Source organism: Hemiscyllium ocellatum, chromosome 44 (assembly GCF_020745735.1).
Source record: "Hemiscyllium ocellatum isolate sHemOce1 chromosome 44, sHemOce1.pat.X.cur, whole genome shotgun sequence".
NCBI lineage: Eukaryota > Metazoa > Chordata > Chondrichthyes > Orectolobiformes > Hemiscylliidae > Hemiscyllium > Hemiscyllium ocellatum.
Genome location: NC_083444.1, coordinates 25168392 through 25238640, shown reverse-complemented (window position 1 = coordinate 25238640; position 70249 = coordinate 25168392). Strand labels below are relative to the sequence as shown.

The window sequence follows — 70249 nt, the reverse complement described above, 5'->3', positions numbered from 1 at the left end:
GCAAGGGGGGGGAGCTGAGGGCGTGCAGATACTGGACATCAAGGTGGAAGGAGGAGGGTGGTGCTGGAAAAGCACAGCTGGACAGGCAGCACCCGAGAAGCAGGAGAGTTGGCGTTTCGGGCAAGAGCCCTTCATCGTCCCTGACTTGCCCACAACGCCAACTCTCCTGCTCCTCGGGCTCTGCCTGACCACGCTGCACTCCACCAGTGCCACACTCAATGCAGGGCTGAGTAAGATTGGAGTGGGGGTGGGGAGGAGGGGAGTGCCTACTCCCTCAGGGTCCCAGTAGCCTCCCTTGGCCCCTTGTGGGCTCTCTTCCATCCCGGGTCTTTTTTTTTCAAGTGGGGTCCCACCGTTGCTCCTGACCAGGTGGAGAAAGGGGTCAGTGGGAGGAGGGGGGGTGTGTGGGGAGGGAGGTCAGGAGCTTTTCTCCCCACACCTTGGGTGTACCTTCCACTCCCCCCACCCCCGACACCACTTTCCCGTCGTCTCTCGGAGGGTTTGGAGCCCTCCGTCTGCGTTCGTTTCATTGGGAGTCTTCCCCATGGGGCAGTCGGGCCGGGGTGGCGGTGGACGATGTTTGGCCTCTCTACCGAGGCTTTAGGACCTCCTGAAATCTGGGCACCACCCCTCCCCCTCCCCCTCCCCCACACACCCCTCCAGGAATCTCCATCCCAGGGCCTTGTGGCAACTCATACGGACGCTCGTATTCAACACTGGCAATGCCAGCCTCCAAATCACCTGACCGCTGCTTCATCCATGCAGCGTCTCCTCGTGATAACCTCCTGACATTGTCCCAAAAATGGGCACGCAGAGAGGGGGGTGGGGGGGGGGGGTGGGTGAGGGGGTTCTGGACAGAAATCTCAGACTGCAAAGGTTCACCCTTCACGTACAGCCAGCCTTCTTCCTACGTTCATTCATGGATCATCCCAAGTTGTCCACGGAGCCTTGCTTTGATTAGATTAGACTTACAGTGTGGAAACAGGCCCTTCGGCCCAACAAGTCCACACCGACCCGCCGAAGCGAAACCCACCCATACCCCTACATTACCCCTTACCTAACACTACGGGCAATTTAGCATGGCCAATTCACCTGACCCGCACATCTTTGGACTGTGGGAGGAAACCGGAGCACCCGGAGGAAACCCACGCAGACACGGGGAGAACGTGCAAACTCCACACAGTCAGTCGCCTGAGTCGGGAATTGAACCCGGGTCTTCAGGCGCTGTGAGGCAGCAGTGCTAACCACTGTGCCACCGTGCCGTGGTTAAAAAAAAGACATAAAATGGATCAGTGAACCAAATTAGGTTGTTTATCTAACGTCAACAAAAATGGTCGCCAAATTGTATCCCATTCACATTTCAGCCTCCGCCATGACGGATACAAACTCACGCCCACCCAACTTTGTATATTTGTATATTTGGGTGAAAGGTTAGGCCGCTGTAGTCCTCTCACACCATAAGGCTACTCTTTCGTACGAGAGAGAGGTGACTGGTGTTGGTTTAACCTGAGGGTCACTGTGTCTCAGGCGAGGGAGATGCTTTTTTAAGGTGACCTCAGTGTGGGAATTGGAACTCTGCATTGCAAACCAACCAACAAGCCCTACAGTGTCTCCTTTCTCAATCCCGACCAGGGCTGAGCCTTGTTCAAATCCCTCCAATAACCTCGTGTCCCAGCTCCCCCACCCCACTCCCTCTTTCAGCCCCACAAACTCTAACCTCCTTTTGTCCGTTGCCTGGATGTCTAGGCTCCAAGCTCAGGGACTCTACCTCCTCCATCCTCTTCCAAGACTCTCCTGAACAACTGCTTTTCTTCTGGGCGTTTTGAGATGTTTCAGGGTCGATATTGGGAGAGAGAGAGAGAGAGAGAGAGAGAGAGAGAGATCGCGGGCCAGAGCCAGCACTGATCGGAACCTGACCATGAGCTCAGATCTGCCACATGCTGAAAAGCCGATTGCAGAAAGTTCCGGCCTCGTCCCTGGGACTGGGCTCAGGAGCTGGAGGAGGCCATTCAGCCCATCTCGTTTCGACATTTCCCTGAAATCCCAGCTGATCAGCACGTCGACTTCAAACTCCCGCCTGGCATCATGACCCAAAATCTCCCCGACCCAACCAAAGTTAGACTTAGACTTTTCCACGTGAACATTCCCGATCTCGACATGTTACTGTTGGTGGAGGGGAGAGGAAGAGAGTTCCAAATCTCCACTCCCTTCATACAAGGAAGATCCATTCCCCACCCCCCCACCCCCCAAGGCAAAGAGAGCCTGAGTTCAATTTTAATGTTCTTCCCCCTCAGTACAGACTCCACCCCCCCCAATTTCCTCTTTCCCCACAACTCCTACCCCCCACTTATCTAACCTACACTGTCCCATTGTTATCTATATGTATGCCCACTCACCCATTAACATTGGCAAGTCTACTACTGTTGGAGGGAGGCCGTTCCACACTCTTACGACTCTCTGAGTAAAGAAACTACCCCTGATATCTGTCCTAAACCTATCACCCCTCAATTTAAAGCTATGTCCCCTGGGTTATGTTTACAATAGCGATGGGCAGGGATAGGTATATACCACAGGGAAAGAGGTACAACTGGGGGAAAGGCAATTGCGATGCCATTAGGCAAGATTTAGGATGCATCCGATGGGGAAAGACACTGCAGGAGATAGATACACTTGAAATGTGGAGCCTATTCAAGGAACAGCTACTGCTGGTTCTTGATAAGTGTGTGCCTATCAGGCAGGAAGGTAATTGTCAAGAGAGGGAGCCATAGTTCACTACAGAAGTCGAAGCTCTTGTCAATCGGAAGGCGACGGCTTATGTGAGGGTGAGGCATGAAGGCTCAGTTAGAGCACTTGAGAGCTCTAAGTCAGCCAGAAAAGGGCTAAGAGGAGCTAGGAGGGAACATGAGAAGTTGTTGGCAGATAGGATCAAGTAAAACCCTAAGGCCTTCTATAGGTATAAGGGAATAAAGGAATGACTAGAGTAAGATTAAGGCCAAAGATGATAGTTGGAAGTTGTGTGCGGAATCTGAGGACATAGGGGAAGTGCTGAATCGTTAGTAGTCACATTGGAAAAGGGCAATGTTTGTGAGTATACAGAGATACAGGGATTGTAATCCAATATAGATTAGATGGGATTGTGTGAGACAAAGAGGTGGTTTTAGCAATTTTGGAAGATCTGAAAATAAATAAGACCCCCTGGGCTGGATGAGATTTAGATTTTCCAGGAAGCCAGGGAGGAGATTGCAGAGCCTTTGGCTTTGATCTTTATGGAGTCATTGGCGACAGTAGTGTCAGAAGACTGGAGGATAGCAAATGTTGCTCCCCTGTTTAAGAAGGGGAGTCGGGACAACCATGGTAATTACAGGCCAGTGGGCCTTACTTTGGTTGTGGGTAAGGTTTTGGAGAAAGTTATAAGAGATAGGATTTATAATCATCTGGAAAAGAATAATTTGATTAGGGATAGTCAATAAGGTTTTGTGAAGGATAAGTCGTGTCTCACTAACCTTATTGAGTTCTTTGAGAAGGTGACAAAGCAGGTGGATGTAGGTAAAGTGGTTGATGTGTATATGCATATCAGGAAGGCGTCTGGTAAGGTTCCACACAGTAGGCTACTGCACAATATACATAGTTTCGGGATTGAAGGTGATTTAGCGAATTAGATCAGAAATTGGCTAGCTGGAAGAAGACAGAGGGTGGTGGTTGATGGGAAATGTTCATCCTGGAGCTCAGTTACCAGTGGTGTGTCGCAAGGATCTGTTTTGGGGCCACTGCTGTGTGTCATTTTTATAAATGACCTGGACGTGGGTGTAGAAGGATGTGTTAGTACATTTGCGGTCGACACTAAAGTAGGCAGAGTTGTGCATAGTGCCGAAGTGTAGGTTACAGAGGAACATAGGTAAGATGCAGAGTTGGGCTGAGAAGTGGCAAATGGAGTTTAATGCAGAAACGTGAGAGGGAGTTCACTTCAGAAGTAGTAACAGGAATGCAGAGTACTGGGATAATGGTAAAATTCTTGGCAGTGTTGATGAACAGAGAGATCTAGGTAATAATGTGCATGAATTCCTGAAAGTTACCATCCAGGTTGATAGGGTTGTTAAGAAGACATATGATGAGTTGGTTGGGGGATTGAGTTTCGGAGCCATGAGGTCATGCTGCAGCTGTGCAAAACTCTGGTGCGGCTGCACTTGGAGTATTGTGTACAGTTCTGGTCACCACGTTATAGGAAGGATGTGGAAGCTTTGGAAAGGGTTCAGTGGAGATTTACTAGGATGTTGCCTGATATGGAGGGAAGGTCTTACGATGAAAGGTTGAGGGACTTGAGGCTGTTTTCATTGGAAAGAAGAAGGTTAACTTAATCGAGACGTATAAGATAATCAGAGGGTTAGATAAGGGTGGAGAGTGAGAGCCTCGGTTGGTGAAGGCTAACACAAGGGGACATAGATTTAAATTGAGGACCGATATTAGAGGTAGTTTCTTCACTGAGAGCAGAAGGAGTGTGGAACACAGTGCCTGCAACAGTAGTAGACTCACTGATGTTAAGGGCACTTAAATGGGCATTGGGTATACATATGGATAATAATGGAATGGTGTAGGTTAGATGGGCATCAGATTATTTTCACAACATCGAGGGTCAAAGGGCCTGTCCTGCGCTGTAATGTTCTATGCCCATTTCCCCCCATGCCAATCATTCACCAATCACTCACTCACCTCCTCACTAACTCCCTATCCCCAATTCCTTACCACTCCGTCCCACATCTCACCCCCACGCTCCTCAACCCTGTGCTCCCCTTTCAGAAGTAATAATTCCTCTCTATTGACCCTAGCCAATCCTTTAATCATCTTCAGCCACTCGATTAGAGTGATCCCCTCATCTCTGTCCCCATGAATGGGGCGGAGGCAGGACAGGCTGGAGAGGGGTTGTACGTTTGGGGCAAATGATGGCGTGGGTTTGGGAAGGGAGATTGGGGTGGGGGTCTCTCAAAGTACTTCAGGGTGACAGGTGACCAGGGGAAAGCAAGACTTTGTTGATGAAGGTAAAGTTACCATAGTCTTACTAGCTCATTAGAAAGAGAGAGAGAGAGACAGAGAGAACTGGTGGTGGTTTAACCTGGGAACCACCATACCTCAAGCAACCAGAGGTGTTGAGAAAGAGATTCCACCACCACCAGAAACCTCACTCATGGTTAGAATTCAACCCAGGCCGTTGACAGCTCTCTGCATTGGAAATCAGCTGTCCTGCCAACTGGACTAACCAACTCTCTGGTAAGGTGCGAAACAAATGCAAGTTGTTGTTGATCGCTCAGTGTGGCAAGGCACTGAGGAACCCCATCACTAGGCTCTACCACAATATAGCCATCAACAGGACACCTCAGAGTTTCATGACCAGATCAATCCCATTGATGGGAGGTTGGATTCAGAAGGGGGAAGAGTTGTTTTCGCCCTGCCCTCTTTCTCTGGTTCTGACTGAGTTCCAGATCTCCCCGGACATGCACTCTCTCTCGGTAATGCATCCCTCACTCCGGCAATTCCTCCCGGGCAGCTGTCCCCTCATTCAGCGGCATTCACAACATCACCGTCCAATTACGAGGACCCAGGAGTCTCACACGGTCTCAGCCAATCTACATCATTGCTGCAAACTGATTTTGTCTAAACCAGAGCCAATGGCAGCCGTCCTCAGGAGATCAACGCAGAACCACTTACACAAGAGGGGAAGTGACTTGGAACAAACTTTCAATCTTAGCCACAGAACATGTACATGGGATAACATCTGTCAGTGTGTAACCCTGGGGTACGGTTCTGGTGGGGACAGGTCTGTCAGTGTATAACACTGGGGTAAAGTACTGGTGGGGACAGGTCTGTCACTGTGTAACACTGGGGTACAGTACTGGTGGGGACAGGTCTGTCACTGTGTAACACTGGGGTACAGTACTGGTGGGGACAGGTCTGTCACTGTGTAACTCTGGGGTACAGTACTGGTGGGGAAAGGTCTGACACTGTGTAACACTGGAGTACAGTACTGGTGGGGAAAGGTCTGACACTGTATAACACTGGGGTACAGTACTGTTGGGGAGAGGTCAGTCACTGCAAAGTACTGGTGGGGACAGGTCTGTCCCAGTACAACACTGGGGTACAGTACTGGGGGGACAGGTCTGTCCCTGTATAACACTGGGGTACAGTACTGGTGGGGAAAGGTCTGACACTGTATAACACTGGGGTACCGTACTGGTGGGGATGGGTCTGTCACTGTATAACACTGGGGTACAGTACTAGTGCGGACAGGTCTGTCTGTGTATAACACTGGGGTACCGTACTGGTGGGGACAGGTCTGTCACTGTATAACACTGGGGTACAGTACTGGTGGGGAAAGGTCTGACACTGTGTAACACTGGGGTACAGTACTGGTGGGGAAAGGTCTGTCACTGTATAACACTGGGGGACAGTACTGGTGGGGAAAGGTCTGACACTGTATAACACTGGGGTACCGTACTGGTGGGGACAGGTCTGTCACTGTATAACACTGGGGTACAGTACTGGTGGGGAAAGGTCTGACACTGTGTAACACTGGGGTACAGTACTGGTGGGGAAAGGTCTGACACTGTTAAACACTGGGGTACAGTACTGGTGGGGACAGGTCTGTCACTGTATAACACTGGGGTACAGTACTGGTGGGGACAGGTCCGTCACTGTATAACACTGGGGTACAGTCTTGGTGGGGATCAATCAGATAGGGTATACAACTGAGGTAAAGTACTCAAGGTGGAGGGTGTCGAGGATGGAAGATGTTACATAGATAGGGAGGGGGTTACAGAGATATGGTGGAGATGTAGGTTCTGGAGAGGGTTACAGAGATAGGGAGGGGTGTAGGGGCTGGAGGAGGTTATAGAGATAGGGAGGGGGTGTAGGGGCTGGAGGGGGTTACAGAGATAGGGAGGGGTGTAGGGGCTGGAGGAGGTTATAGAGATAGGGAGGGGGTGTAGGGGCTGGAGGGGGTTACAGAGATAGGGAGGGGTGTAGGGGCTGGAGGGGGTTACGGAGATAGGGAGAGGTGTAGGGGCTGGAGGGGGTTACAGAGATAGGGAGGGGTGTAGGGGCTGGATGGAGTTACAGAGATAGGGAGGGGTGTAGGAGCTGGAGGGGGTTACAGAGATAGGGAGGGGGTGTAGGGGCTGGAGGGGGTTACAGAGATAGGGAGGGGGTGTAGAGGCTGGAGGAGGTTACAGAGATAGGGAGGGGTGTAGGAGCTGGAGGGGGTTACAGAGATAGGGAGGGGGTGTAGGAGCTGGAGGAGGTTACAGAGATAGGGAGGGGGTGTAGGGGCTGGAGGGGGCTACAGAGATAGGGAGGAGGTGTAGGGGCTGGAGGGGGTTACAGAGATAGGGAGGGGTGTAGGAGCTGGAGGGGGTTACAGAGATAGGGAGGGGGTGTAGGGGCTGGAGGGGGTTACAGAGATAGGGAGGGGTGTAGGAGCTGGAGGGGGTTACAGAGATAGGGAGGGGGTGTAGGGGCTGGAGGGGGTTACAGAGATAGGGAGGGGTGTAGGGGCTGGAGGGGGTTACAGAGATAGGGAGGGGGTGTAGAGGCTGGAGGAGGTTACAGAGATAGGGAGGGGGTGTAGGGGCTGGAGGGGGCTACAGAGATAGGGAGGAGGTGTAGGGGCTGGAGGGGGTTACAGAGATAGGGAGGGGGTGTAGGTGCTGGAGGGGGTTACAGAGATAGGGAGGGGGTGTAGAGGCTGGAAGGGGTTACAGAGATAGGGAGGGGTGTAGGGGCTGGAGGGGGTTACGGAGATAGGGAGAGGTGTAGGGGCTGGAGGGGGTTACAGAGTTAGGGAGGGGGTGTGGGGGCTGCAGGGGGTTACAGAGATAGGGAGGGGGTGTAGGGGCTGGAGGGGGTTACAGAGATAGGGAGGGGTGCAGGGGCTGGATGGAGTTACATAGATAGGGAGGGGTGTAGGAGCTGGAGGGGGTTACAGAGATAGGGAGGGAGTGTAGGGGCTGGAGGGGGGTTACAGAGATAGGGAGGGGTGTAGGGGCTGGAGGGGTTTACAGAGATAGGGAGGGGGTGTAGAGGCTGGAGGAGGTTACAGAGATAGGGAGGGGGTGTAGGGGCTGGAGGAGGTTACAGAGATAAGGAGGGGGTGTAGAGGCTGGAGGAGGTTACAGAGATAGGGAGGGGGTGTAGGGGCTGGAGGGGTTACAGAGATAGGGAGGGGGTGTAGGGGCTGGAGGGGGTTACATAGATAGGGAGGGGGTGTAGGGGCTGGACGGGGTTACATAGATAGGGAGGGGGTGTAGGGGCTGGAGGGGGTTACAGAGACAGGGAGGGGGTGTAGGGGCTGGAGGGGGGTTACAGAGATAGGGAGGGGTCATGGAAGTATGAAAAATTCCAAACTGAGCCCTTTCCAGACTTGGAAATCTAAGTGTGTCAGAGAGCATTTATTGAAACAGGAATTTGTGTCACCCCTGTGTGTTAAATGCTGGTGGGTTTGTGAGTGTTTTGCTGCTGTCCATATTCCCCTGGCTGTTGGGTCCCCTTTAAATAGACAGCAAGGTTTACTCGCTCCTGCCACCTCGTGGTCTACAGCAAACCTGCAGCTGATTCCTTGCTCGAAGAACGACAGATTAAACCACTCAATTATAAAGTTAAAAATCACACAACACCAGGTTATAGTCCAACAGGTTTAATTGGAAGCACTAGCTTTTGGAGCACCGCTTCTTCATCAGAGTCACAGAGTTATACAGTGTGGAAATAATTAGAGTCATAGAGATGTACGGTACGGTGGCACAGTGGTTAGCACTGCTGCCTCACAGCGCCAGAGACCTGGGTTCAATTCCCGACTCAGGCGACTGACTGTGTGGAGTTTGCACGTTCTCCCCGTGTCTGCGTGGGTTTCCTCCGGGTGCTCCGGTTTCCTCCCACAGTCCAAAGATGTGCGGGTCAGGTGAATTGGCCATGCTAAATTGTCTGTAGTGTTAGGTAAGGGGTAAATGTAGGGGTATGGGTGGGTTGTGTTTCGGCGGGTCGGTGTGGACTTGTTGGGCCGAAGGGCCTGTTTCCACACTGTAAGTAATCTAATCTAATGTACAGCACAGAAACAGTCCCTCTGGTCCAACCTGTCCGTGCTGACCAGATATCCCAACCCAATCTAGTCCCAGTTGGAGGGATATGGGCCAGCACCCAGCCCATATCCCTCCAAACCCTTCCTATTCATATACCCATTCAGATGCCTTTTAAATGTTGCAATTGTACCAGCCTCCACCACTTCCTCTGGCAGCTCATTCCATACACGTACCACTCTCTGCGTGAAAAAGTTGCCCCTTAGGTCTCTTTCATATCTTTCCCCTCTCACCCTAAACCTATGCCCTCTAGTTCTGGACTCCCCCACCCCAGGGAAAAGACTTTGTCTGTTTATCCTATCCATGCCCCTCGTGATTTTATAAACCTCTATAAGGTCACCCCTCAGCTTCTGACGCTCCAGGGAAAGTGTGCAGAGATCATGCCAAATCTTGTTTTACCCCCCTCCTGGAACCAAACCTCCAATCTCGGAGTGGGTGCGCAGAGAACAGAACCTGGAAGAATTGATAAAACGCCATTTCACCCTCCGCTGCCTCCAGTTTAAGTTTTTAGGAAGGGTGTGAAGATGGTGGAGAGGTCACAGGAAAAGATTTGTGGGGAGCCTGGTTCCAGGGACGAGGGGCTTCAGTGATGTGGTTGGAGCAGAGGAGCTGGAGAGGAGTTACAGATCGAGGGGTTCACTCTCATGAGGGGTCCGCAAAAAGGGGGACAATGCTTCTGCCACTGGAGGAAGGATTGAGAGATGGTGGGATACAGATTTAGGGGGCTTGGCAAAATAAGTGTCTCCACACAGTGAATGGCCAAGGAACACCCAACACCCTCTGGCAGCTCATTCCATACACGTCCCACCCTCTGCAAGTCATGACTCACTAACCTGATTGAGATTTTAGAACAAGTAACAAAAAGGGTTGATGAGGGCTGAGCACTGGTGTGATCTATATGGACTTCAGTAAGGCGTTTGACAAGGTTCCCCATGGGAGATGGTGAGCAAGGTTAGATCTCACAGAATACAGGGAGAACTCACCATTTGGATACAGAACTGGCTGAAAGGTGGAAGACGGAGGGTGATGATGGAGGGTTGTTTTTGGACTGGAGTTGATAAAGGGTTTATGCCCGTAACGTTGACTCTCCTGCTCCTCGGATGCTGCCTGGCCAGCTGTGCTTTTCCAGCACCACACTGATCTTGACTCTGGTCTCCGGTATCTGCAGTGTCTCACTTTCGCCACCGTCAGGCTCAGCCTAAAGCACCTTCTCTCGACTGTTCCCAACGCTAGCGTGTCTCTCCTCGGCTGTTTCACAATATCCCAGCCGTGGCGCCTCCCCAGTGCCATTCAACTCTCCTCAACCCCCCGGGCTGTGGAGGCCTGAGGGCACCAGCCGTGAGAACGCGCCTTCTCAGTGATGGCAGGGACACCCTGCCTTTGTGTGGCACCTGCACCATCCGCAAGGCGCTCCTCCCGGGCTGCGGCGCCTCTCAGGCGGGCGCCCCAAGAGGAAGATGGCCGCCTAAAAGCCGGTCCAAAATGGTTGACGGGAGAGAGGGAGGCGTGAGGAGGTTATAAGGGCGAAAGGGCATCCCTGAGGGCCTGGGGACTCAAGCAGGTTGAAAGGCCACCCACCAGTGACAGAGGAATGGGAAAATCTGAGAGGAAGGCCAAGAGGTCAGAACTACCGAGGGGAAGGCCAAATACTTCATGAGGCATCATAGGTGAGCTAACAAACAGATGAGGTCACTGTCCATTGTGCTACCTCATGGTGCTAGAGACTAGGCCGCATTCAAACCATATGAGCTGGCGTAACAGAGATCTAGATGTAGGGGAGGTATTCAATTGTTCTCAATGAAGTCATAAATTTCCAGAAGTGAAGTAAGGTAACGATATAAAATATCATATCACTGAACCCTTCACGAGCCCAGGAGTTAATTAGCCCAGGACAATAAGTGGGGTGAGGTTGTTGGGGGGGGGTGGGGTGAGGGAATTGGAACAGTTTCCCCCCTAGCTGACCTTCCCTGGTATCTTGCTCAATGATGTGAGCACCATGTTGTGTGACACACTGTGTGGTATCAAGGGCGCGTTCACGTTCTGGGTCCCCCTCCTCAGATTAGCATGTGGAGGGTGTGGGGAGGTCCATCTTCTGCTGAGGGCAGAGTTGCCCCTGTCAGGGGGTCCATCCCTTGAAGGCCACGGCAAGAGCTGCCCAGTGATGCCAGTCTGAGGTGGGTTGTCGCTAGGTGGGCGGATGCTTGTAAACGCCTGGCTTCTCTCTCTCTCTCTCTCTCTCTCTCTCTCTCCTCGTCCGGAGGGGAAAACCAACAGAAAGTGACTGAGGCCTTTCCTCTCTCGGGATACAGTCGGTCCTGGCTCTTTCCGAGATCCATCAGCTGTCGTGCTGGGTATGAGCACACCCCGCGGTTACCATTAACACAAGACCTCCCTGGATGATGGCTGCACTGGCCGATGGTTAGAATGGAAGTAACCAACCATTGTGATATCAGTGACACAATGGACAGGGCGACTGAAAGAGAGAGAGAGAGAGAGAGGGAGGGGGAGAGATAAAGAGAGACAGAGAGAAAAAAGAGAGGGGAGAGAGAGCGAGGGGAGAGGGAGAGAAAGAGAGAGAAAAAGAGAGAGGGAGAGAGAGAGAGAAAGAGAGGGAGAGAGAGAGAAAGAGAGAGAGACAGAGAGAGAGGGAAGAGAGAGAAGGGGGGGAGAGAGCGAGGGGAGAGAGAGAAAGAGTGATGGGAGAGAGAGCGGGAAAGACAGAGAGAGGAGAGAGAGAGAAAGAGGGAGGGGGAGAGAGAGAGAGCGAGAGAGACAGAGAAAGAGGGGTGAGAGAGAAAGAGAGAGGGGAGAGAGAGAGAGCGAGAGAAACAGAGAGAGAGGGAAGAGAGAGAGAAAGAGAGAGCGAGGGGAGAGAGAGAGAAAGAGAGACGGGGAGAGAGAGAGCAAGAAAGACAGAGAGAGAGGGGAGAGAGAGCGAAAGAGGGAGGGGGAGAGAGAGCGAGAGAGACAGAGAGAGAGGGGAGAGAGAGAGAAAGAGGGAGAGAGAGAGAGGGGGAGAGAGAGAGAGCGAGAGAGACAGAGAGAGGAGAGAGAGGGAGAGAGAGGGGGGGAGAGAGAGCGAGGGGAGAGAGAGAGAAAGAGGGAGAGAGAGAGAGGGGGAGAGAGAGCGAGGGGAGAGAGAGAGAAAGAGGGAGAGAGAGAGAGGGGGAGAGAGAGAGAGCGAGAGAGACAGAGAGAGGAGAGAGAGGGAGAGAGAGAGAGAGGGGGAGAGAGAGCGAGGGGAGAGAGAGAGAAAGAGGGAGAGAGAGAGGGGGAGAGAGAGAGAGCGAGAGAGACAGAGAGAGAGGGGGGAGAGAGAGAAAGAGCGACAGAGAGAGGGGGGAGAGAGAGCGAGGGGAGAGAGAGAGAGAAAGAGAGATGGGGAGAGAGAGAAAGAGGGAGGGGGAGAGAGAGAGGGGGAGAGAGAGAGAGAGAGAGAGCGTGAGAGAGATGGACAGAAAGAGAGAGAGAGAGAGAGACTAAGAGGTGTCAATGTCTCTGTTCTGTGCTGATCACAGTTGGGGGTGTGTGGGGCGGCCGGTGGGGGCTGTGCTGACCAGTTCTTTCTCCTTATTCCTTCATTTGGTGCCCGTTCCTCATCGTCCCGGAATGGAGTTCCAAGCTTGGCCAATGCAGAGGGTAGTTCCGGGTCCACCATGTTGCTCTTGACGTGGAGTCCTGTGTGGGCCAGGCCCAGTATGGACAGCAGGTAATCCTGCCCTCAAGGACACGAGGGAACCCTATGGGTTTTTAACCACGATCGATAGCCACATGGTCCCCACCAGACAAGCTCCCTCAACCATTGGCCATCTGCTATAACAGCTGATTCCCTCAGTGATAAAAGATCTGGCCACCTCAGCCTTGGATATTGTTAATAAGTCAGTCTTGACGAGTTCAGTGAAAAATTAGTTTCACTAGCGTCTGAGAGAACACCCTCTTCTATTGGAAAAATTAATTCTCGTTTCTTTATTCATGGGAGCTGTGCCCGTCCAGGCAACTGGAGAGTAATCCCATTATATTCCTGACTTGTGCCTTGATGGACAGGCTTTTTTTGAGGGTCAGGAGGGGAGTTACTCGCTGCAGGATTCCCAGCCTCTGGCCTGCTCTTGTAGCCACCATGTTTGTATGGCTGGTCCGGTTCAGTCTCAGGTCAATGATAACCCTCAGGAGATTGACAGTGGGGGAATTCAGTGATGGGAGTGCGACTGAGTGTCAAGGGATGATGGTCAGACTCTCCGGAGTCATACAAAACTGTAGTTAGAGATGGTAACTGTCTGATATAAATGTTACTTGACAAAACATGGGGAAAGAGAGAGAGATGGACACCTGCCCTTTCACCCAGGTCGGATAAATCCCACTTGGAACTGATCCAGATTGTTTGGGTGGGGGGAGCATGGAATTGAAGCCTCAATTAGATCATCCATAAACCCTTCCGTAGGGTGGACAAGGTTCAAAAGACCAAATAGTCCAGTCAGAATTCTGGTATTTCTTCATATATTCTCTCTATTCCTGCCTGAGAGAGACCCCCCCCCCCCTCCACACACACACACACACACACACACACACACACACACACACACACACACACACACACACACACACACACACACACACACACACACACACACACACAGCAGGACGACGTCATTTGACTTTCCAAACCTGCAGTAACAGACTCCAAAGAGCATCCCTGTAGCCCCACGTGTACCAGGACAATGCCCCCTGACTAGCACACCTCCAGCCTGTAGGAGGACACCCCCATGCAGACGCGGGGAGAATACACACACTCCACACTGAACCTGACCCCCTGGCGCTGTCAGGCAGCACTGACCCCCTGATTGTGTTCCACATGTTACAGGAAAGGAAATGGGGAGAAATTCTCTTTCTCTCTCTCTCTCTCTCTCACTCTCTTTCACTCACTCTCGTCTCACTTAATCTCTCATCTCTCTCAATTTCACTCACTCTCTCATTCTCTGATCTCAACTCTCATCCCTCTCACTCACCCATCTCTCTCTCACTCCCACTCTTATCTCTCTCTCTCACTCACTCTCTTATCTCTCTCTCTCACTCCCGCTCACTCTCACTCACACTCTCATTTCTGTCTCTCTCCCACTTACTCTCTTATCTCTCTGTCACTCACTCTCCAACTTTCTCTCACTTTCAAACTCTGTCTGTCTGTCTCTCTCTCTCCCCCCCTCTCTCTCTGTCTCTCTGTCTCTCTCTCTCTGTCTCTCTGTCTCTCTCTCTCTGTCTCTCTGTCTCTCTCTCTCTCTCTCTGTCTCTCCTTCCCCCTGCTCTTGCCCGTGATACAGTTGCTTTAGCTCCTCACCTGTCTGCTCAGACCAAATTGTGGAACATTTCCTCCCCCTGCAGATTCTGGGTTCGGTAAACGGGCACTGGTGAAGTATTACCGAACCACTCCGGCGGAGATCACCCTTGGAAAATGTTCGATGGAGGAGTTACTGGGCAGCTACATTATCTTTATCATCCTCCTTTTCATTGAAACCCGGGGAATCCCCCCCATCACTCTGGCCATCATCATCCTCAACATGTTTATATTCCTCGCCCCTGAGCTCCACGTGGCAGAGGTCTGTCTCAGTGTCAACACCACCTTCCTGGGCTGTGAGTGGCAGCGCCTCCTGCTGGCACCGCTGCACCACATCGACGTCGACCACCTTGGCTTCAACATGGCGTCGCTGGTGTGGAAGGGCAGCAAGATGGAGAGACGGGTGGGCAGTGCCCGCTTCTTGTTCTCCACTCTCATCTTGGGCCTCCTGACGGGAGTCACCTACTTGACCATCAAGGCAGCCCTCGCCATGCTGCTGACCGAGAGATTCAACATGGACTGCGCAGTGGGCTTCTCAGGTACCAGACCCTCCCTCGCCAGTCAGAGAGGGGGCACAGGCTGGTCCACAAGGGGTGTGGGACGATTGGACAGAGGGGTACACAGGGAATCGCTGAGGGGGGGTACGGGGGGGGGGGTCAGGGAGTGGGGTACACAGTGAGTCGATGGGGGGAATTGGGGGTCAGGGATTGGGTTACACAGTGAGTTGATGAGGGGGTTACGGGGGTTCAGGGAGTGGGGTACACAGCGAGTCGCTGAGGGGGTACGGGGGGGTCAGGGAGTGGGGTACACAGTGGGTCGATGAGGGGGTGATGGGGTGGTCAGGGAGTAGGGTACACAGGGAGTCACTGAGGGGGTTACGGAGGGGTCAGGGAGTGAGGTACACAGGGAGTCGCTGAGTGGGGGTACAGGGGGGGTCAAGGAGTGGGGTACACAGGGAGTCCATGGGGAGGGGAAATGGGGTTGCAGGGAGTGGGGCAGACAGTGAGTCGCTGAGTGGTGTACGGGGGGGTCAGGGCGTGGGGTACAGAGTGAGACGGTGAGGGAGATACGGGGGTGGGTTCTGGGAGTGGGGTGCACAGGGATTCGATGAGGGGGGTACAGGGGGGTCAGGGAGTGGGGTACACAGTGAGTCCATGGGGGGGGGGAATGATGGGGGTGCAGGGAGTGGGGTAGACAGCGAGTCGATGAGGTGGGTACGGGGGGGGTAAGGGTGTGGGGTACACAGGGAGTCTCTGAGGGGATATGGGGGGGTAAGGGAGTTGGTTACACAGCGAGTCATTGAGGGCAGTACGGGGGCTCAGCGAGTCAATGAAGGGAGTGCGGGGGGGAGGTTCGGGGGGTGGGGCACACAAGGAGTCGATGAGGGGTGTAAGGGGGTGGTCAGGGAGTGGGGTACACAGGGAGTCGATGAGGTGGTTATGGGGGGTCAGGGACTGGGGTACACAGCGAGTTGCTGAGGAGGGTACAGAGGGGTCAGGGAGTGGGGTACACAGCGATTCAATGAGGGGGGTAGTGGGGGTCAGTGAGTGGGGTACACAGGGAGTCAATGAGGGAGGTACGGGGTGGTCAGGACACAGGGTATTAGAGAGGCGGGTACTCGGGGTATTAGAGGGTGGGGAACATGGGGTATTAGAGAGTGGGGAACACAGGGTACTAGAGAGTGAGGGACATGGGGTATTAGAGAGTGGGGGACACAGGGTATTAGAGAGTGGGGAACATTGGGTATTAGAGAGTGGGGGACATGGGGTATTAGAGAGTGGGGGACATGGGGTATTAGAGAGTGGGGGACACAGGGTATTAGAGAGTGGGGAACATTGGGTATTAGAGAGTGGGGGACATGGGGTATTAGAGAGTGGGGGACATGGGGTATTAGAGAGTGGGGGACACAGGGTATTAGAGAGTGGGGAACACAGGGTATTAGAGAGTGGGGGACATGGGGTATTAGAGAGTGGGGGACACGGGGTATTAGAGAGTGGGGAACACAGGGTATTAGAGAGTGGGGGACATGGGGTATTAGAGAGTGGGGGACACGGGGTATTAGAGAGTGGGGGACATGGGGTATTAGAGAGTGGGGGACACAGGGTATTAGAGAATGGGGATCATTGGGTATTAGAGAGTGGGGGACACAGGGTATTGGAGAGTGGGGATCACGGGGTATTAGAGAGAGGGGAACACGAGGTATCAGAGAGTGGGGGACACAGGGTATTAGAGAGTGGGGATAATGGGGTATTAGAGAGTGGGGGACATGGGATAATAGAGATTGGGGGACTCAGGGTATTAGAGAGTGGGGAAAATGGGGTATTAGAGAGTGGGGAACACGGGGTATTATGGAGTGGGGAACACGGGGTATTATGGAGTGGGGGACACGGGGTATTATGGAGTGGGGATCATGAGGTATAAGAGAGTGGGGAACACGGGATATTAGAGAGTTGAGGAAACTTGGTATCATAGTGTGGGGGACACGGGGTATTAGTGAGTGGGGGACACGGGTGGCAGAGAGTTGGGAACACGGGGTATCAGAGTGTGGGGATCATGGGATATTAGAGAGTGGGGAACACGGGGTATTAGAGAGTGGGAGACATGGAGTATTAATGAGTAGGGGACATCAGGGTATTAGTGAGTAGGGACACAGGGTATTAGTGAGTGGGGGACATGTGGTATTAGTGAGTGGGGGACACGTGGTGTCTGAGAGTGTGGACAACGGGGTATTAGTGAGTGGGGAACACGGGGTAGTAGTGAGTTGACACACAGGGTATTAGTGAGTGGGGGACACGGTGTTTAGTGAGTGGGGAACACATGGTATTGGTGAGTGGACACACGGGGTATTAGTGAGTGAGGGACACGGGGTATTACTGAGTGGGAGACATGGGGTATGAATGAGTGGAGGTCACAGGGTATTAGTGAGTGGGGATCATGGGCTATTAGTGAGTGGGGATCACAGGCTATTAGTGAGTGGGGGACCCGTGGTATTAGTGAGTGGGGGCACGTAGTATTAGTGAGTGGGGGACACGGGGTATTAGTGAGTGGGAGACATGGGGTATTAGTGACTGGGGACACATGGTATTAGTGAGTGGGGGACACGGGGTATTAGTGAGTGGGAGACATGGGGTATTAGTGAGTGGGCTCAAGTGGTATTAATGAGTGTGGATCATGGGGTTTTAGTGAGTGGGGGACACGGGGTATTAGTGAGTGGGGACACGGGGTATTAGTGAGTGTGGATCATGGGGTTTTAGTGAGTGGGGGACACATGATATTAGTGAGTGGGGGACACTGGTATTGGTGAGTGGGGACCACGGAGTATTAGTGAGTGTGGGACACGGGGTATTAGTGAGTTGACACACTGGGTATTAGTGAGTGGGGACACAGGGTATTAGTGAGTGGGGACACGTGGTATTAGTGAGTGGGGGACACGGGCTATTAGTGAGTGGGGGACACGGGGTATTAGTGAGTGGGGGACACGGGGTATTATGGAGTGGGGATCATGAGGTATAAGAGAGTGGGGAACACGGGATATTAGAGAGTTGAGGAAACTTGGTATCATAGTGTGGGGGACACGGGGTATTAGAATGTGGGGGACACGGGTGGCAGAGAGTTGGGAACACGGGGTATTAGAGAGTGGGGAACACGGGGTATCAGAGTGTGGGGATCATGGGATATTAGAGAGTGGGGAACACGGGGTATTAGAGAGTGGGAGACATGGAGTATTAATGAGTAGGGGACATCAGGGTATTAGTGAGTAGGGACACAGGGTATTAGTGAGTGGGGGACATGTGGTATTAGTGAGTGGGGGACACGTGGTGTCTGAGAGTGTGGACAACGGGGTATTAGTGAGTGGGGAACACGGGGTAGTAGTGAGTTGACACACAGGGTATTAGTGAGTGGGGGACACGGTGTTTAGTGAGTGGGGAACACATGGTATTGGTGAGTGGACACACGGGGTATTAGTGAGTGAGGGACACGGGGTATTACTGAGTGGGAGACATGGGGTATGAATGAGTGGAGGTCACAGGGTATTAGTGAGTGGGGATCATGGGCTATTAGTGAGTGGGGATCACAGGCTATTAGTGAGTGGGGGACCCGTGGTATTAGTGAGTGGGGGCACGTAGTATTAGTGAGTGGGGGACACGGGGTATTAGTGAGTGGGAGACATGGGGTATTAGTGACTGGGGACACATGGTATTAGTGAGTGGGGGACACGGGGTATTAGTGAGTGGGAGACATGGGGTATTAGTGAGTGGGCTCAAGTGGTATTAATGAGTGTGGATCATGGGGTTTTAGTGAGTGGGGGACACGGGGTATTAGTGAGTGGGGACACGGGGTATTAGTGAGTGTGGATCATGGGGTTTTAGTGAGTGGGGGACACATGATATTAGTGAGTGGGGGACACTGGTATTGGTGAGTGGGGACCACGGAGTATTAGTGAGTGTGGGACACGGGGTATTAGTGAGTTGACACACTGGGTATTAGTGAGTGGGGACACAGGGTATTAGTGAGTGGGGACACGTGGTATTAGTGAGTGGGGGACACGGGCTATTAGTGAGTGGGGGACACGGGGTATTAGTGAGTGGGGGACACGGGCTATTAGTGAGTGGGGGACATATGGTATTAGTGAGTGGGGGACACGTGGTATTAGTGAGAGGGGACACGGGGAATTAGTGACTGGGGACACGGGATATTTTTGAGTGGGGGACACGTGGTATTAGTGAGTGGGGATCACGTAGTATTAGTGAGTGGGGGACACGGGCTATTAGTGAGTGGGGGACACGGGGTATTAGTGAGTGGGGATCACGGGGTATTAGTGAGTGGGGGACACAGGGTATTAGTGAGTGGGGGACACGGGGTATTAGTGAGTGGGGACACGGGGTATTAGTGAGTGGGGGACACGGGATATTAGTGAGTGGGGGACACGGGATATTAGTGAGTGGGGGACATGTGGTATTAGTGAGTGTGGATCATGGGGTTTTAGTGAGTGGGGGACACGGGGTATTAGTGAGTGGGGGACACGTGGTATTAGTGAGTGGGGGACACGTAGTATTAGTGAGTGTGGATCATGGGGTTTTAGTGAGTGGGGGACACGTGGTATTAGTGAGTGGGGGACAAGGGGTATTAGTGAGTGGGCACACGGGGTATTAGTGAGTGGGCACACGGGCTATTAGTGAGTGTGGGACACGGGGTATTAGTGAGTGGGGACACGGGGTATTACTGAGTGGGGGACACGGGGCATTAGTGAGTGGGGGACACGGGGTATTAGTGAGTGGGGGACACGGGGTATTAGTGAATGGGGACACGGGGTATTAGTGAGTGGGGGACACGGGGTATTAGTGAGTGGGGGACACGGGGTATTAGTGAGTGGGGACACAGGGTATTAGTGAATGGGGGACACGGGGTATTAGTGAGTGGGGACACGGGGTATTAGTGAGTGGGGGACATGGGGTATTAGTGAGTGGGGGACACGGGGTATTAGTGAGTGGGGACACGGGGTATTAGTGAGTGGGGGACACGGGGTATTAGTGAGTGGGGGACACGGGGTATTAGTGAGTGGGGACACGGGGTATTAGTGAGTGGGGGACACGGGGTATTAGTGAGTGGGGACACAGGGTATTAGTGAGTGGGAGACATGGGGTATTAATGCGTAGGGGACATGGGGTATTAGTGAATGTGGGACACGGGGTATTAGTGAGTGGGGGACATGGGGTATTAATGAGTGGGGAACACAAGGTATTAGAGAGTGGGGGACACGGGTTATTACTGAGTGGGAGACATGGGGTATGAATGAGTGGGGGACACGGGGTATTAGTGAGTGTGGGACACAGGGTATTAGTGAATGGGGAACACGGGGTATTCGTGAGTGGGGAACAAGGGGTATTAGTGAGTTGACACACTGGGTATTAGTGAGTGGGGACACAGGGTATTAGTGAGTGGGGGACACGTGGTATTAGTGTGTGGGGGACACGGGGTATTAGTGAGTAGGGGACACGGGGTATTAGTGAGTGGGGACACGGGGTATTAGTGAGTGGGGACACGGGGTATTAGTGAGTGGAGGTCACAGGGTATTAGTGAGTGGGGATCACGGGCTATTAGTGAGTGGGGGACACGGGCTATTAGTGAGTGGGGGACATGGGGTATTAGTGAGTAGGGGACACGGGGTATTAGTGAGTGGGGGACACGTGGTATTAGTGAGTGGGGGACACGGGGTATTAGTGAGTAGGGGACACGGGGTATTAGTGAGTGGGGACACGGGGTATTAGTGAGTGGAGGTCACAGGGTATTAGTGAGTGGGGATCACGGGCTATTAGTGAGTGGGGGACACGGGCTATTAGTGAGTGGGGGACATGGGGTATTAGTGAGTAGGGGACACGGGGTATTAGTAAGTGGGGGACACGGGGTATTAGTGAATGTGGGACACGGGGTATTAGTGAGTGGGGGACACGGGGTATTATGGAGTGGGGATCATGAGGTATAAGAGAGTGGGGAACACAGGATATTAGAGAGTTGAGGAAACTTGGTATCATAGTGTGGGGGACACGGGGTATTAGAATGTGGGGACACGGGGTATTAGAATGTGGGGGACACGGGGTATTAGAGGGTGGGGAACACAGGGTATTAGAGAGTGGGAAACACGGGGTATCAGAGTGTGGGGATCACGGGGTATTAGAGATTGGGGAACACAGGGTATCAGAGAGTGGGGAACACAGGGTATTAGAGAGTGGGGAACATGGGGAATTAATGAGTGGGGGACACATGGTGTCAGAGAGTGTGGATCACGGAGTATTAGTGAGTGGGGAACACGGGGTATTAGTGAGTGGGGGACAGAAGGTATTAGTGAGTGGGAGACATGGAGTATTAATGAGTAGGGGACATCAGGGTATTAGTGAGTGGGGATCACAGGGTATTAGTGAGTGGGGGACACGTGATATGAGTGAGTAGGGGACACGGGGTATTAGTGAGTGGGGACACGTGGTGTCTGAGAGTGTGGACAATGGGGTATTAGTGAGTGGGGAACACGGGGTATTAGTGAGTGGGGGACACGTGGTATTAGTGTGTGGGGGACACGGGGTATTAGTGAGTAGGGGACACGGGGTATTAGTGAGTGGGGACACGTGGTGTCTGAGAGTGTGGACAACGGGGTATTAGTGAGTGGGGACACGTGGTATTAGTGAGTGGGGAACACGGGGTATTAGTGAGTGGGGGACACGTGGTATGAGTGAGTAGGGGACACGGGGTATTAGTGAGTGGGGACACGTGGTGTCTGAGAGTGTGGACAACGGGGTATTAGTGAGTGGGGGACACGTGGTATTAGTGAGTGGGGAACACGGGGTATTAGTGAGTGGGGGACACGGGGTATTAGTGAATGAGGGACACGGGGTATTAGTGAGTGGGGGACACGTGGTGTCTGAGAGTGTGGACAACGGGGTATTAGTGAGTGGGGGACACGGGGTATTAGTGAATGAGGGACACGGGGTATTAGTGAATGAGGGACACTGGGTATTAGTGAGTGGGGGACACAGGGTATTAGTGAGTGGGGGACACGGTGTTTAGTGAGTGGGGACACGGGGTATTAGTGAGTGGGGGACACGGTGTTTAGTGAGTGGGGACACGGGGTATTAGTGAGTGGGGGACACGGTGTTTAGTGAGTGGGGGACACGGTGTTTAGTGAGTGGGGACACATGGTATTGGTGAGTGGACACACGGGGTATTAGTGAGTGGGGGACATGGGGTATTAGTGAGTGGGGGCACGGGGTATGAATGAGTGGGGGACACGGGGTATTAGTGAGTGGGGACACGGGGTATTAGTGAGTGGGGACACGGGGTATTAGTGAGTGGGGGACACGTAGTGTTAGTGAGTGGGGACACGGGGTATTAGTGAGTGGGGGACACGGGGTATTAGTGAGTGGGGGACACGTAGTGTTAGTGAGTGGGGGACACGTAGTGTTAGTGAGTGGGGACACGGGGTATTAGTGAATGGGGAACAAGGGGTATTAGTGAGTGGGGACACGTGGTATTAGCGAGAGGGGGACATGTGGTATTAGTGAGTGGGGGACACGGGGTATTAGTGAGTGTACACACGGGGTATTAGTGGGTGGGGGACACGGGGTATTAGTGAGTGGGGACACGGGGTATTAGTGAGTGGGGGACACGTGGTATTAGTGAGTGTACACACGGGGTATTAGTGAGTGGGGGACACGGGGTATTAGTGAGTGGGGACATGGGGTATTAGTGAGTGGGGACACAGGGTATTAGTGAGTGGGGACACGTGGTATTAGTGAGTGTACACACGGGGTATTAGTGACTGGGGACACGGGGTATTAGTGAGTGGGGACACGTGGTATTAGTGAGTGTATACACGGGGTATTAGTGAGTGGGGGACACGGGGTATTAGTGAGTGGGGGACACGGGGTATTAGTGAGTGGGGGACACGTGGTATTAGTGAGTGTACACACGGGGTATTAGTGACTGGGGACACGGGGTATTAGTGAGTGGGGGACACGGGATATTAGTGAATGGGGGACACGGGGTATTAGTGAGTGGGGACACGGGGTATTAGTGAGTGGGGGACACGGGGTATTAGTGAGTGGGGACACGGGGTATTAGTGAGTGGGGACACGGGGTATTAGTGAGTGGGGGACACGTGGTATTAGTGAGTGGGGACACGGGGTATTAGTGAGTGGGGACACGTGGTATTAGTGAGTGGGGACACGGGGTATTAGTGAGTGGGGACACGGGGTATTAGTGAGTGGGGGACACGGGGTATTAGTGAGTGGGGACACGGGGTATTAGTGAGTGGGGGACACGGGGTATTAGTGAGTAGGGGACACGGGGTATTAGTGAGTGGGGGACACGGGGTATTAGTGAGTGGGGACATGGGGTATTAGTGAATGGGGGACACGGGGTATTAGTGGGTGGGGGACACGGGGTATTAGTGAGTGGGGACACGGGGTATTAGTGAGTGGGGGACACGGGGTATTAGTGAGTGGGGACACGGGGTATTAGTGAGTGGGGGACACGTGGTATTAGTGAGTGTACACACGGGGTATTAGTGAGTGGGGGACACGGGGTATTAGTGAGTGGGGACATGGGGTATTAGTGAGTGGGGGACAGGGGGTATTAGTGAGTGGGGACACCTGGTATTAGTGAGTGTACACACGGGGTATTAGTGAGTGGGGACACGGGGTATTAGTGAGTGGGGGACACGTGGTATTAGTGAGTGTACACACGGGGTATTAGTGAGTGTGGGACACGGGGTATTAGTGAGTGGGGGACATGGGCTATTAGTGAGTGGGGGACACAGGGTATTAGTGAGTGGGGGACACGGGGTATTAGTGAATGGGGGACACGGGGTATTAGTGAGTGGGGACACGGGGTATTAGTGAGTGGGGGACACGTGGTATTAGTGAGTGTACACACGGGGTATTAGTGAGTGTGGGACACGGGGTATTAGTGAGTGGGGGACATGGGCTATTAGTGAGTGGGGGACACAGGGTATTAGTGAGTGGGGGACACGGGGTATTAGTGAATGGGGGACACGGGGTATTAGTGAGTGGGGACATGGGGTATTAGTGAGTGGGGACACGGGGTATTAGTGAGTGTGCACACGGGGTATTAGTGAGTGGGGGACACGGGGTATTAGTGAGTGGGGGACACGGGGTATTAGTGAATGGGGGACACGGGGTATTAGTGAGTGGGGACATGGGGTATTAGTGAGTGGGGACACGGGGTATTAGTGAGTGGGGGACACGGGCTATTAGTGAGTGGGGGACACGGGGTATTAGTGAGTGGGGGACATGGGCTATTAGTGAGTGGGGGACACGGGGTATTAGTGAGTGGGGGACACGGGGTATTAGTGAATGGGGACACGGGGTATTAGTGAGTGGGGACACGGGGTATTAGTGAGTGTACACACGGGGTATTAGTGAATGGGGGACACGGGGTATTAGTGAGTGGGGGACACGGGCTATTAGTGAGTGGGGGACACGGGGTATTAGTGAGTGGGGGACATGGGGTATTAGTGAGTGGGGACACGGGGTATTAGTGAGTGGGGGACACGGGCTATTAGTGAGTGGGGGACACGGGGTATTAGTGAATGGGGGACACGGGGTATTAGTGAGTGGGGGACACGGGGTATTAGTGAGTGGGGGACACGGGGTATTAGTGAGTGGGGGACAAGGGGTAGTAGTGAGTGGGGGACACGGGGTATTAGTGAGTGGGGGACACGGGGAATTAGTGAGTGGGGGACACGGGGTATTAGTGAGTGGGGGACACGGGGTATTAGTGAGTGGGGGACACGGGGTATTAGTGAGTGGGGGACACGTAGTGTTAGTGAGTGGGGACACGGGGTATTAGTGAATGGGGAACAAGGGGTATTAGTGAGTGGGGACACGTGGTATTAGCGAGAGGGGGACATGGGGTATTAGTGAGTGGGGGACACGGGGTATTAGCGAGAGGGGGACATATGGTATTAGTGAGTGGGGGACACGGGGTATTAGTGAGTGTACACACGGGGTATTAGTGGGTGGGGGACACGGGGTATTAGTGAGTGGGGACACGGGGTATTAGTGAGTGGGGGACACGTGGTATTAGTGAGTGTACACACGGGGTATTAGTGAGTGGGGGACACGGGGTATTAGTGAGTGGGGACATGGGGTATTAGTGAGTGGGGACACAGGGTATTAGTGAGTGGGGACACGTGGTATTAGTAAGTGTACACACGGGGTATTAGTGACTGGGGACACGGGGTATTAGTGAGTGGGGACACGTGGTATTAGTGAGTGTATACACGGGGTATTAGTGAGTGGGGGACACGGGGTATTAGTGAGTGGGGGACACGGGGTATTAGTGAGTGGGGGACACGTGGTATTAGTGAGTGTACACACGGGGTATTAGTGACTGGGGACACGGGGTATTAGTGAGTGGGGGACACGGGATATTAGTGAATGGGGGACACGGGGTATTAGTGAGTGGGGGACACGGGGTATTAGTGAGTGGGGGACACGGGGTATTAGTGAGTGGGGACACGGGGTATTAGTGAGTGGGGACACGGGGTATTAGTGAGTGGGGGACACGTGGTATTAGTGAGTGGGGACACGGGGTATTAGTGAGTGGGGACACGTGATATTAGTGAGTGGGGACACGGGGTATTAGTGAGTGGGGGACACGTGGTATTAGTGAGTGGGGACACGGGGTATTAGTGAGTGGGGACACGTGATATTAGTGAGTGGGGGACACGGGGTATTAGTGAGTGGGGACACGGGGTATTAGTGAGTGGGGGACACGGGGTATTAGTGAGTGGGGACACGGGGTATTAGTGAGTAGGGGACACGGGGTATTAGTGAGTGGGGGACACGGGGTATTAGTGAGTGGGGACATGGGGTATTAGTGAATGGGGGACACGGGGTATTAGTGGGTGGGGGACACGGGGTATTAGTGAGTGGGGACACGGGGTATTAGTGAGTGGGGGACACGTGGTATTAGTGAGTGTACACACGGGGTATTAGTGAGTGGGGGACACGGGGTATTAGTGAGTGGGGACATGGGGTATTAGTGAGTGGGGGACAGGGGGTATTAGTGAGTGGGGACACGTGGTATTAGTGAGTGTACACACGGGGTATTAGTGACTGGGGACACGGGGTATTAGTGAGTGGGGACACGTGGTATTAGTGAGTGGGGGACACGGGGTATTAGTGAGTGTACACACGGGGTATTAGTGACTGGGGACACGGGGTATTAGTGAGTGGGGGACACGGGGTATTAGTGAGTGGGGGACACGGGGTATTAGTGAGTGGGGGACACGTGGTATTAGTGAGTGTACACACGGGGTATTAGTGACTGGGGACACGGGGTATTAGTGAGTGGGGGACACGGGATATTAGTGAATGGGGGACACGGGGTATTAGTGAGTGGGGACACGGGGTATTAGTGAGTGGGGGACACGGGGTATTAGTGAGTGGGGACACGGGGTATTAGTGAGTGGGGACACGGGGTATTAGTGAGTGGGGGACACGTGGTATTAGTGAGTGGGGACACGGGGTATTAGTGAGTGGGGACACGGGGTATTAGTGAGTGGGGACACGGGGTATTAGTGAGTGGGGGACACGGGGTATTAGTGAGTGGGGACACGGGGTATTAGTGAGTGGGGGACACGGGGTATTAGTGAGTGGGGGACACGGGGTATTAGTGAGTGGGGGACACGGGGTATTAGTGAGTGGGGGACATGGGGTATTAGTGAGTGGGGACATGGGGTATTAGTGAATGGGGGACAGGGGGTATTAGTGAGTGGGGGACATGGGCTATTAGTGAGTGGGGGACACAGGGTATTAGTGAGTGGGGGACACGGGGTATTAGTGAGTGGGGGACATGGGCTATTAGTGAGTGGGGGACACGGGGTATTAGTGAGTGTACACACGGGGTATTAGTGAGTGGGGGACACGGGGTATTAGTGAGTGGGGGACACGGGGTATTAGTGAGTGGGGGACACGGGGTATTAGTGAGTGGGGACATGGGGTATTAGTGAGTGGGGACACGGGGTATTAGTGAGTGGGGGACACGGGCTATTAGTGAGTGGGGGACACGGGGTATTAGTGAGTGGGGGACATGGGCTATTAGTGAGTGGGGGACACGGGATATTAGTGAGTGGGGGACACGGGGTATTAGTGAATGGGGGACACGGGGTATTAGTGAGTGGGGACACGGGGTATTAGTGAGTGGGGACACGGGGTATTAGTGAGTGGGGGACACGGGGTATTAGTGAATGGGGGACACGGGGTATTAGTGAGTGGGGGACATGGGGTATTAGTGAGTGGGGGACACGGGGTATTAGTGAGTGGGGGACACGGGGAAGGAATGAATGGGGGACACGGGGTATTAGTGAGTGGGGACACGGTGTATTAGTGAGTGGGGGACACGTGGTATTAGTGAGTGGGGGACACGGGGTATTAGTGAGTCGGGGACACGGGGTATTAGTGAGTGGGGACACGGGGTATTAGTGAGTGGGGACACGGGGTATTAGTGAGTGGAGACACGGGGTATTAGTGAATGGGGGACACGGGGTATGAGTGAGTGGGGGACACGTGGTATTAGTGAGTGGGGGACACGGGGTATTAGTGAGTGGGGGACATGGGCTATTAGTGAGTGGGGGACACGTGGTATTAGTGAGTGGGGACACGGGGTATTAGTGAATGGGGGACACGGGGTATTAGTGAGTGGGGACACGGGGTATTAGTGAATGGGGGACACGGGGTATTAGTGAGTGGGGGACACGTGGTATTAGTGAGTGGGGACACGGGGTATTTGTGAATGGGGGACACGGGGTATTAGTGAGTGGGGGACACGGGGTATTAGTGAGTGGGGGACATGGGGTATTAGTGAGTGGGGGACATGGGGTATTAGTGAGTGGGGGACACGGGGTATTAGTGAGTGGGGGACATGGGGTATTAGTGAGTGGGGACACGGGGTATTAGTGAGTGGGGGACACGGGGTATTAGTGAGTGGGGGACATGGGGTATTAGTGAGTGGGGGACACGGGGTATTAGTGAGTGGGGGACATGGGTTATTAGTGAGTGGGGGACACGGGCTGTAAGTGAGTGGGGGACACGGGGTATTAGTGAGTGGGGGACACGTGGTATTAGTGAATGGGGACACGGGGTATTAGTGAGTGGGGACACGGGGTATTAGTGAGTGGGGGACACGGGGTATTAGTGAGTGGGGGACATGGGGTATTAGTGAGTGGGGGACACGGGGTATTAGTGAGTGGGGGACACGTGGTATTAGTGAGTGGGGGACACGGGGTATTAGTGAGTGGGGACACGTGGTATTAGTGAGTGGGGGACACGGGGTATTAGTGAGTGGGGGACATGGGGTATTAGTGAGTGGGGGACACGGGGTATTAGTGAGTAGGGGACACGGGGTATTAGTGAGTGGGGACACGGGGTATTAGTGAGTGGAGGTCACAGGGTATTAGTGAGTGGGGATCACGGGCTATTAGTGAGTGGGGGACACGGGCTATTAGTGAGTGGGGGACATGGGGTATTAGTGAGTAGGGGACACGGGGTATTAGTAAGTGGGGGACACGGGGTATTAGTGAATGTGGGACACGGGGTATTAGTGAGTGGGGGACACGGGGTATTATGGAGTGGGGATCATGAGGTATAAGAGAGTGGGGAACACAGGATATTAGAGAGTTGAGGAAACTTGGTATCATAGTGTGGGGGACACGGGGTATTAGAATGTGGGGACACGGGGTATTAGAATGTGGGGGACACGGGGTATTAGAATGTGGGGGACACGGGGTATTAGAGGGTGGGGAACACAGGGTATTAGAGAGTGGGAAACACGGGGTATCAGAGTGTGGGGATCACGGGGTATTAGAGATTGGGGAACACAGGGTATCAGAGAGTGGGGAACACAGGGTATTAGAGAGTGGGGAACATGGGGAATTAATGAGTGGGGGACACATGGTGTCAGAGAGTGTGGATCACGGAGTATTAGTGAGTGGGGAACACGGGGTATTAGTGAGTGGGGGACAGAAGGTATTAGTGAGTGGGAGACATGGAGTATTAATGAGTAGGGGACATCAGGGTATTAGTGAGTGGGGATCACAGGGTATTAGTGAGTGGGGGACACGTGATATGAGTGAGTAGGGGACACGGGGTATTAGTGAGTGGGGACACGTGGTGTCTGAGAGTGTGGACAATGGGGTATTAGTGAGTGGGGAACACGGGGTATTAGTGAGTGGGGGACACGTGGTATTAGTGAGTGGGGGACACGTGGTATTAGTGTGTGGGGGACACGTGGTATTAGTGAGTAGGGGACACGGGGTATTAGTGAGTGGGGACACGTGGTGTCTGAGAGTGTGGACAACGGGGTATTAGTGAGTGGGGAACACGGGGTATTAGTGAGTGGGGGACACGTGGTATTAGTGTGTGGGGGACACGGGGTATTAGTGAGTAGGGGACACGGGGTATTAGTGAGTGGGGACACGTGGTGTCTGAGAGTGTGGACAACGGGGTATTAGTGAGTGGGGAACACGGGGTATTAGTGAGTGGGGGACACGTGGTATGAGTGAGTAGGGGACACGGGGTATTAGTGAGTGGGGACACGTGGTGTCTGAGAGTGTGGACAACGGGGTATTAGTGAGTGGGGAACACGGGGTATTAGTGAGTGGGGGACACGGGGTATTAGTGAATGAGGGACACGGGGTATTAGTGAGTGGGGGACACGTGGTGTCTGAGAGTGTGGACAACGGGGTATTAGTGAGTGGGGGACACGGGGTATTAGTGAATGAGGGACACGGGGTATTAGTGAATGAGGGACACTGGGTATTAGTGAGTGGGGGACACAGGGTATTAGTGAGTGGGGGACACGGTGTTTAGTGAGTGGGGACACGGGGTATTAGTGAGTGGGGGACACGGTGTTTAGTGAGTGGGGACACGGGGTATTAGTGAGTGGGGGACACGGTGTTTAGTGAGTGGGGGACACGGTGTTTAGTGAGTGGGGACACATGGTATTGGTGAGTGGACACACGGGGTATTAGTGAGTGGGGGACATGGGGTATTAGTGAGTGGGGGCACGGGGTATGAATGAGTGGGGGACACGGGGTATTAGTGAGTGGGGACACGGGGTATTAGTGAGTGGGGACACGGGGTATTAGTGAGTGGGGGACACGTAGTGTTAGTGAGTGGGGACACGGGGTATTAGTGAGTGGGGGACACGGGGTATTAGTGAGTGGGGGACACGTAGTGTTAGTGAGTGGGGGACACGTAGTGTTAGTGAGTGGGGACACGGGGTATTAGTGAATGGGGAACAAGGGGTATTAGTGAGTGGGGACACGTGGTATTAGCGAGAGGGGGACATGTGGTATTAGTGAGTGGGGGACACGGGGTATTAGTGAGTGTACACACGGGGTATTAGTGGGTGGGGGACACGGGGTATTAGTGAGTGGGGACACGGGGTATTAGTGAGTGGGGGACACGTGGTATTAGTGAGTGTACACACGGGGTATTAGTGAGTGGGGGACACGGGGTATTAGTGAGTGGGGACATGGGGTATTAGTGAGTGGGGACACAGGGTATTAGTGAGTGGGGACACGTGGTATTAGTGAGTGTACACACGGGGTATTAGTGACTGGGGACACGGGGTATTAGTGAGTGGGGACACGTGGTATTAGTGAGTGTATACACGGGGTATTAGTGAGTGGGGGACACGGGGTATTAGTGAGTGGGGGACACGGGGTATTAGTGAGTGGGGGACACGTGGTATTAGTGAGTGTACACACGGGGTATTAGTGACTGGGGACATGGGGTATTAGTGAGTGGGGGACACGGGATATTAGTGAATGGGGGACACGGGGTATTAGTGAGTGGGGACACGGGGTATTAGTGAGTGGGGGACACGGGGTATTAGTGAGTGGGGACACGGGGTATTAGTGAGTGGGGACACGGGGTATTAGTGAGTGGGGGACACGTGGTATTAGTGAGTGGGGACACGGGGTATTAGTGAGTGGGGACACGTGGTATTAGTGAGTGGGGACACGGGGTATTAGTGAGTGGGGACACGGGGTATTAGTGAGTGGGGGACACGGGGTATTAGTGAGTGGGGACACGGGGTATTAGTGAGTGGGGGACACGGGGTATTAGTGAGTAGGGGACACGGGGTATTAGTGAGTGGGGACACGGGGTATTAGTGAGTGGGGACATGGGGTATTAGTGAATGGGGGACACGGGGTATTAGTGGGTGGGGGACACGGGGTATTAGTGAGTGGGGACACGGGGTATTAGTGAGTGGGGGACACGTGGTATTAGTGAGTGTACACACGGGGTATTAGTGAGTGGGGGACACGGGGTATTAGTGAGTGGGGACATGGGGTATTAGTGAGTGGGGGACAGGGGGTATTAGTGAGTGGGGACACCTGGTATTAGTGAGTGTACACACGGGGTATTAGTGACTGGGGACACGGGGTATTAGTGAGTGGGGACACGTGGTATTAGTGAGTGGGGGACACGGGGTATTAGTGAGTGTACACACGGGGTATTAGTGACTGGGGACACGGGGTATTAGTTAGTGGGGGACACGGGGTATTAGTGAGTGGGGGACACGGGGTATTAGTGAGTGGGGGACACGTGGTATTAGTGAGTGTACACACGGGGTATTAGTGACTGGGGACACGGGGTATTAGTGAGTGGGGGACACGGGATATTAGTGAATGGGGGACACGGGGTATTAGTGAGTGGGGACACGGGGTATTAGTGAGTGGGGACACGGGGTATTAGTGAGTGGGGGACACGTGGTATTAGTGAGTGGGGACACGGGGTATTAGTGAGTGGGGACACGGGGTATTAGTGAGTGGGGGACACGGGGTATTAGTGAGTGGGGACACGGGGTATTAGTGAGTGGGGGACACGGGGTATTAGTGAGTGGGGGACACAGGGTATTAGTGAGTGGGGGACACGGGGTATTAGTGAATGGGGGACACGGGGTATTAGTGAGTGGGGACATGGGGTATTAGTGAGTGGGGACACGGGGTATTAGTGAGTGGGGACACGTGGTATTAGTGAGTGGGAGACACGGGGTATTAGTGAGTGGGGGACACGGGGCATTAGTGAGTGGGGACACGGGGTATTAGTGAGTGGGGACACGGGGTATTAGTGAGTGGGGGACACGGGGTATTAGTGAGTGGGGACACGGGGTATTAGTGAGTGGGGGACACGGGGTATTAGTGAGTAGGGGACACGGGGTATTAGTGAGTGGGGGACACGGGGTATTAGTGAGTGGGGACATGGGGTATTAGTGAATGGGGGACACGGGGTATTAGTGAGTGTGGGACACGGGGTATTAGTGAGTGGGGGACATGGGCTATTAGTGAGTGGGGGACACAGGGTATTAGTGAGTGGGGGACACGGGGTATTAGTGAATGGGGGACACGGGGTATTAGTGAGTGGGGACATGGGGTATTAGTGAGTGGGGACACGGGGTATTAGTGAGTGTGCACACGGGGTATTAGTGAGTGGGGGACACGGGGTATTAGTGAGTGGGGGACACGGGGTATTAGTGAATGGGGGACACGGGGTATTAGTGAGTGGGGACATGGGGTATTAGTGAGTGGGGACACGGGGTATTAGTGAGTGGGGGACACGGGCTATTAGTGAGTGGGGGACACGGGGTATTAGTGAGTGGGGGACATGGGCTATTAGTGAGTGGGGGACACGGGGTATTAGTGAGTGGGGGACACGGGGTATTAGTGAATGGGGGACACGGGGTATTAGTGAGTGGGGACACGGGGTATTAGTGAGTGGGGACACGGGGTATTAGTGAGTGGGGGACACGGGGTATTAGTGAATGGGGGACACGGGGTATTAGTGAGTGGGGGACATGGGGTATTAGTGAGTGGGGGACACGGGGTATTAGTGAGTGGGGGACAAGGGGAAGGAATGAATGGGGGACACGGGGTATTAGTGAGTGGGGACACGGGGTATTAGTGAGTGGGGGACACGGGGTATTAGTGAGTGGGGGACACGTAGTGTTAGTGAGTGGGGGACACGTAGTGTTAGTGAGTGGGGACACGGGGTATTAGTGAATGGGGAACAAGGGGTATTAGTGAGTGGGGGACACGTGGTATTAGCGAGAGGGGGACATGGGGTATTAGTGAGTGGGGGACACGGGGTATTAGCGAGAGGGGGACATATGGTATTAGTGAGTGGGGGACACGGGGTATTAGTGAGTGTACACACGGGGTATTAGTGGGTGGGGGACACGGGGTATTAGTGAGTGGGGACACGGGGTATTAGTGAGTGGGGGACACGTGGTATTAGTGAGTGTACACACGGGGTATTAGTGAGTGGGGGACACGGGGTATTAGTGAGTGGGGACATGGGGTATTAGTGAGTGGGGACACAGGGTATTAGTGAGTGGGGACACGTGGTATTAGTGAGTGTACACACGGGGTATTAGTGACTGGGGACACGGGGTATTAGTGAGTGGGGACACGTGGTATTAGTGAGTGTATACACGGGGTATTAGTGAGTGGGGGACACGGGGTATTAGTGAGTGGGGGACACGGGGTATTAGTGAGTGGGGGACACGTGGTATTAGTGAGTGTACACACGGGGTATTAGTGACTGGGGACACGGGGTATTAGTGAGTGGGGGACACGGGATATTAGTGAATGGGGGACACGGGGTATTAGTGAGTGGGGACACGGGTATTAGTGAGTGGGGGACACGGGGTATTAGTGAGTGGGGACACGGGGTATTAGTGAGTGGGGACACGGGGTATTAGTGAGTGGGGGACACGTGGTATTAGTGAGTGGGGACACGGGGTATTAGTGAGTGGGGACACGTGATATTAGTGAGTGGGGACACGGGGTATTAGTGAGTGGGGGACACGTGGTATTAGTGAGTGGGGACACGGGGTATTAGTGAGTGGGGACACGTGATATTAGTGAGTGGGGGACACGGGGTATTAGTGAGTGGGGACACGGGGTATTAGTGAGTGGGGGACACGGGGTATTAGTGAGTGGGGACACGGGGTATTAGTGAGTAGGGGACACGGGGTATTAGTGAGTGGGGGACACGGGGTATTAGTGAGTGGGGACATGGGGTATTAGTGAATGGGGGACACGGGGTATTAGTGGGTGGGGGACACGGGGTATTAGTGAGTGGGGACACGGGGTATTAGTGAGTGGGGGACACGTGGTATTAGTGAGTGTACACACGGGGTATTAGTGAGTGGGGGACACGGGGTATTAGTGAGTGGGGGACAGGGGGTATTAGTGAGTGGGGACACGTGGTATTAGTGAGTGTACACACGGGGTATTAGTGACTGGGGACACGGGGTATTAGTGAGTGGGGACACGTGGTATTAGTGAGTGGGGGACACGGGGCATTAGTGAGTGTACACACGGGGTATTAGTGACTGGGGACACGGGGTATTAGTGAGTGGGGGACACGGGGTATTAGTGAGTGGGGGACACGGGGTATTAGTGAGTGGGGGACACGTGGTATTAGTGAGTGTACACACGGGGTATTAGTGACTGGGGACACGGGGTATTAGTGAGTGGGGGACACGGGATATTAGTGAATGGGGGACACGGGGTATTAGTGAGTGGGGACACGGGGTATTAGTGAGTGGGGGACACGGGGTATTAGTGAGTGGGGACACGGGGTATTAGTGAGTGGGGACACGGGGTATTAGTGAGTGGGGGACACGTGGTATTAGTGAGTGGGGACACGGGGTATTAGTGAGTGGGGACACGGGGTATTAGTGAGTGGGGACACGGGGTATTAGTGAGTGGGGGACACGGGGTATTAGTGAGTGGGGACACGGGGTATTAGTGAGTGGGGGACACGGGGTATTAGTGAGTGGGGGACACGGGGTATTAGTGAGTAGGGGACACGGGGTATTAGTGAGTGGGGGACATGGGGTATTAGTGAGTGGGGACATGGGGTATTAGTGAATGGGGGACAGGGGGTATTAGTGAGTGGGGGACATGGGCTATTAGTGAGTGGGGGACACAGGGTATTAGTGAGTGGGGGACACGGGGTATTAGTGAGTGGGGGACATGGGGTATTAGTGAGTGGGGGACACGGGGTATTAGTGAGTGTACACACGGGGTATTAGTGAGTGGGGGACACGGGGTATTAGTGAGTGGGGGACACGGGGTATTAGTGAATGGGGGACACGGGGTATTAGTGAGTGGGGACATGGGGTATTAGTGAGTGGGGACACGGGGTATTAGTGAGTGGGGACACGGGGTATTAGTGAGTGGGGGACACGGGCTATTAGTGAGTGGGGGACACGGGGTATTAGTGAGTGGGGACACGGGGTATTAGTGAGTGGGGGACACGGGCTATTAGTGAGTGGGGGACACGGGGTATTAGTGAGTGGGGGACATGGGCTATTAGTGAGTGGGGGACACGGGATATTAGTGAGTGGGGGACACGGGGTATTAGTGAATGGGGGACACGGGGTATTAGTGAGTGGGGACACGGGGTATTAGTGAGTGGGGACACGGGGTATTAGTGAGTGGGGGACACGGGGTATTAGTGAATGGGGGACACGGGGTATTAGTGAGTGGGGGACATGGGGTATTAGTGAGTGGGGGACACGGGGTATTAGTGAGTGGGGGACACGGGGAAGGAATGAATGGGGGACACGGGGTATTAGTGAGTGGGGACACGGTGTATTAGTGAGTGGGGGACACGTGGTATTAGTGAGTGGGGGACACGGGGTATTAGTGAGTCGGGGACACGGGGTAGGAATGAATGGGGGACACGGGGTATTAGTGAGTGGGGGACACGGGGTATTAGTGAATGGGGGACACGGGGTATTAGTGAGTGGGGGACACGGGGTATTAGTGAGTGGGGGACACGGGGTATTAGTGAGTGGAGACACGGGGTATTAGTGAATGGGGGACACGGGGTATTAGTGAGTGGGGGACACGTGGTATTAGTGAGTGGGGACACGGGGTATTAGTGAATGGGGGACACGGGGTATTAGTGAATGGGGGACACGGGGTATTAGTGAGTGGGGACACGGGGTATTAGTGAGTGGGGACACGGGGTATTAGTGAATGGGGGACACGGGGTATTAGTGAGTGGGGGACACGTGGTATTAGTGAGTGGGGACACGGGGTATTAGTGAATGGGGGACACGGGGTATTAGTGAGTGGGGGACACGGGGTATTAGTGAGTGGGGGACACGTGGTATTAGTGAGTGGGGACACGGGGTATTAGTGAATGGGGGACACGGGGTATTAGTGAGTGGGGGACACGGGGTATTAGTGAGTGGGGGACATGGGGTATTAGTGAGTGGGGGACATGGGGTATTAGTGAGTGGGGGACACGGGGTATTAGTGAGTGGGGGACATGGGGTATTAGTTAGTGGGGACACGGGGTATTAGTGAGTGGGGGACACGGGGTATTAGTGAGTGGGGGACATGGGGTATTAGTGAGTGGGGGACACGGGGTATTAGTGAGTGGGGGACATGGGTTATTAGTGAGTGGGGGACACGGGCTGTAAGTGAGTGGGGGACACGGGGTATTAGTGAGTGGGGGACACGGGGTATTAGTGAGTGGGGGACATGGGGTATTAGTGAGTGGGGGACACGGGGTATTAGTGAGTGGGGGACACGGGGTATTAGTGAGTGGGGGACACGGGGTATTAGTGAGTGGGGGACATGGGGTATTAGTGAGTGGGGGACACGGGGTATTAGTGAGTGGGGGACACGGGGTATTAGTGAGTGGGGGACACGTGGTATTAGTGAGTGGGGGACACGGGGTATTAGTGAGTGGGGGACACGGGGTATTAGTGAGTGGGGGACATGGGGTATTAGTGAGTGGGGACATGGGGTATTAGTGAGTGGGGGACATGGGGTATTAGTGAGTGGGGGACACGGGGTATTAGTGAGTGGGGGACATGGGGTATTAGTGAGTGGGGACACGTGGTATTAGTGAGTGGGGGACATGGGGTATTAGTGAGTGGGGGACACGGGGTATTAGTGAGTGGGGGACATGGGGTATTAGTGAGTGGGGGACATGGGGTATTAGTGAGTGGGGGACACGGGGTATTAGTGAGTGGGGGACATGGGTGCTTCCCATGTTACTCTCTGTTCCTGAGAGTGTGGGATTTTGGAGTTATCAATCCAAGTCCGTTAATACATTTGGTGATGGGGTTACAAATCCCAGCGATGAGAAACAGTGAGGGGTTCAGACTAGGTAATTGAGTCATAAGTATAGAAAATTATTTTTCCTTGTAAGGGATTATAGGTGAGAAAAGGTAAGTGTGTGTGGTCTCAGTGTGGCCATCTGTGTCTCTCTCTGTCCCTTTCTGTTCCTGTGTTAGGTGTCCTGTTCGCCCTCAAAGTGATCAACAACAGTCACAGTGCTGACGGGGAGATTCCTGGGCCAATCAAAATTAAAAAACGGGACGCTTGCTGGGCAGAACTTATTCTGATTCACCTACTCTCTCCGAGGTAAAATATTCCCAAACTCAGGAGTCTGTGTGTGTGAAAGTTGGTGTGTGTGTGTGTAAGGGAGAGGGTTTGTGTGTGCTTATGAGTGTGTGTGTGCGCGCGTGTGTCTGTATGCGCATGTCTCTGTGTGTGTGTGTGCATGTGAATGTGTGCATGAGTGTGTGTATGTGTGTCTGTGTGTGTATGAATCCGTGTCTGTGTCAGTGTACATGTGAGTATGTGCCTGTGTGTGTGCCTGTGTGTGTGTGTGTGTGTGTGTGTGTGTGTATCTGTTTGTATGTATGAGAATGTGCCTGTTTGTCTGTCTGTGTGTGTGTCTGTGTGTTTGCCAGTGTGTGTGTCTGTTTGTGTGAGTGTGTGTCTGTGTGTGTGTGTCTATGTTTGTATGTATGAGAGTGTGTCTGTCTGTCTGTGTGTGTCGGTGTGTTTGTCAGTGTGTGTCTATGTTTGTGTGAGTGTGTGTCTGCATGTGTCTGTGTGTATGTGTGTGTGCGTCTGTGTGTATGTGTGTATATCTGTTTGTAAGTATGAGAGTGTCTGTCTGTGTATATGTGTGTGTATGTGTGTATGTGTGTGTCTGTTTGTGTGACTATGTTTGTATGTATGAGAGTGTGTCTATCTGTGTGTATGTGTGCGTGTGTGTATCTGTTTGTATGTATGACAGTGTGTCTGTCTGTGTGTGTCTGTGTGTTTGTCAGTGTGTGTGTCTATGTTTGTGTGTGTGCCTGCATGTATGTGTGTGTATGTGTGTGTGTGTCTGTGTATCTGTTTGTATGTATGAGAGTGTGTCTCTGTGTGTGTGTGCGTGTGTATGTTTGTCTGTGTCTGTTTGTATGAGTGTTTGTGTGTGTATGTGTGAGTGAGAGAGAGAGTGTGTGTGTGTTTGTGTCTGTGTGTGTTTGTGTGGGGTGTGTATATGTCTGTGTGTGTTTGTGTCTGTATGTCAGTGGGTGTCTGTGCGCGTTACTGCGTGGGGTGTGTGTGTGAGAGTGTGTGTGTCTGTGTATATGCATGTGGCTGTGTGTGTGAGTGTATGTGTGTGTGTGAATGTGTGAGTGTGTGTATGTATGTCTCTGTGTGTGTGAGTATATGTGTGTGTGTCTGTGTGCGAGTGTGTGCATCCGTGTGTGTGTTTGTGTGCATGTGAGTTTGTGTGTGTGTCTGTGTGTGTGTTTGTGTGATTGTGAGTCTGTGTGTTTGTCAGTGTGTGTGTCTGTGTTTATGTGTATGTGTGTCTGTGTGTGTATCTATGCATGTGTGTGTGTGTGTGTCTGTGTGTCTGTGTCTGTGTCTGTGTGTGCCTCTGTGGTTGTGTCCTGTTGTGTGTCTGTGTGTGAATGTGTGTAAATATGTGTGTTTGTGTAAAAATGTGTGAGTGAGAGAGTGTTTGTGTATATGTGTGTGTGTATGTGTTTGTGAGTGTGTGTCGATATGTGTGAGTGTGTATGTATGTCAGTGTGTCTGTGTTTGTGAGTGTGTGTGACTGTATGTGTGTGAGTGAGAGTGTGTGTGTGTTTGAGACTGTGTGTGAGGGTGTGCATGTGTGACTGTGTGTATGTGTGTGTGTGTGTGTGAGAGAGAGAGTGTACGTGAGTGAGAGTGTGTGTGAGTGTGTGAGTGTGTGTGTGTCTCTGTCTGTGTGTGTGTGACACGGTATTCTCAGCCTGTGTAGGAAGGGGGCTGTTGGTGCCACTCTCCTGACATCCAGCTGTCTGAGACAATGAGCCTGCCCCCCGATCTCCTCCCCACACCCCCCCTCACACAGACACACCCATACACACGCCCACACACACACAGTCTCACACACACACCTGCTCACACAGACACACCCATACACACGCCAACACACACACAGAGTCTCACACACACACCCGCTCACACAGACACACCCATACACACGCCCACACACACACAGTCTCACACACACACCCGCTCACACAGACACACCCATACACACGCCCACACACACACAGTCTCACACACACACCCGCTCACACAGACACACCCATACACACACCCACACACACAGTCTCACACACACACCCGCTCACACAGACACACCCATACACACGCCCACACACACAGTCTCACACACACACCCGCTCACACAGACACACCCATACACACGCCCACACACACAGAGTCTCACACACACACCCGCTCACACAGACACACCCATACACACGCCCACACACACAGAGTCTCACACACACACCCGCTCACACAGACACACCCATACACACGCCCACACACACAGTCTCACACACACACCCGCTCACACACACACTCGCTCACACACACACACCCATACACACGCCCACACACACACAGTCTCACACACACACCCGCTCACACACACACACCCATACACACGCCCACACACACACAGTCTCACACACACCCGCTCACACACACACACCCACTCACACAGACACACCCATACACACGCCCACACACAGACACACACTCTCACATACACACGCACACATACACAAGCATACACAGACATTCACACAAGCCTCCCTCCACACACATTCAGACACACACTCACACACACACACCCACACACTCATACACACACACCCTCAGATACACACACAGTCACACACACACATTCTGTCACACACGCACACCTTCACACACACTCAAACACTCACACACACACTGTCTCTCTCACACACACACATACACAGTCACACACACACTCTCACACACACACCCTTACACACACACACATTCTCTCTCACACACACAATCACACCCACACACGCTCGCACACCCAAACACACACACAGTGCTATCCATTGACAGACCTGTCCCCACCAGCACTGTAACTCAAGGTTATACACTGACAGACCTATCCCCACCAGTACTGTACCCTAGTGCTATATAGTGACAGACCTGTCCCCACCAGTACTGTACCCCAGTGTTATACAGTGACAGATCTGTCCCCACCAGTACTGTACCCCAGTGTTATACAGTGACAGATCTGTCCCCACCAGTACTATACCCCAGTGATTTACAGTGACAGACCTGTCCCCACCAGTACTGTACCCCAGTGTTATACAGTGACAGACTTGTCCCCACCAGTACTGTACCCCAGTGTTAAACAGAGACAGAGCTGTCCCTACTAGTACTGTACCCCAGTGTTATATAGTGACAGAGCTGTCCCCACCAGTACTGTACTCCAGTGTTATACAGTGAATGACCTGTCCACCCCAGTACTGTACCCCAGTGTTAGACAGTACTGGTGGCGACAGGACTGCCACTGTATAACACTGGGGTACAGTACTGGGGAGGACACGTCTGTCACGGTATAAAACTGGGGTACAATACTGGTGGGGACAGGTTTGTCACTGTATAACACTGGGGTACAGGACTGGGGTGGACAGATCTTTCATATTAAACACTGGGATAAAGTACAGGTGGGGACAGCTCTATCATTGTACAACTCTAGGGTACAGTACTGGTGGGGGATAGGTCTGTCACTGTATAATACTGGGGTACAGTACTGGTGGGGACAGGTCTCTCATGTATAACACTGGGGTACAGTACTGGCTGGGACAGCTTTGTCACTGTATAACACTGGGTTCCAGTACTGGTGGGGGATAGGTCTGTCACTGTATAATACTGGGGTAAAGTACTGGTGGGGAAAGGTCTGTCACTGTAAAATACTAGGGTAAAGTACTGATGGGGACAGGTCTGTCACTGTATAACACTGGGTTCCAGTACTGGTGGGGGATAGGTCTGTCACTGTATAATACTGGGGTAAAGTACTGGTGGGGAAAGGTCTGTCACTGTAAAATACTGGGGTAAAGTACTGATGGGGACAGGTCTGTCACTGTATAACACTGGGGTACAGTACTGGTGGGGACAAGTCTGTCACTGTATAACACTGGGGTACAGTACTGGTGGGGACAGGTCTGTCACTGTATAACACTGTAGTACGGTACTGATGGGGACGTGTCTCTCACTATATAACACTGGGGTACAGTACTGGTGGGGGACAGGTCTGTCACTGTACAACACTGGGGTACAGTACTGGGTTGGACAGGTCATTCACTGTATAACACGGATGTACAGTACTGGTGGGGACAGCACTATCAATGTACAACTCTGGGATACAGTACTGGTGTGGGATAGGTCTGTCACTGTATAATACTGGGGTAAAGTACTGGTGGGGAAAGGTCTGTCACTGTAAAATACTGGGGTAAAGTACTGATGGGGACAGGTCTGTCACTATACAACACTGGGGTACAGTACTGGGGTGGACAGGTCTGTCACTGTAAAACACTAGGGTACAGTACTGGTGGGGACGGGTCTGTCACTGTATAACACTGGGGTACAGTACTGGTGGGCACAGGTCTGTCGCTGTATAACACTGGGGTACAGTACTGGTGGGGACAGGTCTGTCGCTGTATAACACTGGGGTACAGTACTGGTGGGGACAGGTCTGTCACTGTATAACACTGGGATACAGTACTGGTGGGGACAGTTCTGTCACTATATAACTCTGGGGTACAGTACTGGGGTGGACAGGTCTGTCGCTGTATAACACTGGTGTACAGGACTGGTGGGGCAGGTCTGTCACTGTATAACACGGGGGTACAGTACTGGATAGGACAGGTCATTCATGATATAACACTGGGGTACAGTACTGGTGGGGACAGGTCTGTCACTGTATAACACTGGTGTACAGGATTGTTGGGGCAGGTCTGTCACTGTATAACACGGGGGTACAGTACTGGATTGGACAAGTCATTCATGATATAACACTGGGGTACAGTACTGGTGTGGACAGCTCTGTCATTGTATAACACTGGTGTACAGTACTGGTGGGGGATACATCTGTCACAGTTTAACACTGGGGTACAGTACTGGGTTGGACAGGTCATTCACTGTATAACACAGATGTACAGTACTGGTGGGGACAGCTCTATCATTGTACAACTCTGGGGCACAGTACTGGTGTGGGATAGGTCTGTCACTGTATAACACCGGGGTACAGTACTGATGGGGACAGGTCTGTCACTATATAACACTGGGGTACAGTACTGGGGTGGACAGGTCTGTCACTGTATAACACTGGGGTACAGGACTGGTGGGGGATACGTCTGTCACTGTATAACACTGGGGTACAGTACTGGTGGGGACAGCTCTGTCATTGTATCACACTGGTGTACAGTGCTGGTGGGGGATACATCTGTCACTGTATAACACTGGGGTACAGGACTGGTAGGGACAGGTCTGTCACTGTATAACACTGGGGTACAGGACTGGTGGGGCAGGTCTGTCACTGTAAAATACTGGGGTAAAGTACTGATGGGGACAGGTCTGTCACTATATAACACTGGGGTACAGTACTGGGGTGGACAGGTCTGTCGCTGTATAACACTGGGGTACAGTACTGGTGGGGACAGGTCTGTCGCTGTATAACACTGGGGTACAGTACTGGGGTGGACAGGTCTGTCGCTGTATAACACTGGTGTACAGGACTGGTGGGACAGGTCTGTCGCTGTATAATACTGGTGTACAGTACTGGTGGGGGATACGTCTGTCACTGTATAATATTGGGGTAAAGTACTGGTTGGGGACAGGTCTGTCACTGTATAACACTGGGGTACAGTACTGGTGTGGACAGCTCTGTCATTGTATCACACTGGGGTACAGTACTGGTGTAGACAGGTCTATCACTGTATAACACTGGGGTACAGTACTGGTGGTGACAGGTCTATCACTGTATAACACTGGGGTACAGTACTGGTGGGGACAGGTCTGTCACTGTACATCACAGGAATACAGTACAGGTGTGGACAGGTCTGTCCCTGTATAACACTGCGGTACAGTACTGGTGGGGACAGGTCTGTCACTGTATAACACTTGGGTACAGTACTGGTGGAGACAGGTCTGTCACTGTATAACACTGGGGTGCAGTACTGATGGGGATGAGTCTCTCACTATATAACACTGGGGTACAGTACTGGTGTGGACAGGTCTATCAATGTATAACACTGGGGTACAGTACTGGTGGGAACAGGTCTGTCACTGTACATCACAGGAATACAGTACAGGTGTGGACAGGTCTGTCACTGTATAACACTGGGGTACAGTACTGGTGGGGACAGGTCTGTCCCTGTATAACACTGGGGTACAGTACTGGTGGGGTCAGGTCTGTCACTGTATAACACTGGGGTACAGTACTGGTGGGGACAGGTCTGACACTGTATAACACTGGGGTACAGGACTGATGGGGACGGGTCTGTCACTGTATAACATTAGGGTACAGTACTGATGGGGATGAGTCTCTCACTATATAACACTGGGATACAGTACTGGTGTGGACAGGTCTATCAATGTGTAACACTGGGGTACAGTACTGGTGGGAACAGGTCTGTCACTGTACATCACAGGAATACAGTACAGGTGTGGACAGGTCTGTCACTGTATAACACTGGGGTACAGTACTGGTGGGGACAGGTCTGTCCCTGTATAACACTGGGGTACAGTACTGGTGGGGTCAGGTCTGTCACTGTATAACACTGGGGTACAGTACTGGTGGGGACAGGTCTGACACTGTATAACACTGGGGTACAGGACTGATGGGGACGGGTCTGTCACTGTATAACATTAGGGTACAGTACTGATGGGGACAGGTCAGTCACTGTATAACACTGCAGTACAGTACTGGTGGGGACAGGTCTGTCACTGTATAACACTGTAGTACAGTACTGATGGGGACGGGTCTCTCACTATATAACACTGGTGTACAGTACTGGTGGGGGACAGGTCTGTCACTGTACAACACTGGTGTACAGTACTGGGTTGGACAGGTCATTCACTGTATAACACAGATGTACAGTACTGGTGGGGACAGCACTATCAATGTACAACTCTAGGGTATAGTACTGGTGGGGGATAGGTCTGTCACTGTATAACACTGGGGTACAGTACTGGTGGGGGATAGGTCTGTCGCCGTATAATACTGGGGTAAAGTAGTTGTAGGGACAGGTCTGTCACTGTGTAACACTGGGTTACAGTACTGGGGACAGGTCTGCTAATGTATAACACTGGGGTACAGTACTGGTGGGGACAGGTCTGTCACTGTGTAAGATTAGGGTACAGTACTGATGGGGACGGGTCTCTCACTATATAGCACTGGGATACAGTACTGGTGTGGACAGCTCTGTCATTGTATAACACTGGGGTACAATACTGATGGGGACGGGTCTCTCACTATATAGCACTGGGATACAGTACTGGTGTGGACAGCTCTGTCACTGTATAACACTGGGGTACAATACTGGAGCAGACAGGACTGTCACTGTATAATACTGGGGTAACGTACTGGTGGGGACAGGTCTGTCACTGTATAACACTGGGGTACAGTACTGGTGGGGACATTCTGTCACTGTATAAGACGGGATGACAGTGCTGGGGTGGACATGTCATTCACTCTATAACACTGGGGTACAGTACTGGTGGGGGATAGGTCTGTCGCTGTATAACACTGGGGTACAGTACTGATGGGGGATAGGTCTGTCGCTGTATAATGCTGGGGTAAAGTAGTTGTAGGGACAGGTCTGTCACTGTGTAACACTGGGGTACAGTACTGATGGGGACAGGTCTGTCACTGTATAACACGGGTGTATAGTACTGGTGGGGACAGGTCTGTCCCTGTATAACACTGGGGTGCAGTACTGGTGGGAACAGGTCTGTCACTGCATAACACTGGGGTACAGTACTGGTGGGGACAGGTCTGTCACTGTATAACACTGGGGTACAGTACTGTGGGGACAGGTCTGTCGCTGTATAACACTGGGGTACAGTACAGGTGGGGACAGGTCTCTCCCTGTAAAACACTGGGGTACAGTACTAGTGAGGACAGGTCTGTCACTGTATAACACTGGGGTACAGTACTGGTGGGGACAGGTCTGTCACTGTATAACACTGGGGTACAGTACTGTGGGGACAGGTCTGTCACTGTATAACACTGGGGTACAGTACAGGTGGGGACAGGTCTCTCCCTGTAAAACACTGGAGTACAGTACTAGTGAGGACAGGTCTGTCACTGTATAACACTGGGGTACAGTACTAGTGCGGACAGGTCTGTCACTGTGTAACACTGGGGTACAGTACTGGTGGGGACAGGTCTGTCACTGTATAACACTGGGGTACAGTACTGGTGGGGACAGGTCTGACACTGTATAACACTGGGGTACAGGACTGATGGGGACGGGTCTGTCACTGTATAACATTAGGGTACAGTACTGATGGGGACAGGTCTGTCACTGTATAACACTGGGGTACACTACTGGTGGGGACAGGTCTGTCCCTGTATAACACTGGGGTACAGGACTGGTGGGGACGGGTCTGTCACTGTATAACATTAGGGTACAGTACTGATGGGGACAGGTCAGTCACTGTATAACACTGCAGTACAGTACTGGTGGGGACAGGTCTGTCACTGTATAACACTGGGGTACAGTACTGGTGGGGACAGGTCTGTCGCTGTATAACACTGGGGTACAGTACTGGTGGGAACAGGTCTGTCACTGCATAACACTGGTGTACAGTACTGGTGGGGACAGGTCTGTCACTGTATAACACTGGGGTACAGTACTGTGGGGACAGGTCCGTCACTGTATAACACTGGGGTACAGTACAGGTGGGGACAGGTCTCTCCCTGTAAAACACTGGGGTACAGTACTAGTGAGGACAGGTCTGTCACTGTATAACACTGGGGTACTGTACTAGTGCGGACAGGTCTGTCACTGTGTAACACTGGGGTACAGTACTGGTGGGGACATGTCTGTCACTGTATAACACTGGGGTACAGTACTGGTGGGGACAGGTCTGTCCCTGTATAACACTGGGGTACAGGACTGATGGGGACGGGTCTGTCACTGTATAACATTAGGGTACAGTACTGATGGGGACAGGTCTGTCACTGTATAACACTGGGGTACAGTACTGGTGGGGACAGGTCTATCACTGTATAACACAGGGGTACAGCACTCGTGGGGACAGGTCTGTCACTGTATAACACTGGGGTACAGTACTCGTGGGGACAGGTCTGTCACTGTATAACACTGGGGTACAGTACTGGTGGGGACAGGTCTGTCCCTGTATAACACTGGGGTACAGGACTGGTGGGGACGGGTCTGTCACTGTATAACATTAGGGTACAGTACTGATGGGGACAGGTCTGTCACTGTATAACACTGGGGTACAGTACTAGTGGGGACAGGTCTGTCCCTGTATAACACTGGGGTACAGGACTGGTGGGGACGGGTCTGTCACTGTATAACATTAGGGTACGGTACTGATGGGGACAGCTCTGTCGCTGTATAACACTGCGGTACAATACTGGAGCAGACAGGTCTGTCACTGTATAACACTGGGGTACAGTACTGGTGGGGACAGATCTGTCACTGTATAACACTGGGGTACAGTACTGGTGGGGACAGGTCTGTCACTGTATAACACTGGGGTTCAGTACTGGTGGGGACAGGTCTGTCACTGTACAACACTGGGGTACAGTACTGGTGGGGACAGATCTGTCACTGTATAAGACGGGATGACAGTGCTGGGGTGGACATGTCATTCACTCTATAACACTGGGGTACAGTACTGGTGGGGGATAGGTCTGTCGCTGTATAATGCTGGGGTAAAGTAGTTGTAGGGACAGGTCTGTCACTGTGTAACACTGGGGTACAGTACTGATGGGGACAGGTCTGTCACTGTATAACACGGGTGTATAGTACTGGTGGGGACAGGTCTGTCGCTGTATAACATTAGGGTACAGTACTGATGGGGACAGGTCTGTCACTGTATAACACTGGGGTACAGTAATGATGGGGACTGCTCTGTCACTGTATAACACTGGGGTACAGTACTGGTGGGGGACAGGTCTGTCACTGTATAATACTGGGGTGCAGTACTGGTGGGAACAGGTCTGTCACTGCATAACACTAGGGTACAGTACTGATGGGGACAGGTCTTTCACTGTAAAACACTGGGGTACAGTACTAGTGTGGACAGGTCTGTCACTGTATAACTCTGGGGTACAGTACTGGTGTGGACAGGTCTGTCACTGTATAACACTGGGGTACAGTACTGGTGGGGTCAGGTCTGTCACTGTACATCACAGGAATACAGTACAGGTGTGACAGGTCTGTCCCTGTATAACAGTGGGGTACAGTACTGGTGGGGCCAGGTCTGTCACTGTATAACACTTGGATACAGTACTGGTGGGGCCAGGTCTGTCACGGTGTAACACGGGGGTACAGTACTGGTGGGGACGGGTCTGTCCCTGTATAACAGTGGGGTACAGTACTGGTGGGGACAGGTCTGTCACTGTATAACACTGGGGTACAGTACTGGTGGGGACATGTCTGTCACTGTATAACACTGGGGTACAGTACTGGTGGGGACAGGTCTGTCACTGTATAACACTGGGGTACAGTACTGTGGGCACAGGTCTGTCACTGTATAACACTGGGGTACAGTACTGGTGGGGACAGGTCTGTCACTGTATAACACTGGGGTACAGTACTAGTGCGGACAGGTCTGTCACTGTGTAACACTGGGGTACAGTACTGATGGGGACAGGTCTGTCACTGTATAACACTTGGGTACAGTACTGGTGGGGACAGGTCTGACACTGTATAACACTGGGGTACAGGACTGATGGGGACGGGTCTGTCACTGTATAACATTAGGGTACAGTACTGATGGGGACAGGTCTGTCACTGTATAACACTGGGGTACACAACTGGTGGGGACAGGTCTGTCCCTGTATAACACTAGGACAGGACTGGTGGGGACGGGTCTGTCACTGTATAACACTGGGGTACAGTACTGGTGGGGACAGGTCTGTCACTGTATAACACTGGGGTACAGTACTGGTGGGGTCAGGTCTGTCACTGTACATCACAGGAATACAGTACAGGTGTGACAGGTCTGTCCCTGTATAACAGTGGGGTACAGTACTGGTGGGGCCAGGTCTGTCACTGTATAACACTTGGATACAGTACTGGTGGGGCCAGGTCTGTCACGGTGTAACACGGGGGTACAGTACTGGTGGGGACGGGTCTGTCCCTGTATAACAGTGGGGTACAGTACTGGTGGGGACAGGTCTGTCACTGTATAACACTGGGGTACAGTACTGGTGGGGACATGTCTGTCACTGTATAACACTGGGGTACAGTACTGGTGGGGACAGGTCTGTCACTGTATAACACTGGGGTACAGTACTGTGGGGACAGTCTGTCACTGTATAACACTGGGGTACAGTACTGGTGGGGACAGGTCTCTCCCTGTAAAACACTGGGGTACAGTACTAGTGAGGACAGGTCTGTCACTGTATAACACTGGGGTACAGTACTAGTGCGGACAGGTCTGACACTGTATAACACTGGGGTACAGGACTGATGGGGACGGGTCTGTCACTGTATAACATTAGGGTACAGTACTGATGGGGACAGGTCTGTCACTGTATAACACTGGGGTACACTACTGGTGGGGACAGGTCTGTCCCTGTATAACACTGGGGTACAGGACTGGTGGGGACGGGTCTGTCACTGTATAACACTGGGGTACAGTACTGGTGGGGACAGGTCTGACACTGTATAACACTGGGGTACAGGACTGATGGGGACGGGTCTGTCACTGTATAACATTAGGGTACAGAACTGATGGGGACAGGTCTGTCACTGTATAACACTGGGGTACAGTATTGGTGGGGACAGGTCTCTCCCTGTAAAACACTGGGGTACAGTACTAGTGAGGACAGGTCTGTCACTGTATAACACTGGGGTACAGTACTAGTGCGGACAGGTCTGTCACTGTGTAACACTGGGGTACAGTACTGGTGGGGACAGGTCTGTCACTGTATAACACTGGGGTACAGTACTGGTGGGGACAGGTCTGACACTGTATAACACTGGGGTACAGGACTGATGGGGACGGGTCTGTCACTGTATAACATTAGGGTACAGTACTGATGGGGACAGGTCTGTCACTGTATAACACTGGGGTACACTACTGGTGGGGACAGGTCTGTCCCTGTATAACACTGGGGTACAGGACTGGTGGGGACGGGTCTGTCACTGTATAACATTAGGGTACAGTACTGATGGGGACAGGTCAGTCACTGTATAACACTGCAGTACAGTACTGGTGGGGACAGGTCTGTCACTGTATAACACTCGGGTACAGTACTGGTGGGGACAGGTCTGTCGCTGTATAACACTGGGGTACAGTACTGGTGGGGACAGGTCTGTCACTGTATAACACTGGGGTACAGTACTGTGGGGACAGGTCCGTCACTGTATAACACTGGGGTACAGTACAGGTGGGGACAGGTCTCTCCCTGTAAAACACTGGGGTACAGTACTAGTGAGGACAGGTCTGTCACTGTATAACACTGGGGTACAGTACTAGTGCGGACAGGTCTGTCACTGTGTAACACTGGGGTACAGTACTGGTGGGGACATGTCTGTCACTGTATAACACTGGGGTACCGTACTGGTGGGGACAGGTCTGTCCCTGTATAACACTGGGGTACAGGACTGATGGGGACGGGTCTGTCACTGTATAACATTAGGGTACAGTACTGATGGGGACAGGTCTGTCACTGTATAACACTGGGGTACAGTACTGGTGGGGACAGGTCTATCACTGTATAACACAGGGGTACAGCACTCGTGGGGACAGGTCTGTCACTGTATAACACTGGGGTACAGTACTGGTGGGGACAGGTCTGTCACTGTATAACACTGGGGTACAGTACTGGTGGGGACAGGTCTGTCCCTGTATAACACTGGGGTACAGGACTGGTGGGGACGGGTCTGTCACTGTATAACATTAGGGTACAGTACTGATGGGGACAGGTCTGTCACTGTATAACACTGGGGTACAGTACTAGTGGGGACAGGTCTGTCCCTGTATAACACTGGGGTACAGGACTGGTGGGGACGGGTCTGTCACTGTATAACATTAGGGTACGGTACTGATGGGGACAGCTCTGTCGCTGTATAACACTGCGGTACAATACTGGAGCAGACAGGTCTGTCACTGTATAACACTGGGGTACAGTACTGGTGGGGACAGATCTGTCACTGTATAACACTGGGGTACAGTACTGGTGGGGACAGGTCTGTCACTGTATAACACTGGGGTTCAGTACTGGTGGGGACAGGTCTGTCACTGTATAACACTGGGGTTCAGTACTGGTGGGGACATTCTGTCACTGTATAACACTGGGGTACAGTACTGGTGGGGACATTCTGTCACGGTATAAGACGGGATGACAGTGCTGGGGTGGACATGTCATTCACTCTATAACACTGGGGTACAGTACTGGTGGGGGATAGGTCTGTCGCTGTATAATGCTGGGGTAAAGTAGTTGTAGGGACAGGTCTGTCACTGTATAACACTGGGGTACAGTACTGGTGGGGACAGGTCTGTCACTGTATAACACTGGGGTACAGTACTGATGGGGACAGGTCTGTCACTGTATAACACTGGGGTACAGTACTGGTGGGGGATAGGTCTGTCGCTGTATAATGCTGGGGTAAAGTAGTTGTAGGGACAGGTCTGTCACTGTGTAACACTGGGGTACAGTACTGATGGGGACAGGTCTGTCACTGTATAACACGGGTTTATAGTACTGGTGGGGACAGATCTGTCGCTGTATAACATTAGGGTACAGTACTGATGGGGACAGGTCTGTCACTGTATAACACTGGGGTACAGTAATGATGGGGACTGCTCTGTCACTGTATAACACTGGGGTACAGTACTGGTGGGGGACAGGTCTGTCACTGTATAATACTGGGGTGCAGTACTGGTGGGAACAGGTCTGTCACTGCATAACACTAGGGTACAGTACTGATGGGGACAGGTCTTTCACTGTAAAACACTGGGGTACAGTACTAGTGTGGACAGGTCTGTCACTGTATAACTCTGGGGTACAGTACTGGTGTGGACAGGTCTGTCACTGTATAACACTGGGGTACAGTACTGGTGGGGTCAGGTCTGTCACTGTACATCACAGGAATACAGTACAGGTGTGACAGGTCTGTCCCTGTATAACAGTGGAGTACAGTACTGGTGGGGCCAGGTCTGTCACTGTATAACACTTGGATACAGTACTGGTGGGGCCAGGCCTGTCACGGTGTAACACGGGGGTACAGTACTGGTGGGGACGGGTCTGTCCCTGTATAACAGTGGGGTACAGTACTGGTGGGGACAGGTCTGTCACTGTATAACACTGGGGTACAGTACTGGTGGGGACATGTCTGTCACTGTATAACACTGGGGTACAGTACTGTGGGGACAGGTCTGTCACTGTATAACACTGGGGTACAGTACTGGTGGGGACAGGTCTCTCCCTGTAAAACACTGGGGTACAGTACTAGTGAGGACAGGTCTGTCACTGTATAACACTGGGGTACAGTACTAGTGCGGACAGGTCTGTCACTGTGTAACACTGGGGTACAGTACTGATGGGGACAGGTCTGTCACTGTATAACACTGGGGTACAGTACTGGTGGGGACAGGTCTGACACTGTATAACACTGGGGTACAGGACTGATGGGGACGGGTCTGTCACTGTATAACATTAGGGTACAGTACTGATGGGGACAGGTCTGTCACTGTATAACACTGGGGTACACTACTGGTGGGGACAGGTCTGTCCCTGTATAACACTAGGACAGGACTGGTGGGGACGGGTCTGTCACTGTATAACACTGGGGTACAGTACTGGTGGGGACAGGTCTGTCACTGTATAACACTGGGGTACAGTACTGGTGGGGTCAGGTCTGTCACTGTACATCACAGGAATACAGTACAGGTGTGACAGGTCTGTCCCTGTATAACAGTGGGGTACAGTACTGGTGGGGCCAGGTCTGTCACTGTATAACACTTGGATACAGTACTGGTGGGGCCAGGTCTGTCACGGTGTAACACGGGGGTACAGTACTGGTGGGGACGGGTCTGTCCCTGTATAACAGTGGGGTACAGTACTGGTGGGGACAGGTCTGTCACTGTATAACACTGGGGTACAGTACTGGTGGGGACATGTCTGTCACTGTATAACACTGGGGTACAGTACTGGTGGGGACAGGTCTGTCACTGTATAACACTGGGGTACAGTACTGTGGGGACAGGTCTGTCACTGTATAACACTGGGGTACAGTACTGGTGGGGACAGGTCTCTCCCTGTAAAACACTGGGGTACAGTACTAGTGAGGACAGGTCTGTCACTGTATAACACTGGGGTACAGTACTAGTGCGGACAGGTCTGTCACTGTGTAACACTGGGGTACAGTACTGATGGGGACAGGTCTGTCACTGTATAACACTGGGGTACAGTACTGGTGGGGACAGGTCTGACACTGTATAACACTGGGGTACAGGACTGATGGGGACGGGTCTGTCACTGTATAACATTAGGGTACAGTACTGATGGGGACAGGTCTGTCACTGTATAACACTGGGGTACACTACTGGTGGGGACAGGTCTGTCCCTGTATAACACTGGGGTACAGGACTGGTGGGGACGGGTCTGTCACTGTATAACACTGGGGTACAGTACTGGTGGGGACAGGTCTGACACTGTATAACACTGGGGTACAGGACTGATGGGGACGGGTCTGTCACTGTATAACATTAGGGTACAGTACTGATGGGGACAGGTCTGTCACTGTATAACACTGGGGTACAGTATTGGTGGGGACAGGTCTCTCCCTGTAAAACACTGGGGTACAGTACTAGTGAGGACAGGTCTGTCACTGTATAACACTGGGGTACAGTACTAGTGCGGACAGGTCTGTCACTGTGTAACACTGGGGTACAGTACTGGTGGGGACAGGTCTGTCACTGTATAACACTGGGGTACAGTACTGGTGGGGACAGGTCTGACACTGTATAACACTGGGGTACAGGACTGATGGGGACGGGTCTGTCACTGTATAACATTAGGGTACAGTACTGATGGGGACAGGTCTGTCACTGTATAACACTGGGGTACACTACTGGTGGGGACAGGTCTGTCCCTGTATAACACTGGGGTACAGGACTGGTGGGGACGGGTCTGTCACTGTATAACATTAGGGTACAGTACTGATGGGGACAGGTCAGTCACTGTATAACACTGCAGTACAGTACTGGTGGGGACAGGTCTGTCACTGTATAACACTCGGGTACAGTACTGGTGGGGACAGGTCTGTCGCTGTATAACACTGGGGTACAGTACTGGTGGGAACAGGTCTGTCCCTGTATAACACTGGGGTGCAGTACTGGTGGGAACAGGTCTGTCACTGCATAACACTGGGGTACAGTACTGGTGGGGACAGGTCTGTCACTGTATAACACTGGGGTACAGTACTGTGGGGACAGGTCTGTCACTGTATAACTCTGGGGTACAGTACTGGTGTGGACAGGTCTGTCACTGTATAACACTGGGGTACAGTACTGGTGGGGTCAGGTCTGTCACTGTACATCACAGGAATACAGTACAGGTGTGACAGGTCTGTCCCTGTATAACAGTGGGGTACAGTACTGGTGGGGCCAGGTCTGTCACTGTATAACACTTGGATACAGTACTGGTGGGGCCAGGTCTGTCACGGTGTAACACGGGGGTACAGTACTGGTGGGGACGGGTCTGTCCCTGTATAACAGTGGGGTACAGTACTGGTGGGGACAGGTCTGTCACTGTATAACACTGGGGTACAGTACTGGTGGGGACATGTCTGTCACTGTATAACACTGGGGTACAGTACTGTGGGGACAGGTCTGTCACTGTATAACACTGGGGTACAGTACTGGTGGGGACAGGTCTCTCCCTGTAAAACACTGGGGTACAGTACTAGTGAGGACAGGTCTGTCACTGTATAACACTGGGGTACAGTACTAGTGCGGACAGGTCTGTCACTGTGTAACACTGGGGTACAGTACTGATGGGGACAGGTCTGTCACTGTATAACACTGGGGTACAGTACTGGTGGGGACAGGTCTGACACTGTATAACACTGGGGTACAGGACTGATGGGGACGGGTCTGTCACTGTATAACATTAGGGTACAGTACTGATGGGGACAGGTCTGTCACTGTATAACACTGGGGTACACTACTGGTGGGGACAGGTCTGTCCCTGTATAACACTAGGACAGGACTGGTGGGGACGGGTCTGTCACTGTATAACACTGGGGTACAGTACTGGTGGGGACAGGTCTGTCACTGTATAACACTGGGGTACAGTACTGGTGGGGTCAGGTCTGTCACTGTACATCACAGGAATACAGTACAGGTGTGACAGGTCTGTCCCTGTATAACAGTGGGGTACAGTACTGGTGGGGCCAGGTCTGTCACTGTATAACACTTGGATACAGTACTGGTGGGGCCAGGTCTGTCACGGTGTAACACGGGGGTACAGTACTGGTGGGGACGGGTCTGTCCCTGTATAACAGTGGGGTACAGTACTGGTGGGGACGGGTCTGTCACTGTATAACATTAGGGTACAGTACTGGTGGGGCCAGGTCTGTCACTGTATAACACTTGGATACAGTACTGGTGGGGCCAGGTCTGTCACGGTGTAACACGGGGGTACAGTACTGGTGGGGACGGGTCTGTCCCTGTATAACAGTGGGGTACAGTACTGGTGGGGACAGGTCTGTCACTGTATAACACTGGGGTACAGTACTGGTGGGGACATGTCTGTCACTGTATAACACTGGGGTACAGTACTGGTGGGGACAGGTCTGTCACTGTATAACACTGGGGTACAGTACTGTGGGGACAGGTCTGTCACTGTATAACACTGGGGTACAGTACTGGTGGGGACAGGTCTCTCCCTGTAAAACACTGGGGTACAGTACTAGTGAGGACAGGTCTGTCACTGTATAACACTGGGGTACAGTACTAGTGCGGACAGGTCTGTCACTGTGTAACACTGGGGTACAGTACTGATGGGGACAGGTCTGTCACTGTATAACACTGGGGTACAGTACTGGTGGGGACAGGTCTGACACTGTATAACACTGGGGTACAGGACTGATGGGGACGGGTCTGTCACTGTATAACATTAGGGTACAGTACTGATGGGGACAGGTCTGTCACTGTATAACACTGGGGTACACTACTGGTGGGGACAGGTCTGTCCCTGTATAACACTGGGGTACAGGACTGGTGGGGACGGGTCTGTCACTGTATAACACTGGGGTACAGTACTGGTGGGGACAGGTCTGACACTGTATAACACTGGGGTACAGGACTGATGGGGACGGGTCTGTCACTGTATAACATTAGGGTACAGTACTGATGGGGACAGGTCTGTCACTGTATAACACTGGGGTACAGTACTGGTGGGGACAGGTCTCTCCCTGTAAAACACTGGGGTACAGTACTAGTGAGGACAGGTCTGTCACTGTATAACACTGGGGTACAGTACTAGTGCGGACAGGTCTGTCACTGTGTAACACTGGGGTACAGTACTGGTGGGGACAGGTCTGTCACTGTATAACACTGGGGTACAGTACTGGTGGGGACAGGTCTGACACTGTATAACACTGGGGTACAGGACTGATGGGGACGGGTCTGTCACTGTATAACATTAGGGTACAGTACTGATGGGGACAGGTCTGTCACTGTATAACACTGGGGTACACTACTGGTGGGGACAGGTCTGTCCCTGTATAACACTGGGGTACAGGACTGGTGGGGACGGGTCTGTCACTGTATAACATTAGGGTACAGTACTGATGGGGACAGGTCAGTCACTGTATAACACTGCAGTACAGTACTGGTGGGGACAGGTCTGTCACTGTATAACACTCGGGTACAGTACTGGTGGGGACAGGTCTGTCGCTGTATAACACTGGGGTACAGTACTGGTGGGAACAGGTCTGTCCCTGTATAACACTGGGGTGCAGTACTGGTGGGAACAGGTCTGTCACTGCATAACACTGGGGTACAGTACTGGTGGGGACAGGTCTGTCACTGTATAACACTGGGGTACAGTACTGTGGGGACAGGTCCGTCACTGTATAACACTGGGGTACAGTACAGGTGGGGACAGGTCTCTCCCTGTAAAACACTGGGGTACAGTACTAGTGAGGACAGGTCTGTCACTGTATAACACTGGGGTACAGTACTAGTGCGGACAGGTCTGTCACTGTGTAACACTGGGGTACAGTACTGGTGGGGACATGTCTGTCACTGTATAACACTGGGGTACCGTACTGGTGGGGACAGGTCTGTCCCTGTATAACACTGGGGTACAGGACTGATGGGGACGGGTCTGTCACTGTATAACATTAGGGTACAGTACTGATGGGGACAGGTCTGTCACTGTATAACACTGGGGTACAGTACTGGTGGGGACAGGTCTATCACTGTATAACACAGGGGTACAGCACTCGTGGGGACAGGTCTGTCACTGTATAACACTGGGGTACAGTACTCGTGGGGACAGGTCTGTCACTGTATAACACTGGGGTACAGTACTGGTGGGGACAGGTCTGTCCCTGTATAACACTGGGGTACAGGACTGGTGGGGACGGGTCTGTCACTGTATAACATTAGGGTACAGTACTGATGGGGACAGGTCTGTCACTGTATAACACTGGGGTACAGTACTAGTGGGGACAGGTCTGTCCCTGTATAACACTGGGGTACAGGACTGGTGGGGACGGGTCTGTCACTGTATAACATTAGGGTACGGTACTGATGGGGACAGCTCTGTCGCTGTATAACACTGCGGTACAATACTGGAGCAGACAGGTCTGTCACTGTATAACACTGGGGTACAGTACTGGTGGGGACAGGTCTGTCACTGTATAACACTGGGGTTCAGTACTGGTGGGGACAGGTCTGTCACTGTATAACACTGGGGTTCAGTACTGGTGGGGACAGGTCTGTCACTGTATAACTCTGGGGTACAGTACTGGTGGGGACATTCTGTCACGGTATAAGACGGGATGACAGTGCTGGGGTGGACATGTCATTCACTCTATAACACTGGGGTACAGTACTGGTGGGGGATAGGTCTGTCGCTGTATAATGCTGGGGTAAAGTAGTTGTAGGGACAGGTCTGTCACTGTGTAACACTGGGGTACAGTACTGATGGGGACAGGTCTGTCACTGTATAACACGGGTGTATAGTACTGGTGGGGACAGGTCTGTCGCTGTATAACATTAGGGTACAGTACTGATGGGGACAGGTCTGTCACTGTATAACACTGGGGTACAGTAATGATGGGGACTGCTCTGTCACTGTATAACACTGGGGTACAGTACTGGTGGGGGACAGGTCTGTCACTGTATAATACTGGGGTGCAGTACTGGTGGGAACAGGTCTGTCACTGCATAACACTAGGGTACAGTACTGATGGGGACAGGTCTTTCACTGTAAAACACTGGGGTACAGTACTAGTGTGGACAGGTCTGTCACTGTATAACTCTGGGGTACAGTACAGGTGTGGACAGGTCTGTCACTGTATAACACTGGGGTACAGTACTGGTGGGGACAGGTCTGTCACTGTACATCACAGGAATACAGTACAGGTGTGACAGGTCTGTCCCTGTATAACAGTGGGGTACAGTACTGGTGGGGCCAGGTCTGTCACTGTATAACACTTGGATACAGTACTGGTGGGGCCAGGTCTGTCACGGTGTAACACGGGGGTACAGTACTGGTGGGGACGGGTCTGTCCCTGTATAACAGTGGGGTACAGTACTGGTGGGGACAGGTCTGTCACTGTATAACACTGGAGTACAGTACTGGTGGGGGACAGGTCTGTCACTGTGCAACACTGGAGTACAGTACTGGTGGGGGACAGGTCTGTCCCTGTATAACACTGGGGTACAGTACAGGTGTGGACGGGTCAGACACTGTATAACACTGGGGTACAGTACTGGTGGGGACAGGTCTGTCCCTGTATAACACTGGGGTACAGTACTGGTGCGGACAGGTCTGTCCCTGTATAACACAGGGGTACAGTACAGGTGGGGACAGGTCTGTCACTGTATAACACTGGGGTACAGTACTGGTGGGGACAGGTCTGTCACTGTATAACACTGGGGTACAGTACTGTGGGGACAGGTCCGTCACTGTATAACACTGGGGTACCGTACTGATGGGGACAGGTCTGTCACTGTATAACACTGGGGTACAGTACTGGTGGGGACAGGTCTCTCCCTGTAAAACACTGGGGTACAGTACTAGTGAGGACAGGTCTGTCACTGTATCACACTGGGGTACAGTACTAGTGCGGACAGGTCTGTCACTGTGTAACACTGGGGTACAGTACTGGTGGGGACAGGTCTGTCTCTGTATAACACTGGGGTACAGTACTGGTGGGGACAGGTCTGTCACTGTATAACACTGGGGTTCAGTACTGGTGGGGACAGGTCTGTCACTGTATAACACTGGGGTTCAGTACTGGTGGGGACAGGTCTGTCACTGTATAACTCTGGGGTACAGTACTGGTGGGGACATTCTGTCACGGTATAAGACGGGATGACAGTGCTGGGGTGGACATGTCATTCACTCTATAACACTGGGGTACAGTACTGGTGGGGGATAGGTCTGTCGCTGTATAATGCTGGGGTAAAGTAGTTGTAGGGACAGGTCTGTCACTGTGTAACACTGGGGTACAGTACTGATGGGGACAGGTCTGTCACTGTATAACACGGGTGTATAGTACTGGTGGGGACAGGTCTGTCGCTGTATAACATTAGGGTACAGTACTGATGGGGACAGGTCTGTCACTGTATAACACTGGGGTACAGTAATGATGGGGACTGCTCTGTCACTGTATAACACTGGGGTACAGTACTGGTGGGGGACAGGTCTGTCACTGTATAATACTGGGGTGCAGTACTGGTGGGAACAGGTCTGTCACTGCATAACACTAGGGTACAGTACTGATGGGGACAGGTCTTTCACTGTAAAACACTGGGGTACAGTACTAGTGTGGACAGGTCTGTCACTGTATAACTCTGGGGTACAGTACAGGTGTGGACAGGTCTGTCACTGTATAACACTGGGGTACAGTACTGGTGGGGACAGGTCTGTCACTGTACATCACAGGAATACAGTACAGGTGTGACAGGTCTGTCCCTGTATAACAGTGGGGTACAGTACTGGTGGGGCCAGGTCTGTCACTGTATAACACTTGGATACAGTACTGGTGGGGCCAGGTCTGTCACGGTGTAACACGGGGGTACAGTACTGGTGGGGACGGGTCTGTCCCTGTATAACAGTGGGGTACAGTACTGGTGGGGACAGGTCTGTCACTGTATAACACTGGAGTACAGTACTGGTGGGGGACAGGTCTGTCACTGTGCAACACTGGAGTACAGTACTGGTGGGGGACAGGTCTGTCCCTGTATAACACTGGGGTACAGTACAGGTGTGGACGGGTCAGACACTGTATAACACTGGGGTACAGTACTGGTGGGGACAGGTCTGTCCCTGTATAACACTGGGGTACAGTACTGGTGCGGACAGGTCTGTCCCTGTATAACACAGGGGTACAGTACAGGTGGGGACAGGTCTGTCACTGTATAACACTGGGGTACAGTACTGGTGGGGACAGGTCTGTCACTGTATAACACTGGGGTACAGTACTGTGGGGACAGGTCCGTCACTGTATAACACTGGGGTACCGTACTGATGGGGACAGGTCTGTCACTGTATAACACTGGGGTACAGTACTGGTGGGGACAGGTCTCTCCCTGTAAAACACTGGGGTACAGTACTAGTGAGGACAGGTCTGTCACTGTATCACACTGGGGTACAGTACTAGTGCGGACAGGTCTGTCACTGTGTAACACTGGGGTACAGTACTGGTGGGGACAGGTCTGTCTCTGTATAACACTGGGGTACAGTACTGGTGGGGACAGGTCTGTCCCTGTATAACACTGGGGTACAGGACTGGTGGGGACGGGTCTGTCACTGTATAACATTAGGGTACAGTACTGATGGGGACAGGTCTGTCACTGTATAACACTGGGGTACAGTACTAGTGGGGACAGGTCTGTCCCTGTATAACACTGGGGTACAGGACTGGTGGGGACGGGTCTGTCACTGTATAACATTAGGGTACGGTACTGATGGGGACAGCTCTGTCGCTGTATAACACTGCGGTACAATACTGGAGCAGACAGGTCTGTCACTGTATAACACTGGGGTACAGTACTGGTGGGGACAGATCTGTCACTGTATAACACTGGGGTACAGTACTGGTGGGGACAGGTCTGTCACTGTATAACACTGGGGTTCAGTACTGGTGGGGACAGGTCTGTCACTGTATAACTCTGGGGTACAGTACTGGTGGGGACATTCTGTCACTGTATAAGACGGGATGACAGTGCTGGGGTGGACATGTCATTCACTCTATAACACTGGGGTACAGTACTGGTGGGGGATAGGTCTGTCGCTGTATAATGCTGGGGTAAAGTAGTTGTAGGGACAGGTCTGTCACTGTGTAACACTGGGGTACAGTACTGATGGGGACAGGTCTGTCACTGTATAACACGGGTGTATAGTACTGGTGGGGACAGATCTGTCGCTGTATAACATTAGGGTACAGTACTGATGGGGACAGGTCTGTCACTGTATAACACTGGGGTACAGTAATGATGGGGACTGCTCTGTCACTGTATAACACTGGGGTACAGTACTGGTGGGGGACAGGTCTGTCACTGTATAATACTGGGGTGCAGTACTGGTGGGAACAGGTCTGTCACTGCATAACACTAGGGTACAGTACTGATGGGGACAGGTCTTTCACTGTAAAACACTGGGGTACAGTACTAGTGTGGACAGGTCTGTCACTGTATAACTCTGGGGTACAGTACAGGTGTGGACAGGTCTGTCACTGTATAACACTGGGGTACAGTACTGGTGGGGACAGGTCTGTCACTGTACATCACAGGAATACAGTACAGGTGTGACAGGTCTGTCCCTGTATAACAGTGGGGTACAGTACTGGTGGGGCCAGGTCTGTCACTGTATAACACTTGGATACAGTACTGGTGGGGCCAGGTCTGTCACGGTGTAACACGGGGGTACAGTACTGGTGGGGACGGGTCTGTCCCTGTATAACAGTGGAGTACAGTACTGGTGGGGACAGGTCTGTCACTGTATAACACTGGAGTACAGTACTGGTGGGGGACAGGTCTGTCACTGTGCAACACTGGAGTACAGTACTGGTGGGGGACAGGTCTGTCCCTGTATAACACTGGGGTACAGTACCGGTGGGGTCAGGTCTCTCCCTGTAAAACACTGGGGTACAGTACTGGTGTGGACAGGTCTGTCACTGTATAACACTGGGGTACAGTACTGGTGGGGGCCGGTCTGTCCCTGTATAACACTGGGGTACAGTACTGGTGGGGACAGGTCTGTCACTGTATAACACTGGGGCACAGTACTGGTGGGGACAGGTCTGTCACTGTACAACACTGGGGTACAGTACTGGTGGGGACCGGTCTGACATTGTATAACACTGTGGTACAGTACTGGTGGGGGACAGGTCTGTCACTGTATAACACTGGGTTACAGTACTGGTGGGGACAGGTCTGTCACTGTATAACACTGGGGTACAGTACTGGTGGGGACAGGTCTGTCACTGTACAACACTGGGGTACAGTACTGGTGGGGACCGGTCTGACACTGTATAACACTGGGGTACAGTACTGGTGGGGACAGGTCTGTCACTGTATAACACTGGGGTACAGTACTGGTGGGGGACAGGTCTTTCACTGTATAACACTGGGGTACAGTACTGGTGGGGGACAGGTCTGTCACTGTATAACACTGGGGTACAGTACTGGTGGGGACAGGTCTGTCACTGTATAACACTGGGGTCCAGTACTGGTGGGGACGGGTCTGTCACTGTATAACACTGGGGTACAGCACTGGTGGGGACAGGTCTGTCCCTGTATCACACTGGGGTACTGGACTGATAGGGACAGGTCTGTCCCTGTATAACACTGGGGTACAGTACTGATAGGGACAGGTCTGTCCCTGTATAACACTGGGGTACAGTACTGATAGGGACAGGTCTGTCACTGTATAACACTGGGGTACAGTACTGATAGGGACAGGTCTGTCACGGTATAACACTGGGGTACAGTACTGGTGGGGACGGGTGTGACACTGGCGTACTCTGCTTGTTGTGCAGGTTGTTGTACGATTCGAACTCTTTATCTTATTTCTCTTGAATTCAGATCTTCTTTCGTTGGCCATCTAGCAGGAATTCTGGTCGGCCTTGCCTATGTGAAAGGACCCCTGAAGATGATGATTAATTGGTTTACTGGCCAAGAATATGGTGCAATGCGGTTCCCAGAGTGCTGTCACCGTCGGAATATGTGTCTGGATTTGGAGCTAGAAAGAGGTGAGCTCATGGCCGAAGTGTGTTTTCCTACCAGTGACTGCATCTGGGTGTTTGTGTGATTACAGCTTTGGCTGTGCTTGTCTGAGCTGGAGAGAGAGAGAGAGCGAGAGAGAATCTGAGTGAGTGAGTGTGTGTGTATGTGTCTGTGTGCGCGAGCGAGTGAGTACATATATGTCAATGAGTGTGTGTATGTATATGTGAATGAATGTGTGTGTATATGTGAATGAGAGATTGCGTGTATGTGTGTATGTGAATGTGTGATTGTGTGTACATGAGAATGACTGCGTGTGTGCACGTGCACATGCGTGTGTATGTGAAAGAGTGATTGTGTATGTTTGTGTTAGTGTGTGCGTTTGTGAATGAGTGATTTTGTGACTCTGTATGTGTGAATAAGAGGTTGTGTGTCTGTGTGTGTGTATTTGTGAAGGAGTGATTGCGTCTGTCTTCGTATGTGTGTGCATGTAATGATTCATTGTATGTATGTGTGTGTGTGAGTTTGTGAAAGAGTGATTGTGTGTATGTGTGCGTTTGTCTATGTGAATGAATGATTCTGTAAGGTTTGTGAAGGTTTGTAGCTCAGGTTGAGGTTGAGGGTGTAGGTGTTGCTCGCTGAGCTGTAGGTTTGATATCCAGACGTTCCATTACCTGGCTAGGTAACATCATCAGTGGCGACCTCCAAGTGAAGCGAAGCTGTTGTCTCCTGCTTTCTATTTATATCTTTCTCCTGGATGGGGTTCCTGGGGTTTGTGGTGATGTCATTTCCTGTTCGTTGTCTGAGGGGTTGATAGATGGCATCTAGATCTATGTGTTTGTTTATGGCGTTGTGGTTGGAGTGCCAGGCCTCTAGGAATTCTCTGGCATGCCTTTGCTTAGCCTGTCTCAGGAGGGATGTGTTGTCCTGGTCGAAGTGGTATTGTTTTTCATCCGTGTGTAGGGCTACGAGGGAGAGAGGGGGCCTACACACAGATGGAGAAAACACCACTTCGACTGGGACAACACATCTATCCTGGGACAGGCTAAGCAAAGACATGCCAGAGAATTCCTAGAGGCCTGGCACTCCAACCACAACACCATAAACAAACACATAGATCTAGATACCATTTATCAACCCCTCAGAAAACCAACAGGAAATGACATCACCACAAACCCCAGGAACCCCATCCAGGAGAAAGATATAAATAGAAAGCAGGAGACAAGAGCTTCGCTTCACTTGGAGGTCCCCACTGATGATGTTACCTAGCCAGGTAATGAGACGTCTGGATATCAAACCTACAGCTCAGCGAGCAACACCTACACCCCATGAATGATTCTGCCTGTGTGTGTGTATGTGTGAATGAGTGATTATGTGTGTGTTGGTGAATGAGTGATTGTGTTTGCGTGTGTATATGTGAATGAGTGATTGTGTGTCTGTGGTGTGTGTCTTTGCGAATGAGTGATTGTGTGTGTGTCTGTATGTCTATGAGTGAATGCATGTGCGTGAGTGTGTGTATATCTTAATGTGAATAAGTGATTGTGTATGTGTGTGTATGTGAATGAGTGATTGCGTGCACGTGTCCATGTATGAATGTGTGTGAATGATTGATTGTGCATGTGTGTGCGTGCATGCATGTATATGTGTATGAGTGATTGTGTGTGTGCCTGTATGCTAGTATGTGAATGATTGACGCTGTGTGTGTGTATGTGAATGAGTGATTATGAGTGTGTATGTGAATGGGTGATTGCGTGTGAGTGTATGTGAATGAGTGATTGTGTATGTGTGTCTATGTATGTATGTGAATGAGTGATTGTGTGCATAAGTGTGGACATGTGAATGAGTGATTGTGTGTGAGTGTGTATATGTACGTAAATGAATGGTTGGGTGTGTGTCTGCATATGTGAATGAGTGATTGTGTGCATAAGTGTGTGTATGTGAATGAGTGATTGTGCATGTGTGTATGCACGCATCGATGTATGTGAATCATTATGTGTATGTGTGTGTATGAGAATGAGTGATTGTGTGTATGTGTGTGTAAGAGAATAAGTGATTGTGTGTCTGTGTTTCTCTGTGAATGAGTGATTGTGTCTGTGTGTATGTGAATGAGAGACTGTGTGTGTGCGTATCTTTGTGAAAAGGTGATTGCATGTGTGTACGCGCATGTGAATGAGTAATTGTGTGTGTATATGTGAATGAGTGATTGTGTGTCTGTCTGTATGTGAATTTGTGTGTGTGAAAATGAGTGATTGTGTGTGCGTGCATGTGTGTGTGAGTATATGTGAATGAGTGAATGTGTGTGCTGCGTATGTATATGTGAATGAGCGATAGTGTGTGTGTGCATGTGAGTGTATGTGAATGAGTGATTGTATCTATGTGTGGGTGGGTGTGTAATGTGTGTGTCTGTGAATGAGTGATTGTGTGTGTGTACATGTATGAATTTGTGTGTGCGAGAATGAGTGATTGTGTGTGTGTGATTGTGTATGTGTATATGAAAGAGTGATTGGGTGTGTGAATAGTTGTAAGAGTGTGTGTGTGCTTGTATGAGTATATGTGAATGAGTGTGTGTGCGTGTGTTTGTGAATGAGTATGTGTGCATTTGTGAATAAGTGATTGTGTGTGTATATGTGAAAGAGTGTGTGCATGTGTGTGTGTGTGGTTGAGTAATTGTGTGTGTGTACATGCATGTGTGTGAGTATATGTGAATAAGTGAATGCGTGTGTGTGCTGTGTATGTATACGCGAATGAGTGATTGTGCGTGTGTGTGTGTTTGTGAATGAGTGTTAGTGTGTGTTGGTATGTGTGGAAGAGTGATTGTGTTCATGTCTGTGTGTGTGAATGAGTAATTGTTTGTGTGAGTATATGTGATTGAGTGAATGCGTGCGTGCTGTGAATGTATATGTGAATGAGTGATTGTGTATATGTGAGTGTACGTGACTGAGTGACTGTATCTGTATGTGTTTGTGAATGAGTGATTATGTGTATGTGAATGAGTATGTGTGTGTATGTGAATGAGTGATTGTGCGTGTGTGTGTTTGTGAATGAGTGTTAGTGTGTGTTGGTATGTGTGGAAGAGTGATTGTGTGCATGTCTGTGTGTGTGAATGAGTAATTGTGTGAGTATATGTGATTGAGTGAATGTGTGCGTGCTGTGAATGTATATGTGAATGAGTGATTGTGTATGTGTGAGTGTACGTGACTGAGTGACTGTATCTGTATGTGTTTGTGAATGAGTGATTATGTGTATGTGAATGAGTATGTGTGTGTATGTGAATGAGTGATTGTACGTGTGTGTGCGTGTAATGTGTGTGTCTTTGAATGAGTGATTGTGTGCATGTGTGTTTGTGAATGAGTGATAGTGTATGTCTGTATGTGTGAAAGAGTGATTGTGTGCATATGTGTGCATCTGTGAATGATTGATTGTGCGTCTGTTTGTGTGTGAATGAGTGATTGTGTGTGTATGTGAAAGAGCTCGTGTGTGTGTGTATGTGAATGAGCACTTGTGTGAGTGTGTGTGCACATGTAAATGAGTGATTCTGTTTGCATACGTGAATGAGTAATTGTGTGTGTGTCTGTATATATGTGAATGAGTGATTCTGTGTGTCTGTATGTGTGTGTGTATGTGAATGAGTTATTTTGTGTGTCTGTGCATGTGAATGAGTGATTGTGTGTACATGTGAGTGTCTGTTTGTGAACGTAATCTAACATAGAACATAGAACAATACAGCGCAGAACAGGCCCTTCGGCCCTCGATGTTGCGCCGAGCTGTGAACTATTCTCATCCCCCTACACTATCCTGAAATCATTCACCTGTTTATCTAAGGATTGTTTAAATCTCCCTAATGTGACTGAGGTAACTACATTAGCAGGGAGGGCATTCCACACCCTTACCACTCTCTGGGTAAAGAACCTGCCTCTGACATCTGTCTTAAATCTATCACCCCTCAATTTGTAGTTATGCCCCCTCGTACACGCTGACATCATCATCATCCTAAGAAACAGACTCTCACTGTCTCCCCTATCTAATCCTCTCATCGTCTTGTGTGTCTCTATTAAATCCCTTCTTCTCTCCAATGAGAACAGACCCAAGTCTCTCAGCCTTTCCTCATAAGACCTTCCCTCCAGACCAGGCAACATCCTGGTAAATCTCCTCTGCACCTATTGCCAATGCTTCCACATCCTTCCCGAAATATGGGGACCAGAACTGCACACAATATTCCAAGTGTGGCCGCACCAGCGTTTTGTATAGTTGCAGCGTGATATTGCGGTTCCGGAACTCAATCCCTCTACCAATGAAACCTAACACACCGTATGCCTTCTTAACAGCACTATCCACCAAGGTGGCAACTTTCAGGGATCTATGTACATGGACTCCAAGATCCCTCTGCACATCCACACTACCAAGAATCTTTCCATTGACCCAGTACCCTGCCTTCCTGTTATTCTTCTCAAAGTGCATCACCTCACATTTATCTACATTGAACTCCATTTGCCACCTCTCAGCCCAATGCTGCTGTTTATCCAAGTCCCCCTGCAACCTGTAACATTCTTCCACACTGTCCACTACTCCACTGACTTTAGTGTCATCTGCAAATAACCCATCCACCTATGCCTGCGTCCAAGTCATTTATAAAAATGACAGACAGCAGTGGTCCCAAAACAGATCCTTGTGACACACCACTAGTAACTGGACTCCAGACTGAATATTTTCCATCAACCACTTCTCGCTGCCTTCTTTCAGAAAGCTAGTTTCTAACCCAAACTGCTAAACCACCATCAATTCCATGCCTCTGCATTTTCTCCAACAGCCTACCATGTGGAACCTTATCAAAGGCTTTACTGAAGTCCATGTATACCACGTCAACTGCCCTACCCTCATCTCCATGCTTGGTCACCTTCTCAAAAATACTCAATAAGGTTTGTGAGACATGACCTACCCTTGACAAAACCATGTTGACTATCTGAAATCACATTGTCGTTTGCTAGATGATTATATATCTCTTACAGTCCTTTCCAAAACCTTTCCTACAACAGAAGTAAGGCTCACTGGTCTATAATTACCTGGGTTATCTCTGCTGTCCTTCTTGAATAAGGGCACAATGTTTGCAATCCTCCAGTCCTCAGGTACTAAACCTGTAGACAATGACGACTCAAATATCAAAGCCAACAGCTCTGCTATCTCCTCCCTAGCTTCCCAGAGAATCCTCGGATAAATCCCATCTGGCCCAGGGGACTTGTCTACTTTCACTCCTTCTAGAATTCATAACACCTGTGAGTAACTAACCTTGATCCTTTCTAGACTAATATCTCGTACCTCATTCTTCTCCTCTACAATATTCTCCTTTTCCTGAATGAACACTGATGAGAAATGTTCATTTAACACCTCTTTGATCTCCACAGGGCCCACACTCAACTTTCTACTTGTGTCTTTGACAGGCCTTATTCCTACCCTAATCATCCTTTTATTCCTCACATACCTATAGAAAGCTTTAGGGTTCTCCTTTATTCTGTTTGCTAAAGACTGCTCGTGTCCTCTCTTTGCTCTTCTTAACTCTCTCTTTAAATCCTTCCGAGCTGATCTGCAACTCTCCATCACCTCATCTGAACCATCTTGCCTCATCATCACATAAGCTGCCTCCTTCCCTCTTCTTAACAAGAGATGCAATTTCTGTAGTAAACCACGGTTCCCTTACCTTATTACTTCCTCCCTGCCTGACAGGGACATACCTATCAAGGACATGCAATATCTGTTCCTTAAACTAGCTCCACATTTCGATTGTCTGCATCCCCTGCATTTTGCTACCCCATTCTATGCATCCTAATTCTTGCCTAATCGCATTATAACTGCCCTTGCCCCATCGATAACTCTTGCCCTGTGGCATGTACCTATCCCTTTCGATCGCTAAAATAAACGTAACTGAATTATGGTCACTCTCTCCAAAGTGCTCACCTACCACTAACTCAAACACCTGGCCTGGTTCATTACCAAGCACCAGATCCAGTGTGGCCTCCCCTCTTGTCGGCCCTTCGACATCCTGAAGAGAGCTGCAGAGGGGATCCATTGCCTACAGAAGTTGACCATGCCCAGCCATTGGCACACTTGTCTTACGGTGGTTAGGACTGGGAAGTTGACAATAGGGGTGATGCGGTTTTGTTCCAAGGAGCGTGAGTCAGCAGATAGGATGAGGCCTAGGAACTTGACCTGATGTAGTGCAATGGAAACCTTCTGTGGAGAGACTACATATCCCAAGTGCTTCAGGAGGAGGACAACGTCAGAGCAGTTGGATTCTCCATCCACACTGGCGATGAGGAGGCCGTCTATATATTGTATCAGTGTAGACCCACTTGTAAGGGTTAGTTGTTTCTGCAAGGTTGGTTAGAAAAGGGTTGGAGAGTGACTGAAGCCTTGAGGTTTGGTTGAGTCCATGTCAGCTGTTGTCCATTAAAAGTAAAGGCGAGTAGGTACTGGCTATTTTCATGAAGAGGAAAGGAGAACAGGGTATATTGGAGGTCAACAATGGCGAAAAATTTAGCACCTGATGGTATGGAGGACAAAAATGAGCTGGGGTTGGGACCAGGGCATGAAGAGGCTGGACAATGGCATTGAGAGCTCTTAGGTCTTGAGCCAACCTATATTGGTCTGGCTTGTCAGGCTTTGGGACAGCCATGATTGGAGTGTAACAGGACAATTGATAAGAGACTAGAATGCCTTGGTGGAGAATTACAGCAGTAAGGGCTTGGTATTGCCTATTGTTTCAGTGGGCATTGGCGATTGGATGGCAGAATAACGTATGGTTTTAGGGCAATTTGAATGGGTTCACAATCAGTGAGTCCACCGTGGGATGATGTTTCGGCCCAGGGTTGACTAAATCAGGGATGTCCTGACTCTCATGGTGTTGGAGTGTGGCATTGCAGGAGGTAGGAGTTGGGTAGTCGAGGATGGTCATATCTTCTTGAAACCTTTGCAGCAGATAGCAGTGTGGGTCAGCTCTGGTGACTACACGGTGGACCATAGTCCCCAGGTCCTTAGCATGATGGGGTGGGTTAACTTTCCGAGTGATGTGAGGGGCTGTAGGGTCCCCTTGTTTCCACAGGTGAGGAGGTATTTCAACAGAATCTGCTTCACCTTCTGCACCGGTGACCCGAGCTAAAATCTGCACAGTCCATTCAGTCCCAATCCAATCCGCAAAGACAGCTACAAGAAATTTGTCTTGGCCTGTCCAATCATAAGCAAGGGTGATGTGACCTCCAGGCACTTGAGGGTCAAGGTCAAGTGACCACCATTGAGATTTAGTGGACACATACAGTTGGCGGAGAAAGTGAGGTCTGCAGATGCTGGATATCAGAGCTGAAAATGTGTTGCTGGAAAAGCGCAGCAGGTCAGGCAGCATCCAAGGAACAGGAGAATCGACGTTTCGGGCATAAGCCCTTCTTCAGGAGTCGTTCA

The 70249-nt window shown here is 51.7% G+C and overlaps 1 protein-coding gene across 1 annotated transcript; it reads left to right on the top strand.

Annotated features, from left to right (window-relative positions):
* The first annotated feature begins 12772 nt into the window (after positions 1 to 12772).
* Positions 12773 to 62891, top strand: LOC132835326 (rhomboid-related protein 4-like). Its single transcript, XM_060854772.1, has 4 exons — positions 12773 to 12812; positions 14490 to 14981; positions 37294 to 37423; positions 62666 to 62891. Exons 1-4 carry the CDS (start codon positions 12773 to 12775, stop codon positions 62889 to 62891), a joined length of 888 nt encoding a protein of 295 aa, XP_060710755.1.
* The last annotated feature ends 7358 nt before the right edge of the window (positions 62892 to 70249 follow it).

What these genes read in the sequence shown, in the direction of transcription:
- LOC132835326 (XM_060854772.1), top strand. Translation starts at nt 12,773, where the DNA reads ATGTTGCTCTTGACGTGGAGTCCTGTGTGGGCCAGGCCCA. An exon ending in TCCTGTGTGGGCCAGGCCCA is followed by an intron (nt 12,813 to 14,489) that starts GTATGGACAGCA and finishes CTCCCCCTGCAG; the next exon opens with ATTCTGGGTTCGGTAAACGG. An exon ending in CTGCGCAGTGGGCTTCTCAG is followed by an intron (nt 14,982 to 37,293) that starts GTACCAGACCCT and finishes TTCCTGTGTTAG; the next exon opens with GTGTCCTGTTCGCCCTCAAA.